The sequence below is a fragment of the Camellia sinensis genome, chromosome 14 (genome assembly GCF_055761805.1).
Source record: "Camellia sinensis isolate YWXY chromosome 14, ASM5576180v1, whole genome shotgun sequence".
Classification (NCBI taxonomy): Eukaryota; Viridiplantae; Streptophyta; class Magnoliopsida; order Ericales; family Theaceae; genus Camellia; species Camellia sinensis.
In genome coordinates, this window is record NC_138974.1 from 30436456 (window position 1) to 30508544 (window position 72089).

Here is a 72089-nt window from a genome sequence, read left to right on the forward strand (position 1 = left end):
GCCACCCATCCCCAACCCGCCCCTCGTCACTGCATGCAAAGAAAATTAATTTGCTACTCTTGAATCCTTTCATGTAGAATTTTTCTATGATACAAGAAAAAAATGCTGAGTAATTTTTTTTATTGGGCTTTGATTAGTAACGAGTAAACAAGATACAAAAACAATGTGATTTTCTCAACCAAAAAAATGGTTATTTTTGTGGTTTTCTTAATCATTGAAATTGAACCTACTTGCTATTAAATTTGACTCAACTTATCACAATGTAACACTTTCCAACGAAATTGATCATATTTACTAGTCTACATAACGGAAAATAAATTTGTTCATACACTTTAAGAGTACAATACACAAAATTTGATTGATTCAAAATAGTAAGTCTCTAATTTAAAAAATGTACTCACTTCACTTAAAATTATAGATTATATATATATTTTTTGAACCAATCAAAACTTGTATTTTATTTACACATTATACAAAATTGAACTCCCACTTGAATCACAATGACCACACTTACCAAAAAAAATTAACATGGTACCCCATAATGACCATACTAGTTTTGTACCATAATTGGACTTAGAGGGAAACAGTGAAGAACCTTGAACACAAATCAGAAACTTCAAAACAAAACCTTAATTCATTTCATGGGCTTGGATAAATTTAAATCCTCAATAATGTACAGAGACTGAATTGAAGATCTTAGGGTAACACACAGCCCACATGGACTCCCATGTACAATCTGGTAAGAGAGAAACACAACCACCCCCTTCTCTACAAACTACACAAAAATCACTAAAATTATATACAATTTTTTGTGATTATTAACTATACAACTCAGCAATCAACCATATGATCAAGCTTTTCTTTCTCTCAAGGGAGTAGTTATAAGAGAAGGATGGTTCTTGAAACAGTCCAGATTGAAAGGAACCATCTCAAAGCCTTTGAGACTAATATTACTGCTCTTCACAACATTTTCTTTAGCCCCGTGAGCTATAAAATTGCTCCTTCTAAAATAAAAGTCTTTGTCGATGACCTCGTTTTGGTGAAATGTAAAAGGAAAATGAAAACTCGGGTCAAGTCAAGCTTGAAATCATGGTATCTCTTTCTAAGCAATCTCATTGTTGGGCAACCACTTTTACCTTTTCACGAAACTCCTTCACATTAGTCTGTCGGTGACAATTAAAAGAAAAAAGAAAAAATACTCATCTTCCTAAGTTTTTGAATGAATTAGTGATTAATAATTTAACATAATATTAAAATAAATAATAAATTAAATATCAAATTACAGTAACTTAGGTAAGCCCAATATTATAAATAAATCTATAGTGATGAGCTTAATACATTAAAATGTTTTTTTTTTTTTAAATTTATACAGTTATATTTATATTTTGATTCAATTGTGACATTATAATAACAAAAAAAATTGTAGGGGTTATTAGCTAGTTCACTAAATTAACAAAGGTTTACAAATTAGATCCCATTTTATCCTATTTGTCCACAAAATTTAACATTGTTTTGGAAAGTGACTTATAAGCTAGTTTTTTGATTTATTACAAAAAAATATAAAAAGTAAAAAGTTGATGTAAATCAATAAGTTAGTTTATAAGCCACCCTCAAAAAGGCCCAAGACAACCAAAAAATGAATTGCACAAGTTGGAAAAAGAGTCAAAATCTTGAACAAAATCAGAAGCTTCAAAACAAAACCTTAATTCATTTTTCATGGGCTTGGATAAATTTGCATCCTCAATAATGTACACAAGACTGAAATGAAGATCTGAAGATCACACAAGTCCCCTTGGAATACTCAGATGTACAATCTGTTTGAGAGAGGAACACAAATCACTCTCTTTCTCTACCTCCCCGGCTATGCAAGACCACCCACACTATACCAACTACACAAAAATCCAAATTACTCAAATTTCTGTCTGGTTTGATTGCTAATGAGCTGAGAAGGGCAGAGAGGGGTTGGAAATATGGAGAAGAGAAAAATCCAAATACAAATGTAAAATTTTAAATTGTAAACCTTGCTTGGTCTTCTCATGGGTTAGGTGTAGCTGGTTGTAGCAGTACTTGGGGAGGTAGATAGAGACAATTGAAATAAAAGGCTAATAAATTGTGGATCATTTGTTCTTGTGAACTTTTTAATTGTACAATATTCTAAAAATAATTTTAAAATTTAGATTATAGTAGGATTGGTATTATTGAAGCCATGAAACTTATAAAAATCTACTTATTTTGTGAGACATTCTTAAGATTTTAAATTGTACAGGAATTTTGAAAATTTTAGCCATAATTGGTAAAACATGTATTTTTATATTTATAAAATTAAAAAATATATTTGTTTATATTTCCAAATTAATTAGAAAACCAATGATTTTCATTTTTTTTAACATTTTATAAATTCAAAATTTTGAAAACCTTCTACAGATATTTTGTGAACTTAAAAGACCTAACAATATTTTATAATATATATAATAGATTTTAAAGTCCATGGTTTTTTATGCTCCTATTGTATAATTTTTTTTATTAAAAAAAAAGTATTAAAAGAGAATTGTCTCTAAGCTGGTTCTCTATTTTTAAATTTCTCTAGTTGGTCCCAAATAAAAAATAAAAGAAATCTCTAATTGAATATGTCACGAGGAGGTTCTCATATTTTGAAAATTTTATATGATCATTATAGATGGTTCGAAATTAGAGAGATTTTGAAACAAAGACAATGATCTTTGGCCAATGTTAACTAACCAAATACATATTTTGTTTTTGGAAATAAAAACAACATCATTCATACATAAAGAAAATAACAGAGTTGAATTACATTCCTTGTTTGGCAAGTTGGATTTTACCTTTTGGACTAAATTTACAAAAAGACAAAATAAGACAAAATAAGTTAAAATAGTTAATAAGACAAAATGTCATATTAAATCCATAATCATTTCACTTTTTCTCTCACAAACATCACATCCAACTACAAAAAAACTAACTATCTTCTTAAACACAAAAATTTTAACCTACTAAAACAACTTACTAAGATAGCCAACTTCTCAAACAAGGCCTTAAAAGAAAGCAACCCATACCAACTTAGCAAAAGAGACCTAGATAGAGAGTTCCAACTTCCAAACAAACATGTTTCAAAGATAAAAATATGACCAAGGGGGTAGACTAATTAAAGAACAAACACAAACAAACCCCCTTGAGACTAAAAGCACAGCATATTCTAAAACTTCTAACTTTTGAAGCCACAGACACCACTTCTAACCTCCACATGCCTTGAAACTTCTCCTCAAGAGCAGCAAAATGAGCAAGCTTAAAAAGGCTTTTTTTTTTTGTAGATCTCTACGTTGCAAAAGACCGATCCTACAACAATGCAGACCTCGAGCATTATGACAAACATTGAAAAACCATGGAGAGCTATGACCACCTTCAAATCTTTGTGCCCGTGCTAGCTGCTGAAACAAATTTTTAGACTGTGTTTGGATCAATGAATTGTGAATGGAATGGAAAGAGAAAGAAAAAAAAGAAGAAGCTCTATTTCTTCATTTTCCCCTTTATTTTTCCTTTTCATTCATAAATTTCTTTTGAAATCTTTGATCCAAATGAACTCAAGGGGGGGAAAAATAGTATGAATCACAATATGTAGGAGAGAATGAGAGAGATCATCCTATTTACTCCATGAAGAACAGAGATAACAGAGGAGTTCGTAGCAGAGGAAAGACAAGATCTCACAAATCCAAATTGAGACAACAATAATATATCCAAACACTTGTTAAGATGATTTTTAATTGTAAAATAGCACATCATTCTAGTGGAATTTCTATATAACTTTTATATAAGATTAATTTTTTTATTTTTAAATTCATATATAAAAATTACATTCCAAATTATGTGATGATGGTATTATTAAAATTATGAGCCACCGGGTGGGATTTTATTTATTTTTTGGGTAAATTATACAAACATTTCCTTAGATTTGGAAAAAATATAACTAGCCTCATAGGTTTGTCAGAAGTACACTTGTCTCTCATTTGGTAAGACTAAAATAATCAAAACTAATACAAATATTATGAAGACACCAAGTTAAATAAAGAAAAATATATAATTCATTATAAAAGATACGACAATATCATTTTCCATCCACATGACTAAAAAATTATTGATGAAAATATGATTAAGTGTTATATGACATATAACTTTAAAGAACCCCAATGTTTTTTTGATCAGCAAAATGAAACTTTATTAATGAAGAAAGCAAAATATGCTAAAACTTACATCAATAAAGATGGAAAGTGCAAAAAGCATCAACGCTAACCTTAAAAATCCCAACTAGGTTGGCACCACTAAAGAAGCACAATCATATGTGAGCACTAACCCAATGATTGGTGAGGAACAAAAAATAACAGACAAAACAACAAAAACAGCCTACAGCAGTAGCATGCTGCTGCTATTCAGCATCATACACCATAATACAGCATACACCTACAGCAAAAACACCAGAAGCATACAGCAGCAGACTTTCAGCAGCATACAGCAGATCAGGTCTTAACCCCAGCATCAAACATTGCACCAGATCCTTGATTAGACGAGCCTCACAGCAGGAACAAGCTACCACATCTGCCACGACCACCCCCAGCAAACTCCTCCAGAACTTATAATCAATACACCAACATGTACTAAATAATTAACTCCCAAGAGAACCACAAACACAACAGATAAACTACCCTCTGCTTCCCAATACACTTTATCAGGAAGCTACACAGCAGCATACCCCCACCATACCCTCCCAGCCAATACACCAGCATCTGCCCAAATCTGAGTTTGTGCGTGAATTTGCTCAGCAACAGAGGTTCTGCTTGACTTTGCTCTGCCACAGATCAACATGCATTTGCTCTGAAACAAGTCCTTTGGGCCTCCTTGAAGAAGCAAAGTTTCTGCTTTGCAGCAGATCAGCAATTCAGCCTAATTTGCAAATCATTGAACCCCCATTTCTGATACAAACTTCACCAAGATTAACCCAAATTCTCATGCCAAAATTTGCAAAAAGCCCAGATACAGAGCAAGACCATAAACACCTGCTGCTGCACACCAGGAGACTTGTAAATTGCAACGAACCCTGCCACCTAGACAAGCTCTAACATGATTGAGATTGAAAATTAAGTCAGTCACAGAGTAATGGATGTCTTTTACTGAGGCCTTGAGCCATAGCGCAAGCCTAAGCTTTATAAGCTCACTCAACTCAATTGTGGAATATGTTGTATTTTCTCTAAATCTCAAGTGAGATAAGTGCAATCTACCCTTAGTTTTTGTTTGACTGAAAAGCTAAAATATATATGTATATATATAAAGAAAATTAATTATGAAGATTACATACAAAAATTATTTGCAAAAGAGTAATACTGTATACAATTCTATTTTTTATCTATTTTTCTCATTCTAAAAACACAAAATAATGAGGTTCACATTCATAAATGCATATGAAACCTATTTGCTTGTGCATTGGAGAATGAGAAAAAGAAGGAAGAAATATAATTATATGTAGCATTTTCTTTCGCAAAAAAAATACATTTTTCAAAAAAAAAAAAATCAAAAATGCGAAGACACTCCAAATTTTCTACTATGCATGTGTTTGGTAAAAAAATTTGTATCCATAACATTGCTCAAAAAAAAAAAAAAAAAAAAATTGAAAAATGATATATAGATTGAAGTTTTAGATACATCTCTAGACCTAATGATGTGTAAGTAAAATGATTGGTTCATAATTAGAGAAAATATGAAAAAGAATTGCCTAAGAGATTCTAATTATTTTCTTCTACATTAATAAGTTTGAAAATTAAATCTAATTTTTGGTCTGAAATAACATCGCCCATATATATATATATATATATACACTAGGTGCAAAAAAGTCTATGCATACCTCTTGCTTCCAATGCTTTAAGTTTTACCATTAATTTTGTTAAATCAACTTCAACTTCTTCTTCTGGTTGGATAATCAACTTCTTCCTCTTCTTCTTGAATGGCACTTGGGGAAGGTGATGGGATGTAGTCGGCCAATGCTTCATCATTTGTATCCACATTATTCTCATCAACCTCATAAATTAATTTAGCCGCACACTTTTTTATCTGTAACCGCCAATACTCTTTTACGCTGTATTTGGTTGGGAGATTTGAGGAGGGATTTGGAAAGGGAAAGGAAAAAGTAAGGTAAAATGTGAATAAAATATACTTACATTTCACATAATTTCACACACCTTTTCCCTTTCTCTTTCCAAATCCCTTCCCAAATCCCCCAACCAAACACAGCATTAGGAAGATCTCCACTTCATCACCGCCTTCTAAGTTACTCATAGATCAACATAAGGTCTTCACCGGTGCTCGGACATACACTCTGACGGCAAAATAATGAATTTGAAGTCCACTCTTTGTTAATATGGATTTCACCCTCGATTACACAACGCAAAAAACTAAGATTGGATCCATTGTAAACTACGGATATAACCAAGCCCAGTATTTTATGATTTATTAGAGGCGGCACCTTGAAAGATAAATATGACCCTTCACTTTGGTACTCGAACCATCTGGGAACCTCACCACATGGAAGATTGATCTCAAATTCATTTACAATAAGAAAATCCTGTTCCAATAGATGATGCATTAATCAAACTACATACTAATAAATCTCTTTTCCTTACTAAGATATGCAATGAAAAATAAAATCCCATTTGATATCAGAAAAAATAAATAGAAAGCCACAAGTGAAGGGGGAAAAAAAGAAAAAGCAATTTTCCCTTTTCTCTTTGTTTTCCCTCCACAAATTCAAGATCCAAACAAAGTCTTGGATGAATGAGACATTAGCAATTGTATTAATTCAGAATAAGCAGGGATTGACTATGATTCTTCAAGTATGAATTATTATACCAATGAGAGAGAGAGAGAGAGAGAGAGAGAGAGATACCTTAACCTGCTGGATGACTGCTGTTATGAAATTATTTCCAAAATTGTTCTTGACTAATTTATGGCAACCATTAAAGTTAAGGCACCTCCGAGAATAACCCCCAACCAGCGATTTTAACTCAATGTTCTCTAATGAAACACAATCCAATGCATGCACTTCACGTATGCTCTCAGGAAGCTCAGGAATTGACTGGAGCCTTGCACAACCATCCAAGAAGAGGTGTCTCAAGTTAGTAAGCTTACAGATGCCATTCGGTAAGGTACGGGTAAATTGTTTCTTCTAAGATACAAGACTTCTATTGAGTTCAACTTTCAAATTTCACTGGGCAAATGTGACAGATTGCAGTTATCCATATCTAGAACATCCAAGCGAGTAAGGTTACATAGGCTATCCGGTAATGTACACAAAAATTTGTTTCCGTCAAGTCCCAATTTTTTTAATGAGATCAAACTCCCAATTTCACTGGGCAAATGTGACAGATTGCAGTATCCCATATCTAGGCTCTCCAAGCGAGTAAGGTTACATATGCTATCCGGTAACGTACACAAAAATTTGTTTCTGTAAAGTTCCAAATCTGTTAATGAGATCAAACTCCCAATTTCGCTGGGCAAATGTGACAGATTGCATTCTTGCATATCTAGCTTCTCCAAGCGAGTAAGGTTACAGATGCTATCCGGTAACGTACACAAAAATTTGTTTCTGTAAAGATCCAAATCTGTTAATGAGATCAAACTCCCAATTTCACTGGGCAAATGTGACAGATTGCAGTATCCCATATATAGCCTCTCCAAGCGAGTAAGGTTACATATGCTATCTGGTAATGTACACAAAAATTTGTTTCTGTAAAGTTCCAAATCTGTTAATGAGATCAAACTTCCAATTTCACTAGGCAAATGTGACAGATTGCAGTCTTGTATATCTAGCCTCTCCAAGCGAGTAAGGTTACAGATGTTGTCCGGTAACGTACACAAAAATTTGTTTCTGTAAAGTGCCAAATCTGTTAATGAGATCAAACTCCCAATTTCATTGGGCAAATGTGACAGATTGCAGTCTTGCATATCTAGCCTCTCCAAGCGAGTAAGGTTACAGATGCTATCCGGTAACGTACACAAAAATTTGTTTCCATAAAGTTTCAAATCTGTTAATGAGATCAAACTGCCAATTTCACTGGGCAAATATGATACATTGCACTTGGCTATATTCAATGTCTTCAAACTTCTTAAACCATGTAGTGAAAAACCAATGGAATCCACATTCTTTCTTGGCAATGCCCACGATGAGAAAAATGTGTACAATGATTTTGATGGTGATCCTTTAAATCCAGCAAATTCTCTTAGCTTGGCGCAGCCAGAGAGATCAAGATGCTCAAGAGATTTCAACATCAAAATCCTTGAAGGCAACTGCTGAAGTTTTATACAATTTGCCATGTCTAGGACAATAAGTTTGCTGAGACATCCAATAGATTCATCAATCTTTACCAACCTGATGCAGTTATCAATAAACAGTTCCTCAAGATTGCCGAGTCCAGAGAAGTTTGGGGTTTTGGTTAGGTAATAACAATGGCTGAGATAAAGGAATTTCAGATTATTAAGATCCTGTCAAAAACACAAAGAGAAAAATTATTTTTCACATCAGTACAATATGATTGACATATGAAATGTAAAGAAGTAATGTTGTACCTTGGTTCCCTTCCAAACTTATCAATATATGAAACGTAAAGGAATAAAATTGTACCTTGGTTCCCTTCCAAACTTGTTTCAGTTTGCTATAACGCAAGTCAAGAGCAACCAGCTTCTCCATGTATAATTTCGATGGCAACCATAACAATGGACAACCCTTCCAGCTTAGCCATAATAGCCTCCTAAAATTATGTTCAAAACCTGAACTCAGGTGAACAAAATCAAGATGAAGCAGCCACAATTGGTTCATATTTTCAAAGGCCTTCGCATTCACTTGGACTTCTTTTGACTCAGGAAAGTTCAGGGAGAGGCCCTTAACTGCTTCAGTACCCTGATAAGAAAACCCATGGCACAAAAAAATTACATTGGTTGGAAGACAACACATAAGGCCAAGTACATTTGTATCACTTAATTGCCAGAATTATGAATGTGCATATGCATGTGAAATTATTGCAAGAATTAAACATCAAATATTAATTGGAAGTTCATGCTTATGGTTCTCACCGTGCCATATCTCAACACTTCAAGGCCATCCTCATGATGCCACAATCTACTACGCCTTCCAGGCTCATCATTAGATTCTTTCTTGACGATTTCTCTGCCCATGTCTTTAAGCATATCATGCATCACAAGCTTGTTCCTAGGCCCATATTTTATGAGACAACGATCGAATAGAATCCTCAACCCAATTTCAGGGAATAATTTACAGCCTTTTAATATTTTGATTATAAAATTTCGATCCATTCCAACAAAGAAACATGCTATATCCAAGAATAACGCCTTCACTTCGTCACTTAATGAATTGTAACTTATTTTAAGTTTTTCTTGAATACCATTATGAGGGATTTTTTTTAATTTTTCTATTGCACTTTCCCATTCCGGTATGCTTCTGATGTGAAAAAAAAACGAACCCAAACTTTCAAGAGCTAATGGAAGCCCTCTAGCATAGTCCACAACTTGTTTTGAAAGCTCCACATAGTTTTCTACGGGATGGTCTTCCTTAAAGGCATGCCAACTGAAGAGTTGAAGAGATTTGTCCTCATCCAACTCATTTGGTGTATATATCTCGTCCGGTTTAAAATTTAATGATGACAAATCTCTTGTTGTTATGATGATTCTACTTCCAGAACCAAAATAAGTTCGATCTACGGCTAATTCCTTTAATTGTTTGATATCATCCACGTCATCCAAAACAAGTAGAACCTTTCGATGCAATGCTCTCTGTATTATGACCTCTTTTCCTTGGTGAATATTTCTGATGTGATGAATTTCATTTTTGAATATATCGGAAAGAAGTTGTTCTTGTAATTTTAACAGACCATTTGGTTTCTTCCAAGTTTCTTTGACATCTGCAAGAAAGCTGCAACCATCAAATCTATGGTGGATGAGTTTATACAAATTTTTAGCTATTGTTGTCTTCCCTAGTCCACCAATCCCCCATACTACAACAATGCGAACATCATTATCATTTGACTCTATGCGCAACAACATTCTGAGTTTCTGCACACGATCCTCTAGTCCAACCGGGTGGTCTGCAACACTTAGATGTTCAAGATCTATTACATTCCCAACTTCCTCAATGATTTTAGCAATTAACTTCACTTCATCTCTGCCAATTTGAGCAAAATTAAAAAACAAGAATAAGTATTTAGCAAATTCATGCATCTGGTGCTATGACATTTCATATTTGATGGATAAACCAGTTTGATTTATTTTTATGAATAACATAAATGATTCTAAATATAATCTTATAACTACAATTAAGATTCTACTTATACATCCAAATGAAACTATTCCTAATTTGTGTTGTTTTAGGTTATTTTCAAGCAAACATTAAGAGGCTTGAGGAAAATACCCGTTGTACACGTTCTTCAAGTCCCAACCAGACAAATTAGCAGCCTCAGTAAGAGCTGCCCTCCATTTCTCCACCTTGCCATCTGAACTCTTTCCAAAATGGTCTTCATGCTTGGCAAATGCTTCTACAAGGCTCCCCTTTTGCGTCCGCACATCAGATGGATCAACATCATAAAAAATAGGCAGAACAATCTGATTAAATGTCTTCTTGCACTCCACGATCCACACCAGTTCATCCAGACACCACTTCGACATTGCATAATTTTTTGAGAACACGACAATCGAAATACTAGACTCCTCAATTGCTTTTAGAAGTTCAGAACCAATATCTTCTCCTCTGTTGAGCTTTGTGTCGTCTCTAAATGTGTAAAAACCATGTTGCTCTAAAGCAGCTAATAGATGACTGCTAAAGTTCATGCGGGTATCGATGCCACTGAAACTCAAACAAACATCATATTTGTGTAGTACAGTAGAGGAAAATGAAGAGGCGTCGTTTGCCCAAGACGCAGCCATGCGTGAAGCTCAAAGATGAATGGAAGTTTGTAGACTGGTGCTTTTGTTCGAGGAACAAGGGATAGCCTTGTATACATTCCTTGTTAGGTGGCTTGTATTATTGTATATAGGGATGGCAACGGGAGTTAAATGGGAGTCGAGATTAATTCTTCATTTTCATTCTTCTATAATTATTTTTTTTCATTTACTGCCCTCCGTATCTCCTAATCCTAATGGGTTTGAATTTTTTCCAAATTAACTTGACCTTTTTTTTTTTTTTTTTTTTTTTTTAAGGGTCACAGCTAAATTTTTTTTTTTTTTTAAGATTCACAACCAAAACTAAATATATATTCAATCTTATTTTATTTTATTTTATTTAACTCAACAACAAAATCAAATACACATTAATTAATATTGTCACGTTATTCTTGTCAAATTTTATGTATATTTAGATTTTTTAAATTTATTTAGAAAAAATTTATTCGTTACAAAAAATTTATCTTCTTTTTTAATTTTATATGTTCCTTTCTCCTCTCCATTAATTGATCTTCGATAATCTGAAGGTGAGTTGCTGCTCTCGTTTCCATCTTCTTCTTCTTCTTCTTTTTAATTTTTATTTGCATTTATAAAATGAATTTTCTTATTTCAATATCTCCTGCAATTGTTTTATTGGTTTTTCTCTGATTTGATGGTAACCTTAGATTGAATTTCTCAATTTTCATTTTAACTAGTGATCACCTTAATTGAAATTTTGTACATTTTTATCTTCAATTTCCATGTTTTGGTTATGATTAATCGCGCATTTTTAATCGATAGTCACAGTCTTGTCCTGCTAGATCGTCGCTATCGCAAATCGTCGTTGCTATAGTGAGAGGATGAGAGAGAGTGAGAATTAAAACTCTAATTGTAAACAGAGTAGTAAAAGCATATGGAGAAATTATTTTTCGATATACCTAAAAAAAATAAAAAAACATATGGGAAAATTAGTGGGTACCCATCTCCGGTGGAGATTTAAAAAACATCACTTACCTGACCCGACGGACAAGAAAAAAGGAAAAAAACTCATATATTTGGGTTGAGTCTCCATGGATGCTCACATGGTAGGTTATCCATTGCCATTCCTACTTGTATATATTTCAAAAGATTCTTACCTCTGGAATTAAACAAAAGGGTTAAAAGAAGTAAAATTATAACACTTTCTAAATGAAAATATTATGATTTTATTCCACAAATACATATTGTAATATTACTTTGGCAATGGTGGAAGCAAATGAGTGATCCATTATTGTTAAAGAATGAGAATATAATTGTCAAATCGGGATTTGTATCATGAATCGAAATGGTTTCGTACCGAATCGTCAATCGAATCGAATCGTAAATCATAAAGATTCGATCACTTTTTCTAAATTACTTAAAAAATATATGTCTGTACATTTAGATATTAAATATACCTTATGAATATGAAATATTTAGACTTAAATCAATGAAAACGTTATTTTGAATGATAATCACGTAGTTTAATAGATAGAAGTTAACAAAGGTTCTTATGTAAGATCACCATCTTACCTTTTTTTTCTTTTTTAGATATTTCTTATCAACCATTATTAGGCCTTGTTTGGCAATATTACTTTTTAACCTAAAAGCCAAAAAATCATTAAAAAAATCAAAAAAATAACAACTTATACCAAAAAGTCAAAGATTTCATTTTCTCTCTACTTTTTGCATATCTTTTCGCAAAAAACTAAAAAATCATCTCAAACATACTAGTTTTTTTATCTCATATTTTGGCCAAAAGTCAAAAAGTTATTAAAATAGTCTGTTCCCAAACGAGGCTTTAATAAAGATAATAACCAAAGAGACAAACTATCAATTTCCAAAGTAACAATAAGTAACAACGATTTTGATATTTAGACAATAAACATACATACACAACTACAAATATAGATAAAGATCACATTTTTTTTGTGTGATGTATGTTTTTTAATCACACCTTTTAAATTTTATTAAAGTGTGGTCTTTGGGAGTGTGATTAAAAGAGGTCATTTTTAATCACACTTTTTAAGTGTCATTAAAAAATGATTTCATCACATCTTTTAAGTGTGATTAATAATATTTAGATCACATCTTTAAAGTGTAATTAATAACATTTAAATCACATCTTTTGAGTGTGATTAATAACTAATAAAACCTGTGATAAAAAAAAAGAATTCGACATATTTGAAGAATAATCAATATTATTTTTGTACACGCATTTGAAGAATGTAATATACACTATATACTATATTTTAAATCACAACCATATATTGAATGGAATAACGTCATATATTTCATAAATAAAAGTTAAATGTTCAAAAGTATATGCAAAGGAATTAATAAAAAGTTTTTAACTGTGATTACATATATTAAAAAATGAAAAAAAAAAAAAAACTTGAAAAAATTAAATTCTTGAATTCTTTGACCATATTTTGCATCTTTCCAGGAAATTTTTGACTTGAAAAATAAAAGCACAAATTAATTCATAAACCGCTAGAAGCATATGAATAAACTTACTTTTTTTGTAGATGAATGTATATGGGTCGTTCTCATAAAAGAATAAATCGTGTGCAGGATCCACATAAAGTATGCAATTGACAACTTCTAACACACAAAAATAAATATATAGAAATAAAGCTAACAATTAATAAGTAAATGTAATAAGAAAGCAAACCACAGGAGTATGCATTATATACATCATATTTGTGGAGTTTTATCTTCCAATTTTAAAATTTTAAGTAGAAATATATAAATAATAAATCAGATTACATGATTTTCTTATACAATATGCATTAAGGATAGATAAATGTATTAATAGGTTGCGACGACATTTCCGTATAAGTTGTGTCGGTGTCCTCCATCCATGTCCATTATACATTGTAGGGCACCAAAACAAATTCACTGAACTAATATTATATGATGCAAAGACTAATGCAACTCAAATTTAGAAGCCATCTACATCATTTCCCACTAAGGTAACACCATGTTTGTGGTTCCCAGACAAAACAAAGTTTAAGCATTGGATTACCATGTCGAATTGCCCCTATATGGCCTTCTATAAATTCATGTATATGATCAACTACTTCTCATTAGAGTGCTTCGTATCAAATAAAACTTTTATTCAAATTTGTTTAAAATTTTGAGTGAGGACTAAACATAATATATTTTTTTAAGCAGCAATGAGCAAATAATAAGAAATAATTATTTAGAATATTTTATTTTAAAGCCTAAAACATTTGAAAATGTATAACTGACCTCACACATGTAATATTCAATTATATTCAATTTAATAAAATAACAATAGATAAGTCATAGTGTAACTTTAATCTTAAACATCTTTTAAAAATATTGTGTCAGCTTGATTGGTTAGGTTTTTCAAAAAATATTTTTCAAAAAATTCTACTTTCTTATTTTTCGTATTTTTTTGTTTTTACTGAATTTTTTTTAATATTTTAAGCAATTTTCTAAAGTTTGGATAATCTTTTCTAAAGTTTGGATAATCTCTCATGCTTTTCCAATGTAGAAAGCAAAATAATGTTTAAAGAGTATTGGAGGGCTAGAGGCTAACTAAAATGTCTAATTTGAGTGTTTTAAAGAATTTGTTCAATATGCTCTTACACTATGTTTAATAATTGTTATTTATTTAACTAAATTCATTAATATCATGGATGAACAGGATGAGTAATGTCATGAGACATACTATATTAATTAGAATAAAATATAACATGAAATAAAATGAGAGAATCATTTACCTATAAATAAGAATAGGCCTTTAATTCGGTGGTATAATTCAAGTGATTGAATAAACAATCACATGTTAATACCTATTGAAAATCAACTAAACCGTGTCGAAGCAAGTTCAAGGAGACATGTGGGTCCGGATGTCGCCTCTAATCTGGACAGAGGAGGGATAATTGTACGTCCAAGCTGACTTCATATGAGGCGTGAGGATTTGGGTCTGCTTGGAATTTAGATCCTCTCTTAGTTCAATGAAGGTCTCAACTTCAATATATAAGGTAATACGACATCAATAAAAAACCAAAATCATTAGTTTATAACCTTAGTGATGTAGGCTTCGGCCAAGTTTGGATATCCTAAATAAATACACACTTTTTATCTTTTTTTCATCACATCATCTCTCTATTTTTCTGCACATCTTTTCGTAAAAAGACAAAAAGTGCACTTATTTAGGTCATCCCAAACAACCCCTTCATACATTCTGACTACCTATAGGCAGCTCAACCATTTTGCTCGTCTTATATCTAGTCTCTCTCGCATCAAATGACCTGCAAAATAAAACATTGACAATGATGAGCATCATATAATTTGATTAAAAATTCAGTGTCCTGTTAGTTATCCTAAGTGATTCATCTTACCAAAATCCGCCAGGTCAGACAAGTTTTACAATTTGTTTTCTAGTAATCATTCTCATACGATTAATATTCCAAAAAACACACGTGTACAAAACAAATCATAAATACTATCCAAGGCAATCTGATTCCCCCAAACATTTCAACTTCACTGTCCTCTGTTTGCTAAGCTTGTCTAGAGGTCACCCAATAACACTGAAGATTGACATTACTATGAGAAGACAATCTTTCCAAGCTGCATATAGGTGAATTTCTGGAGAAACTTGAATCTGACCTTGTAAGCCTATAAGCTTCATTTTTCATTTTTATATCCCAAAAAGTCACTTCCTGTAGAGCATCAGTTCACCCTTTGTAAAGATTGTCAACTGACAATGGGTATGTTAGGATCTTGGATTTGTGGAGGTCAAATAAAAGGGGTAGAGGAAAGACAAGATCCCACAAATCCAGATTGAGACAGCAATAATATATCCAAACACTTATTAAGATGATTTTTAATTGTAAAATAGCACATCATTCTAGTGGAGTTTCTGTATAACTTTTATATAAGATTAATTTATTTAATTTTAATTTCTTATATAAAAATTACTCCAAATTATGTGATGATGGTATTATTAAAATTATGAGCTACTGAGGTGGGATTTTATTTTATTTTTTTTGGTAAATTACACTAACCTTCCGTTAGATTTAGAGAAAATACAACTAGCTTTATAATTTTGTCACAAATACACTTATTTCTCATTTAGTAAGACTAAAATGATCGAAACTAATACAAATATTGTGAAGACACCCAAGATAAATAAAGAAAAATATATAATGCAATGTAAAAGATATTGACAATATCATTTTCCATCCACATGACTATAAAATTATTGATAAAAATGGGGCTAAGTGTTATATGACATACAACTTTAAAGAAGCTCAATGTAATTATGCCAAAATTGTGGAATATGTTGTATTTTCTCTAAACCTCAGGGGAGGTCAGTGCAATTTACCCTTATTTTTTGTTTGACTGAAATGCTAAAAAAATATATATATAAAATAAAAAAAAAAGATAATTACTTATGAAGATTATATACAAAAATTATTTGCAAAAGAGTAATACTGTATATAATTATATTTATATATATATATTTCTCATTCTTAACCACAAAATAATGGGATTCATATTCATAAATGCATATGAAACATATTCGCTTATGTATTGGAGAATGAGAAAAATAAGTAAGAAATATAATTATATGTAGTATTTTTTGTCGCAAAAAAAAAAACATTTTTCAAAAAAAAAAAACATTTTTCAAAAAAAAAAGTATCAAAAATGCCAAGACACTCCAATTTTCTACCATGTAAGTGTTTGATATAAAATTTGGTAGAAAATTTTGTAACATTGCTCAAAAAAAAAATGAAATATGATATATAGGCTAACGTTTTAGATCCAATTCCTAGACTCAATAACGTGTAAGTGAAATGATTAGTTGATGATTAAAGAAAATATGAGAATGAATTGTGTAAGATATTCTAATTATTTACTACATCATTAAGTTTGAAAATTAGATCTAATTTTTAGTCTAAATAGCAATCCCTCTGGCCTTGGTTGGCAAAGGTTTTTTTTGCTTTTTGGGCTAATATCCATAAAAAGACAAAATAGACTAAAATAACCAATAAGACAAAATATCACACCAAATCAATAATCGTTTTATTTTTTTTCTTACAAATAACATATCTAATTGCAAAAAAAAATCAATCATCTTTCCAAACACAAATATTTTAACCAAAATAACCTATTAAAATAGTCAACTTTCCAAATGAGGCTTATGGATTTGATTACTCTTGCAAAAAAGTTTATACATACCTTTTGCTTCCAATGCTTTAAGTTTTATTATTGATTTGTTGAATCAACTTCTTCTTCTTTTTTTGGTTGGATAATCAACTTCTTCCTCTTCTTCTTGAATGGCACTTGGGGAAGGCGATGAGATGTAGTCAGCCAATGCTTCATCATTCGTATCTGCATTATTCTCATCAACCTCAAAAATTAATTTAGCCGCACACTTTTTTATCTGTGTCTGCTCACACTTTGTTATGAAAATCTCCACTTCATCACCGCCTTCTAATTTACTCATTGACGTAAATTCGAGGCACATCTGGTCTTCACTACATAAACCATCACCGGGATAACAAAATGAATTTGATCTCCGGACTTTGTTTATATGGTATTTGAAACAAATAAGAGAGTGTAAGAAATCTCTTGTATATATTGTATCTGACAATGTAAGAGGAGACTCCATTTATAGGAGCTATTGTTTACAACATCATTATGTTACATTACATAAAATATTAGAAAGTGGCCGAAAGCAGCCGAAAGCGAAGGCGTGCTCTGGCATCCTAGCATCCACTATATATATATATAATATATTAGTATAGCTATGTGTGTTAATATAATATATATACATATTAATATATGTTACATTATATTAATATATGTTAACAGCCCCCCTCAAACTCAAGGAGGACAAACATCAACCAACTGGAGTTTGGAGACAAGGTCAACGAAGCGGCTAGGAGAATGAGCTTTGGTGAAGATATCAGCAGGTTGATCAGCAGAGGAGATTGGATGGAGATGAACAGTACCACGAGTGACGTGTTGACGAATAAAATGACAGTCAATCTCAATGTGCTTGGTGCGATCATGAAAAACATCATTGTGAGCAATTTGAAGAGCACTGTGATTGTCACAAAAGAGGGCGGTAGCGCCAGAGGGGGAAACGCCCATGTCAGCAAGAAGCCAACGAAGCCAGAGAAGCTCCTGAGTAGTATCAGCAAGAGCACGATATTCGGCCTCAGTACTGGAGCGAGCAGTAAGAGATTGTTTCTTGCTGCGCCAAGAAATAAGAGAATCACCCAAGAAAAAACAGAACCCGGTAGTAGAGCGCCGGTCAGTAGGATCCCCAGCCCAATCAGCATCGGAAAAAGCACGAAGCTGGAGAGAGGAGCGGGCGGAATAATGAAGTCCATGAAACAAGGTACCTTTGAGATAACGAAGGATACGAACTAAGGCAGCATAATGAGGGGTACGAGGAGCTGACATAAACTGGCTGACAATATGAACGGCATAGGCAATATCAGGACGAGTAACAGTGAGATAGACAAGGCTGCCAACCAGCTGACGATAGAGGGTAGCATCAGAGAGAAGAGTGCCATCAAGAGGTGTAAGACGACTCTGAGGCTCCAGCGGAGTGGAGGCAGTCTTGCAATCCGTAAGCCCAGCACGGGTGAGAAGATCAGAGGTATACTTAGCCTGAGAGAGAAAAGACCCCGTGGAATCATGGAAGATTTCAAGACCCAAGAAATAGCTGAGAGGACCAAGGTCTTTCATCTCGAAATGTTGGCTAAGAAACTGTTTAAGGCATAGAATACCATCAAGATCGTCACCGGTGATAATCATGTCATCCACATAAAGAAGAAGCAAGGTGGTCCCTTGAGCAGTGGTCCGGATAAAAAGAGCAGTATCATAAGAACTGGAGGTGAAACCACAATCATGAATAGTAGAGCTGAACTTGGCAAACCAAGCGCGTGGAGCTTGTTTGAGACCATATAAAGCACGCTGAAGTTTGCAGACTTTATGAGGTGGATAAGTAGACCCAGGGGGAGGTTGCATGTAGACCTCCTCAAGAAGAACACCATTAAGGAAAGCATTTTTTACGTCCATTTGATAAAGATCCCAGTGTCGAGTGGTAGCAACCGCAATCAGGCTGCGAACAGAGGTGAGACGAGCAACAGGAGCAAAGGTCTCCTCATAGTCAATACCATATTCTTGGTTGAAGCCTTTGGCAACAAGGCGAGCTTTATAGCGCTCAATAGATCCATCAGAACAAGTTTTGATTTTGTAAACCCATTTGCAACCAATGGCAGTCTTGCTAGGAGGAAGATCAACAATGTCCCAAGTGTGAGTTTTGTCTAAAGCCTGCAATTCATCAGTCATAGCTTGCTGCCAAAGAGGATTAGAGCGAGCCTCACGATAGGAGGTTGGTTCATAAGTAGAAAAAGCAGTAGAACCAACAATAAAGTCACGAAGACGAGTAGAAGGTTGGGTTACCCGGTGTGGTCGAGTAGAGGCAAGAGGAGCCAAAAGGAGAGACGCATCAGGAGGGGAGGATCCCGAGGGAACAAGAGCAGGACCATCAGAGGTAGCAGGTGCATGGGACAGACCAGTAGGCAAGGCAGGCTCGAGAGAAGCTGGTGGGGGCGGTGGAGCAAGCTCATCAGAGAACTCGAGAGAGGCTGGCAAGGGCGTTGGAGTAAGCTCATCAGAGAACAGATCCGTGGAAGGGTCAGTAAAAATTAAAGTGGATGAGGGAACGGACAAACGGAAGAGAGAGAGAGAAGAAAACATTTTGTGTTCCCAAAAAACTACATGACGAGAGATACGGAGTCGCTGGGAGAGAGGATCCCAACAACGATACCCCTTGTGTTCAATACCATACCCTAAGAAGCAACAGAGGCGAGAGCGTGGTTCAAGTTTGGTACGTTCATGAGGTTGGAGAAGAACAAAACAGGCAGAGCCAAAGACCCTAAGGGTGGTGTAAGGGGGACGGGTGCCATGCAGACGCTCATAAGGAGTGTGATTATGAATGATAGGTGTAGGGATACAATTGATAGTGTAAGCAGCAGTGAGAGCTGCCTCTCCCCAAAAATGTTCCGGACAAGAGGAAGACAGAAGGAGGGCGCGAGTAGTGTCAAGGATATGTCGATGTTTCCATTCAGCACGTCTATTTTGTTGAGACGTGCCGGGACAGGAACGATGAGGTTGAGTACCATGACGCTGAAGAAAAGAAAGAAAGTCAAAATCTTTATATTCCATGGCATTATCGGAGCGAAAAAGCTTAATAGTTTTAGAAAATTGTGTTTTAACCATGGCAGCAAAATTGTAATAAAGTTGTTTGAGCTCAGAGCGATTTTTCATAAGAAACAACCATGTAAAACGGGAAAAATCATCTATAAAAACAACAAAATAGCGTGCACCCCCCATAGTAGGAGTAGGAGAGGGTCCCCAAATATCAGAGTGAATGAGATCAAATGGGGCAAGAGAAACAGAGTCACTTTTATTAAACGACAAGGCAGGTTGTTTGGCAAGTTGACAAGACACACAATCTAAAACATCAGAACTTACGTGACCTAAATGACCACTGGAAATTAAAGATTTTAAACGACCAACAGAAAGATGGCCCAAACGACAATGCCAAAGCTGAAAATGAGATAAAAGAGGAGCAGTGGTAGCAGTGGTAGGAGCTGGAGGAGCAGTGGTAGCAGTGGTAGGAGCTGTGATCTGAGAGGAATCTGGAACATGAAGATGGATGAGTTCGTAGAGACGTCCATGCTTACGGCCTGCACCAAACAACCAGAACGGGAAAAGGTAACAGTTAGACCATGCTCACATAATTGACTAATGGAGATAAGATTTAAAGTAAGAGCAGGCATAAGATAGACATGAGATAAAGATAAGTGAGAGGTTGAAACAGAACCAACATGACTTACAGACAGAAGAGACCCATCAGCAGTATGGATAGAAGGAACATGAGGAGTAGAAGAGAGAGGAGTAAAAATAGTAGGGTCAAAGGTCATGTGATTACAACAAGCGGAGTCAAAGTACCAAGAAGAGTTACCTGCGGTGGCAGAGAAAGCAGTAGATGGAGGAGTACCGGAATTCTGCCAAAAATGGTGAAACATGGCTTCGACATCGGATTGAGAGAAGACTGGAGTGGAAGGGTCTACAGGAACAGAGGAAGGTAAATCCTCGGAGGCAGCAGCAGCAGTGCGTTGAGCAGGCAGTGGTGTCGACGGGGTCCCAGAACGGTGAGAGTGGCGGCGAGAGAAATTCCCGGAGGAAGGACCAGGGCGAGAGGCACGGGCGGGATTGCGGAAGCAATCTTGTTGAAGATGACCAGGGCCAGTCTTGTTGCAAAACCGACAAAGACGAACTGGACAATTAACCAGAAGATGAGTGGACGGAAGATTGCGGTTGTGACAGTAATTGCAGGCATTGGACTTCTGTGGTGAAGGTGGGGAAGGAGAACTGCGAAGCTGGGGAGTGGCAAGAACAGAGTCCAGAGGGTGCGGATGGAGAGTACCAAATCTGGTTTCCTCTGACAGGAGTTCAGAAATTGCTTGCTCAAGAGTGGGTAAAGGAGTGCGATGAAGGAGAGATGCTCGTACTGGCTCAAATCGGGGAGTGAGAGCCATGAGAAACTGAACCAAGCGTTGTTGGTCACGATAAGTAGTAAATAAGGCAGCATCCTTAGTACAATCCCAAGGAGGTTCAGAAAGAGCGAGTTGATCCCAAACAGAATACATTTGGGAGAGGAAATCATTAATGTTCTGAGTTGTGTCTTGACGCATACGGTGAAGATGACTCAGAAGCTGATATTGGTGAGCAAGGCCAGTAGTTTGATAGCGTTCTTGTAAAAAATCCCAGATGGCTTTGGCAGGAGAGGAAGCAGAGTCAAGTTGGAACCGACCAAACTGAAGGTTGATAGAGGTAATAGAAGTATTGCGAAACCAAGTGATGATCTGATAGTTTTTACTATCCCAATCTTCCAGTCGGTCGACATATTTGGTAGTGGAGTCCGTGGCAGCAGAATCCGGGGTCCCTTGAATGGGTTTGCACACATCCCCAGTGATGATGCGCCAAAGTTTCTTTCCTTTGAGGAAGCCAGACATAGCTTGGGCCCATAGGACATAATTAGTCCCGTCAAGAATAACGGAAATAGGGTGGTTAGAGAAGTCCAAGCGATCCATGAGAGAAAAATAGCACAAGCAAGGGAGAATCTGAAAATTCCAAGGGCACCAGTGGGTGCAGAAGGGTCAAAATAGTCAGAAACCGGGCTGAACCGGTCAAAAAGGGCCAAAAATGGGGGTGAACCGGCTTGGGAAAGTGGCTGAACCGGTTAGAGCCGGACCGGCTGGAGCCGAGTGGGTGACCAGCAGGTGCAGTTGGTGCGAGCCGGCGCGAGGGACGTGTGAGCCGGCGCGAGGGACGCGGGTGGTATGGCTCACGCGGACGGCTGGCGTGGCTGGCGGACGCGAAGCGCGTGGGACGCGGAAAGAGGTGGCTTAGGCGACTGGGGACGCGTGGAGCGCGTGTGATGTTGAAGGCCGAAGCAGGCGACGCGCCGGCGACAAAACTAGCGCGTGACGGCGCGTGTGACGGCGAAAGAGGATGAATCCGGTGGCCGTGGATCCGTAGTGAAGAGATGAAGGCTTTGGTGGTGTCCAAACTGTAATTGAGAGAAGGACGAGAGGGGCAGCAATCTGCAGACTGCCAAGAGAGAGAAAGAAGGAAAGAAAAAGGATGCTAGGAAAGAGACTAGGCAGTATACCTGTGCTCTGATACCATGAAACAAATAAGAGAGTGTAAGAAATCTCTTGTATATATTGTATCTGACAGTGTAAGAGGAGACTCCATTTATAGGAGCTATTGTTTACAACATCATTATGTTACATTACATAAAATATTAGAAAGTGGCCGAAAGCAGCCGAAAGCGAAGGCGTGCTCTGGCATCCTAGCATCCACTATATATATATATATAATATATTAGTATAGCTATGTGTGTTAATATAATATATATACATATTAATATATGTTACATTATATTAATATATGTTAACAGTATTCAAGACAAAAAGAACCTGTTTGCTTGCATTTTTCATTGAAATTGGATCCAATGTAAATTATGCATACAGCCAAGCCCCGTATTTTATGATTTATAAGGGGCGGCACCTTGACAGACAAATATGATCCTTCACTTTGGTACTCGAACCGTCTGGGAACCTCACCCCATGTAAGATGGATTTCAGAATGACTTACAAAACCATGGATCGCAGGACTCTCAAGTGCATGAAAATCCTGTTCCAATAGATGATGCATTAGTCAAAGTACAGACTAAATCTCTTTTTCTTACTAAGATATGCAATGAAAAATAAAATCCAACTTGACATCAGGAAAAAGAAATAGAAAGCCAAAAGTGAAGGGGGAAAATAAAAGAAAAAACAATTTTCCCTTTTCTTTTATCTTTGTTTCCCCCTCCACAAATTCAAGATCCAAACAAAACCTTTGATGAATGAGACATTAGCAATTGTATTAATTCAGAATAAATAGGGATTGATTATGGTTGTTGAAACATGATATATTATACCAATGAGAGAGAGAGAGAGAGAGAGAAAGAGAAAGAGAGAGCGTATACCTTAACCTGTTGTATGGCTGCTTTCATGACATTATTTACAAAATTGCTCTCGGCTAATTTATGGCAACCTTTAAATCTCAGGATTGGCCCATAATGAACCCCAACCAGCCATTTTAACTCAATGTTCTCTAATGAAACACAATCAACTGCAGTCAATGCACGTATGCTCTTAGGAAGCTCAGGAATTGATTGGAGCCTTGCACAACTACTAAGGTAGAGGGTTCCCAAGTTAGTAAGCTTACAGATGTCATTTGGTATGGTACGTAAATTGTTTCTAATAAGTTTCCTAATGAGTTCAACTTCCAAATTGCACCAGGCAGATGTGACAAATTGCAGTTGTTCATACCTAGCTGAATCAAGCTAGTAAGGTTACTGATGCTATCCGGAAGCATACACAAATTATTTCCATCAAGGAACAAATCTGTTAATGAGATCAAACTCCCAATTTCACTGGATAAACATGATACATTGCAATTTGTCATCTCCAAATATTGCAAGCAAGTAAGGTTACCGATGCTATCCGGTAAGGTACACAAATTATTTCCTGTAAGATCCAAATGTCTTAATGAGATTAAACTCTCAAATTGACTGGGCAAATATGATACATTGCATTTTTCCATGTTCAATGATCGCAAGCGAGTAAGGTTGCCGATGCTATCCGGTAAGGTACACAAATCGTTTCCTTTAAGACCCAAATGTGTTAATGAGATCAAATTCCCAACTTCACTAGACAGATATGATACATTGCAATTTGCCATGTCCAATCTCTGCAAGCGAGTAAGATTATAGATGCTATCCGGTAACATACACAAAAACTTGTTTCCACTAAGATCCAAATGTGTTAATGAGACCAAACTCCCAATTTCACTGGGCAGATATGACATATTGAAATTGGCTATCTTCAACGTCTTCAAACTTCTTAAACCCTGTAATGAAAAACCAATGGAATCCACGTTCTTTCTTGGCAATGCCGAAGATGAGAAAAATGTGTACAATGATTTTGATAGTAATCCTTTAAATCCAGCAAATTCTCTTAGTTTGGAGCAGCCCGAGAGATCAAGATACTCGAGAGATTTTGACATCAAAATCCTTGAAGGAAACTGCTCAAGTTTTATACAATTTGCCATGTCTAGGACAATAAGTTTGTTGAAACATCCAATAGATTCATCAATCTCTACCAACCTTATGCAGTTATCAATCAATAGTTCCCCAAGATTGTTGAGTCCAGAGAAGTTTGGGGTTTTGGTTAGGTAATAACAATGACTGAGATAAAGAAATTTCAGATTATTAACATCCTGTCAAAAACACAAAGAGAAAAATTATTTTCCACATCAGTACAATATGATTGATGTATGAAATGTAAAGAAATAATATTATACCTTGGTTCCCTTCCAAACTGATTGATATATGAAATGTAAAGGATAATATTATACCTTGGTTCCCTTCCAAACTTGTTTCAGTTTGCTATAACGCAAGTCAAGAGCAACCAACTTCTCTATGTATAATTTCGATGGCAACCATACCAACAGACAACCATTCCAGCTTAGCCATAATAACCTTCTAAAATTATGTTCCATACCTGAACTTAGGTGAACATAATCGAGATGAAGAAGCCACAATTCGTTCATATTTTCAAAGGCCTTCGCATTCACTTGGACTTCTTTGGACTCGGGAAAGTTCAGGAAGAGGCCCTTAACTACTTTAGTACCCTGATAAGAAAACCCATGGCACAAAAAAATTACATTAGTTGGAAAACAAAACTTAAAGCCAAGTATGTTTGCATCAGTTAATTGCCAAAATTAAGAATGTGCATATGCATGTCAAATTATTGCAAGAATTAAACATCAAATATTAATTGGAAGTTCATGCTTATGGTTCTCACCGTGCCACATCTCAACACTTCAAGACCATCCATATGAAGCCACAATCTACTACGCCTTCCAGGCTCATCATTAGATTCTTTCTTGACGATTTCTCTGCCCATGTCTCTAAGCATATCATGCATCACAAGCTCGTTCCATGGCCCATATTTTATGAGACAACGATTGAAGAGAATCCTCAACCCAAATTCAGGGAATAAATCACAGCCTTTTAATATTTTGATTATAAAATTTCGATCCATTCCAACAAAGAAACATGCTATATCCAGGAATAACTCCTTCTCTTCTTTCCTCAATGAATTGTAACTTATTTCAAGTTTTTCTTGAATATCTTCATTGGGGATTTTTTTCAATTTTTCTATTGCACTTTCCCACTCCTGTATGCTTCTGTTGCATGACAAAAAGGAACCCAAAATTTCAAGAGCTAATGGAAGCCCTCTGGCATAGTCCACAACTTGTTTTGAAAGTTCCAAATAGTTTTCTATGGGATGGTCTTCCTTAAAGGCATGCCAACTGAAGAGTTGAAGAGATTTGTCCTCATCCAACTCCTTTGGTGTATATATCTCATTCTCGCCTGGTTTAAAATTTAACGAAGACAAATCTCTTGTTGTTATGATGATTCTACTTCCAAGACCAAAATAAGTTCGATCAATGGCTAATTCCTTCAATTGTTTGATATCATCCACATCATCCAAGACAATTAGAACCTTTCGACGCAATGCTCTCTGTATTATGACCTCTTTCCCTTGTTGACTATTTCTGATGTTATCAATTTTACTTTTGAATATATCAGAAAGAAGTTGTTCTTGTAATTTTAACAAACCATTTGATTTCTTCCAAGTTTCTCTGATATCTGCAAGAAAGCTGCTACCAGCAAATCTATGGTGGATGAGTTTATACAGACTTTTAGCTATTGTTGTCTTCCCTAGTCCACCAATCCCCCATACTACAACAATGCGAACATCATTATCATTTGGCTCCATGCGCAACAACATTCTGAGGTCCTGCACACGATCCTCTAGTCCAACTGGGTGGTCTGCAGGACTTAAATGTTCAAGATCTATTACATTTCCAACTTCCTCAATGATTTTAGCAATTAACTTCACTTCATCTCTGCCAAGCAAAATTAAAAAACGAAAGTAAGGATTTAGCAAATTCACACATCTGGTGCTATGGCATTGGAAATTTGATGGATAAACTGGTTTTGATTTATTTTTATGAATAATGTAAATGATTCTAAATATAATTTTGTAACTACAATTAAGATTCTACTTATACATCCAAATGAAATTGTTCCTAATTTGTGTTGTTTTGGATTATTTTCAAGCAAACATTAAGAGGCTTGAGGAAAATACCCGCCGTACTCGTTCTTCAAGTCCCAACCAGACTTATTAGCAGCCTCAGTAAGAGCTGCTCTCCACTTCTCCACCTTGCCATCTGAACTCTTTCCAAAATGTTCTTCATGCTTGGCAAATGCTTCTGCAAGGCTCCCCTTTTGTGCACGCACATCGGATGGATCAACGTCATAAAAAATAGGCAGAACAATCTGATTAAATGTCTTCTTGCACTTCATGATCCACACAAGTTCATCTAGACACCACTTCGACATTGCATAATTTTTTGAGAACACAATAATAGAAATACTAGACTCCTCAATTGCTTTTAGAAGTTCAGAACCAATATCTTCTCCTCTGTTGAGCTTTGTGTTGTCTCTAAATGTGTAAAAACCATGTCGCTCTAAAGCAGCTAACAGATGACTGGTAAATTTCAAGCGGGTATCAATGCCACTGAAACTCAGGAAGACATCATATTTGCGTTGTACAGTGGAGGAAGAGGAAGAGGCTTCGTTTGCCCAAGAAGCAGCCATGTGTGAAGCTCAAAGATGAATGAAAGTTTGTAGACTAGTGCTTTTGTTCAAGGAACAAGGGCTAGCCTTGTATACTTCTTCCTCCTTAGGTGGCTTGTATATATTTCAAAAGATTCTTACCTCCGGAAAAAAACAAAAGGGTTAAAAGAAGTAAAATTCTTACAAATAACACTTTCAAAAATATTATGATTTTATTCCACAAATACATATTGTAATATTACTTTGGCAGTGGTGGAAGCAAACGAGTGATCTGTTATCTTTAAAGAAGGAGATGACTAAATTTTTGTAGTCTGATTCCTAATGGTAAAAGAAAAGATTTTGGTATTTTCTTAAGAGAGGGCTTAAAATCATGGCTTTTTGGAACTTGAAAGTACTGTTGAAGACAGAAAATTGAAACTAAACCATTGTCACAAGATCACAACATGAGCGAAGCAATTGAAAACAATTAAACCAAGATCAGTACTTCACTTCAATATTAAGAGCATAACCTATGTCTGATTCATGAACAAACACATGCTTTTCCCTCAAGGTCAATGAAGAAAAAACTTCATAAATTAGAAATTTCATCAACAACAACAAGAAATACAGTCATACATACATACATACATACATACATATTTTTAAAAATCATCTAAACTAAGCTCCCAAAACGCTTATCTTCAACCAGAGACAACACAGACCAGATCTCACAGAAATGCTGTGGTAGAATGAAGAAAAATGTTTTTCTTTTGCTCGGTACAAAATATTTTATTAATGGCAATAAAATAAGAGAACACTGCTGCGGATTCTTTTGATTTATATCCTCTACCTTACATGACATGGTAATAATGGAGATCATAAATCCAAAGATTGATAATTGTTATGTTAATTGTTTCTGATTTTAAAATTAAAATATATTTATTGACTCTTTAACGATCATTAATCTAAGCAAATAAACAATTATCATAAAGAAAAGCCGGATCCAAAGTTTTTTAAGGATACTCATTTTTTTTTCATATGTACGTACCTTTGTATGAAATGGAAATCTAAGTGTGTGCAGATGCTTCATTTGCCATGATCATCATCTGCAAAGGAAAATTTGAGTTCAAGAGTGAAAAAAAAGAAGGTGAGATGGAGGGAGAGCTTGAGCATGCAGTAATGGATAGGTTTGTGAATTGCTTGGTATCCCTCACAGGTGATGGGAAAGGAAATGTAGCTGGTGGTAGTGGCAGTAGTAAGGGAGGTGGGTACTGGGCAGAGAGAATTGATTTTATATAATAAGAGCCAAATGCATAGTGAGGGATGTGGGTACTGGGCAGAGAGGATTGGTTGTATATATAATAAGAGGGCGTCGTCATTATGCAGAGGAGGACATTGACATTTTGGTTCTATGAAGTTTCTGCTTTTGTGTCTATGTCATTGACAATGAGGAGGAAGGGGAGAAGGAGGAGTGTTCAAATCCTCTAGAGTACTCCCTCCCAGGAGTATTCCTGCAGTATTGTTTTGCACTAAACCATGTCATTTTACTTAAGCCCAAGAAAAAAAAAAAAAAAAAAAAAAAAAAAAAAACTAGACTGTCTCTCTTCCTCCTCCCTCCCCACCCTCATACCGGTAGCCACCCATCCCCTACCCACCCCTCGTCACTGCATGCAAAGAAAATTAATTTGCTACTCTTGAATCCTTTCATATAGAATTTTTCTATGATAAAAAATAAAAAATAAAAAATAAAAAAATGATGAGTAATTTTTTTTATCGGGCATTGATTAGTAACGAGTAAACAAGATACAAAAACAATGTGATTTTCTCAACCAAAAAACTGGTGATTTTTGTGATTTTCTTTATCATTGAAATTGACCCTATTGATTAGTAACGAGCAAACAAGATACAAAAACAACATAATTTTCTCAACCAAAAAAATGGTGATTTTTGTTGATCATATTTACTTATCTACATAACGGAAAATAAATTTGTTCACACACTTTAAGAGTACAATACACCAAATTTGATTGATTCAAAATAGTAAGTCTCTCATTTAAAAAATGTACTGACTTCACTTAAAATTATAGATTATATATTTTTGAACCAATCAAAACTTGTATTTTATTCACACATTATACAAAATTGAACTCCCACTTGAATCACAATGACCACACTAATCAAAAATTTTAATATGGTACCTAGTAATGACCATACTAGTTTTGTGCCATAATGGGACTTCGAGGAAAACCGTGAAGAACCTTGAACACAAATCAGAAACTTCAAAACAAAACCTTAATTCATTTCATGGGCTTGGATAAATTTAAATCCTCAATAATGTACAGAGACTGAATTGAAGATCTTAGGGTAACACACAGCTCACATGGACTCCCATGTACAATCTGGAAAGAGGGAAGCACAACCACCCCCTTCTCTACAAACTACACAAAAATCACTAAAATTATATACAAATTTATGTGATTATTAACTATACAACTCAACTATCAAGCATATGTTCGAGCTTTTCTTTCTCTCAAGGGAGTAGTTATAAGAGAAGGATGGTTCTTGAAACAGTTCAGATTGAAAGGAACCATCTCAAAGCCTTTGAGACTAATATTACTGCTCTTCACAACATTTTCTTTGACCCCATGAACTATAAAATTGCTCCTTCTAAAATAAAAGTCTTTGTCGATGACCTCGTCTTGGTGAAATGTAAAAGGAAAATGAAAACTCGGGTCAAGTCAAGCTTAGGCTTTGAAACCATGGTATCTCTTTCTAAGCAATCTCATTGTTGGGCAACCACTTTTACCTTTTCAAGAAACTCCTTCACATTAGTCTGTCGATAACAATTAAAAGAAAAAAGAAAAAATAGTCATCTTCCTAGGTTTTTGAATGAATTAGTGATTAATAATTTAACATAATATTAAAATAAATAATAAATTAAATATCAAATTACAGTAAATTAGGTAAACCCAATATTATAAATAAATCCATAGTGACGAGCTTAATACATTAAAGTTTTTTTTTTTTTAATTTATACAGTTATATTTATATTTTGATTCAATTATAATAACAAAAAAAAATTGCACCAGTTATTAGCTAGATCACTAAATTAACAAAGATTTACAAATTAGACCCCATTTTATCCTATTTGTCCACAAAATTTAACGTTGTTTTGGAAAGTGACTTATAAGCTAGTTTTTTGACTTATCAAAAAATATATATAAAAAGTAAAGAGGTTATGTGACCAAAATAAATCAATTAGTTAGTTTATAAGCCACCCCCAAAAGAGGCCCAGGACAACCAAAAAAGGAATTGCACAAGTTGGAAAAAGAGTAAAAATCTTGAACAAAATCAGAAGCTTCAAAACAAAACCTTGATTCATTTTTCGTGGGCTTGGATAAATTTACATCCTCAATAATGTACACAAGACTGAAATGAAGATCTGAAGATCACACAAGTCTCCTTGGAATACTCAGATGTACAATCTGTTTGAGAGAGGAACACAAACCACTCTCTTTCTCTACCTCCCCAGCTATGCAAGACCACCCACACTATACCAACTACACAAAATTCACCAAAATTATATACAATTTTTTGCTATTAATTCATACAATCAAGCTCTTTCTTTCTCTCAACATAGGGGAGTAGTTACAAGAGAAGGATGGTTCTTGAAACAATCCAAATTAAAAGGAACCATCTCAAAGCCTTTGAGACTACCATTACTCTTCACAACATTTGCTTTAGCACCATGAGCCATCAGATATATTGCAACCTGCATATGCCCTCCCTCCACCGCACGACGAAGCGGTGTGTATCCACCATCATCAAGAAGATCAATCTGAGCTCCATTACTAACCAAGGTCTTAACACTCTCAATTCTGCCTTTAAATGCAGCTCTATGTAAAGCAGTCCAACCATTCTGATCCTTCCCGTTCACATTCACTCCTTCCGCAATGCAACTCTTCATCGCATGAACATCATCAATCCTCGCAGCTCTCTGCAATGCATCGCCCAAATGCAACATATCGTACAAATGCGAGTAACCCTTTTCGACTGCCAAAGCAAACGCGGTCTTTCCATCTTCATTCACAGCATATTTGACAAACATCGAACAATTCAGCAAAAACTCAACCGCCTCATGGTGCCCTTCGGAGGCAGCACAATGAAGCAGAGTCCAACGATTATAGTCCACAGCATCAGGATTACCCCCCATGGAAACAAGAAATCGAAGAACCTCAACATGCCCATGAATTGCCGCAACGTGAAGAGCAGTTCGCCCCTGCGAATCAATTGAATTCACATCGATATCTCCAAAACCCAGAGACAATAACTTCATTAAGTCTGCTCGATTGATCGCTGCAGCATCGTGTAAAAACCGATCAATCGAATGGTCAATTACAAACCCAGATTCAATCAGAACCTGAACCGAATCAATATTCCCTGATTGAACAGCCAGTGACACCACAGACTGCCCGTTCGAATCCCTATGATTAATATCAGCTCCAGCATCGATCAAAGCCGATACAAAGTAAGAATTTCCAAACCCAGTAGCAGATCTGAGCAAATTCATAATCTCAGACTCATCACACCCAGAAATCGCTTTAGACAAGAGAAAAGAAACTTCAAGAGACTTGTTATAAGGAGGAGAGAAAAGAGATTCAATGACATGAGGGCCTACGAGAGAGATTGGGATTGTGGCATCCTTAAAGATGTGTGCACCGGGCTTGGAAAACAGACGGCGGAGATCGTCCTGATGGGCTTTGCCGGTGGGGAGCATGGATGATCGGACAAGGATGGTGTCAGGAGGAGAAGAGAGAGGTGGGTGATCAGAAGAGAGGTGGAGAGTGAAGGAGGAGGTAGACAGAGGTGGGAGGATAGAGAAAGGGTTGGGGAAGGAGAGAGAAGATGGGTTTGTGGTGGAGAGTGAAACAGCTACAGACATGGTGTGCATGAGGTTGGTTAGCCTGAAAGTGGCAGTGGACTTTTGGCCTCTGGTGAAGGTGAGGTTTACTTCTTTTACATCTGCTTTAACTAGTCTGTCCATGGAGTTTTTGCTTTGGAAGGAGAGTAGAGAAGAAGCTGAATTTGGGTATGGTTGATGAAGATGAAGATGGAGATGAGGATATGCTGAATTGAGAGGATGGCGATCGGGTGTTTTGTTATACTATTGTTGCTTTTGTTTTTTTATTGAAATTGTTTATGTTATTTGGACATAATATTGTATGTGTATTTTATAAGCATTTTGCTGTGGGTTTAGGTTGATGGTGGAGGGGCAAAGATGGTGACTTTGAATGTGAGAGGAAAGGAGGGAGAGGAGAGTCATTGGTTTGGCGCGTTTCAAAATAAAGAAAATTAATAATAATATAAATTTGGAAAAATATCAAAAAAACACTTTAAAATATATATTTATGGAGAGGGTTGCTATTAGTATCTACCTAATTTCTTTAGACTCTTCATTTCTTTGAACCCCTATCCTAAACTCTAAATTTTAATAAGATTTCTTTAAACACTCCACTTAATACTGATTTTATCCATATTCATAATATCATTATCCCCAAGTGCATACCCACCTAATTTTGCACACTCTCTCTTCTTCTTCTCTCAGTAAACGATGAATGATTGAGAGACAATTAAGAACAACAAACAATTGAGAGACGAATCGACTATCCCTCTCTTCTCCTTCTCTCATAAATGATGGTCTCTTTCTCCTTATTACCGTGAACGACAGTATCTCAGTCGGAAATGTCATCAGGAATCTCTTCGATGGTCTTTTCTTCTTCTCTCAGGTAATCTCCAACTTCCCATCACATTTTTTTTTCTTCAGGAATTTCGGGATAAAACCCTCGATATAGGGGGGTTTAGAGGGAAAAACCCATCAGTAAAAATAGAATAGGAGAAAAATCCTACAAAATGAAAGCGTTCGGCATTCTGGTGCCGAACAAAATGTTTATGTTTAGCACTATATTATTAAACTAAATGTTTCTGTTCAGCACTGTATTACTGAACAAAACCTTAACAGTCAGCAAACCAGTGCCTAACAGCAAACGATCTAGAATCGTAAATGTAAGATAGATAAACTTACCAATGCAACGCCAACCTCATCAGAGTTGTTGTCATCGTCCTCTATTACTCTATAAGTATCAACAAATAGTGAAAACGATTTAATAAGATTATTTGCAACATTAACTGATTTGGAATGCCAAACACATTTGAAATTGCTAAACAAAATGTTAATAGATTAGGTGGTTTCAAATTTTTCATTGAAGATGAATACGTGAGTTTAGGATAGTGATGAAGAAGAATAAGATTAGGGTTTAGGTTGGTAAATAATACATATAGATGGGGATGTACGTGGATGTATAATATTATAGAGTGTCATTCTAATTATTTTCATTTGGTGGGTGGGTATTCCATTAATAGTTATCCTTTAATGTAATTTTACTTTAAGGTATAATTGTAATAAATAAAAAAGGTAAAAATTGAGAGTTTAAATAAATTAGATAGATGCTAATAACAGCACTCTTTATGGATCACGACATTCACATCACATCAATTTTCAATTAATATCATATAATTTATTTTAAAATAAATTTCATGACATCTTTTTATTTCTGTCAAAATAAAACAAAATTTGTAGGTGTTTGAGATTTGCTTATTTGATGCTCTCTTTTTTTGTTTATTTTTATTTTTCATGAATTTTTTTTTTTTTTTTTGAAAAAATAAAAAGCTTTACGCTTCTAGAATCAATTCGACGAGAGTAACTAAAAATTTTAATTTTTTAAAAAACATTCCAAAAAAAGGTTCAAAAAAGACACCCAAAAATAAATAAATAAAAACTTTGGCACAATTTTTTTTAAAAAAAAAAGTCACTAAAGCTAAAAAAAATCAAAAAAAAAAAAAGAAAAAAAGAAAAAAAAGAGATGACTTTAGCCAATAAGCTAACATGCCAAACACCAAGCAATTTCCAGCATTAGACTGTGAGGTACAAATTTTGGAAATTTGATTGATGAAAGATGAACAAACTTCCAACTTGTTGACCTGACCAAATGGTCATCCTTTCTTGATTGATGGCTTTTGTTGTTGTTGTGGATGGTTGATTGGGGACCATTTTGAACGGCATCTAAAAAGCATGGTGTGGAATCAGGGTCATGGTTTTGAATATAAAAAAAAGTCATTTATATACCCACCCACCCCTATTATTTTAAATATATACTTCCTAGAGCAACTCTCCAACCCCTATTCTTTTCAACCTTATTCTTTATTTTAATTTTTTTAAAGTTTCTTCGAAAGTTAATTAAAAAGTTAACTTATTAATTAAAAATGAACCTAAAAAAAATAATGTTAAAAATACTAACTTGCATAATACATTCCTACTTTTTTTAAAAAAATTTTTTTACCTTTTCATGACTTTTGAAAATTGAAAGTCATTTGAAAGGGTTTTTTTTACAAGTAATTGGGTCTTAAATAACTAATTTCTAAACAAATTAACAATTGACATGTAACCGTTCATATTATCGAGAGTCAATTTAGAAGTGATGTCTTATAAGTTTTAAGCATTTTTCTTTTGACAAAATAATTTTTTACCTTACCACTTTAGCAAGCACGTACTCCAATAATTTTTTGTAAAGTTTGGATAATCTTTTATGTTTTTCCAATGTAGAAAGCAAAATAATGTTTAAAGAGCCTATTGGAGGGCTACAACTAAGTCGAGGCTAACTAAAATGTCTAATTTGGTGTCTTAAAGAATCTGTTCAAAATGTTCTTACACTATGTTTAATAATTGTTATAAATTTAACTAAATTCATAATATCATAGATGAACAGGATTAGTAATATCGTAAGACATACTATGTTAATTAGAATAAAATATAACATGAGATAAAATGAGAGAATCATTTACCTATAAATATTAATAGGCCTTCAATTCAATGGTATAATTCAAGTGGTCGGATAAACAATCCCATGTTAATACCTCTCGAAAATCAATTAAACCATGTCGAAACAACTTCAAGAAGACGTGGGTCTGGATGTCGCCTCTAATCTGGACAGAGGAGGGATAATTGTACATCCAAGCTGACTTCATATGAGGCATGAGGATTTGGATCTGCTTGGAATTTAGATCCTCTCCTAGTTCAATGAAGGTCTCAATTTCAATATATAAGGTAATACGACTTCAATAAAAAATCAAAATCAATAGTTTATAACCTTAGTGATGTAGACTTCATACATTCTAGCTACCTATAGGCAGCTCAACCATTTCTCTCCTATGTTTTGCTCGTCTTATATCTAGTCTTTCTCGCATCAAATGACCTGCAAAATAAAACATTGACAATGATAAGCATCATATAATTTGATTAAAAATTCAGTGCCCTGTTAGTTTCCTAAGCGATTCATCTTACCAAAATCCACCAGGTCAGACAAGTTTTACGATTTGTTTTCTAGTAATTCATTCGCTGACGATTAATTTTCCAAAAAAAACAAGTGCACAAAACAAATCATAAATACTATCCAAAGCAATCTGATTTCCCCAAACATTTCAACTTCACTGTCCTCTGATTGCTAAGCTTGTCTAGAGGTCACCCAATAACACTGAAGATTGACATTACCATGATCTTTCCAAGCTGCATGTAGGTGAATTTCTAGAGAAACTTGAATCTGACCTTGTTTGGCAAAAGCCTTTAAGCTTCATTTTTCACTTTTATATCCCAAAAAATCACTTCCTGTAGAGCATCAGTTCTCCCTTTGTAAGGATTGTCAATTGACTATGGGTATGTTAGGATCTTGGATTTGTGGAGGTCAAATAAACGGGGAAGAGATTTATATTTAAAAAAATTAGTACCTATTTCATTCATTTTTGCCTCCCTTTTTCTATTCCCTCCACAAATCTCTCACTAAATCCAAGATCCAAACACAACATAAAAAATTCTCTTGAAATTTCTTTTGAACTTTCTTCAATAGGTTCTCTTCAATTTTAGTCTACAAAGAACTGTAACTGTAACATTTAACCCATAGGCAGCAGTTTCATTTGTTCTCAAACAAATACCTGTGGCTGAATCTGCTTTCAAACTTAACACACACACAAAAAAAAACTTAAAACTATATTTTACATGGTCAAACACGAAACTTCCTTCTCAGTCCAGGCAACCCAAACACCACCTAAACAATGCTAAAAATTCCTCAAATAATGCTGTCAGCACTCCCTATCAACTATCAAGGCAAAAAGTTATGATGTCATCATAATGTCATCTCAGCTATTTTTTATAGGCAAATTTAATAATCTCATCAACTATCAAGGCTAAAAGTTATGATGTCATCATAATGTCATCTCAGCTATTTTTTATAGGTAAATTCAATAATCTCATCCCATAAAATTAGAGCCATACATTGCACTGATTAAAATATGGCACACACATTAATTCAAGAAGGCCAGGAGGAGGTATGGATGGGGAAGAAAGGCACACAGTTAATAACAGCAAAAAAATATAAAATAGCAAAGGATAAAGAACAAAAATGGATGGGAACATTGTTTAGAAAGGTGGTGCCACAACTAAATATTTGGAGCATTGTCTACATAAAATGAGAATAAATAAGAATATGACAATCTGATGCGCATTGCAACATACACTATATTCTAAAAGAAAAGGTAGCATTAAATTTAATGCTACCTAGGCGAAGAATATAATAGCATGCCTATTGTAACATGCTGTCAAAACAAACTCTAATTAATATAACAAGAAAGCTAACCATGCAATAGGCAAAATAGCTACTCTGTTATTGTGAAGAAAACAACCATTCTTCAATCAAATTTCACAATCTTCCACAAGTGACATCAAACCATGTAAAAATCATTTTTACTTGTGCTCTGCCTCTGATTGCTTTGAGCATAAAGTGAGAAGTTGAATTGATCCCAGCAACAGCTTTGAAGTATAGTATGATTGCATAAGCGCACCTATGTAAAGATCTAGAACAATCAAATGCTTAACAAAGATATGCAAAAAATTCAAAAGATTGAAAAGATTTGTACAGCATGCCACTCAAAATGATATAAGTTGTAGAGACTCAATTTTGCTAGTTTTCCAAACACCATCCTTGATTGTTGCATCATCAAGACTCCTAATGTACATAGTTTGAAATAAACTGACATAAGCATGACAACAGACAGCACTGTAGATTGCGTAGATATAGCCAATGATCAACAGATTAAGAAATCCCAAGGTCCGTCTTAATTTGGTTGAGGGACTTCGATGATAAAAATAATGCATGTAGGCTTAACCCCTAATGCTTGATTAATGCTAAACCCTTATTCTCTATATATTGATTATCTCATGTTGGGTCCACCAACATGTATAATAATCACAGCCATTTGACTTCATGAACTTTTTGTCTGTTGTTTTGGCTTCAATTGCTCATTTTCAAACTTGGTGGGTTTGAATAGTGACTTACCCTGGATCACTTCAAACGTTTTGTAGCCATAATGGACATCTTTTGTTGTTTGATTAAAGTAACCATGTCTTTAGTTTTGGACTTTCTTTTTAGTGTTGTCATATTTGTGTGTGATTACTTGAGGCTATGAGTTTCTTACTTGTTTGTGTAATCATTTAATATAATACTAATTTGCTGACGACAATGCATTGAATCATTTTCATATGAATAAATTGACAATTGCCTCAAATTTTATTGGAAAGTAAGTCGACACCGATGAATGAAAAACAAATTGATGTTTGTATTCTTCTTACTATACCACATAATTTTGCAACCACAAGCGAGGGAAAGAAGTTAGCTGTTGGAAAGGTCTGCAAAGCTTATCAGATACAGATCTTGTGTTGTGTAGTCAAGCTAATACACTCCAGAGGATAGTGTCATCAATTCTTTCGCACCGTCCCTTTCTGCAATTAATTCATAATACCATTTAGTTGTAGAGTTTTCTTTTTCTTCATATTTTCCACTGTAACCAAAACAAGGAAAGTTAATTTCCTTTGCCTTCTCTTTTCCTGTCCTTCATGAAATCTGGAACCAAACTTAGCATCAAAATCATTAATTAGTGAGCAGCAAAAAGTACATTTATTCATGAAAACCAGTTATATTATATTTTTGGGCAGCATCTCGGTCCATGGCAACAAAACGCACATATATTTACCAACACGAATCATAAAAAGTTTGCATTAATAATGATAATAAAGGAAAGCATTGACTTGGTCCATACCTGATTTTTTGATTCGCAGTTTATGATCCATTTCACATTATCTGCTTTCACATCATGGTTTAACTAAAAGTACAAAACTTGAGGCAACACAATGCTTAGCTAGGGTGGCCGAACGTAACAGTGTGCACTCTGTCCTTTTGGTTGGCACTTTCAGGTTGGGCTAAAATTGTACAGATAAATAGCAGAATATAGATGTATTTATCAGATGATAGCAGTAACAAAGGTCAAATGCTAAGCTTCTTTTATTGTCGTGGCCAAAGAATGACTCCAAAACAGTAGATAATATGACTCAAAAAACAGATGGTGGCCTAAAAACTAACTAGATAAAAACAGTAAGACAGATGAGGGTTAGGTGAAACCATCCAACAAGCCGCATTTAACTTAAATAACTTCAAAAAGAAACATTTTCCAAGGTGTGACAAGAAATTAGATAGTGATGTTTTCAGAGGTACATATTTTTAATGCAAGAGTCTAATGAATACTTTAATGCTGTGTTTGGTTTGGGGATTTGAGGAGGGATTTGAAAAGGGAAAGGGAAAAGATGTGTGAAACTAGGTGAAATATAGACATGTTTTATTCACATTTCACCTACCTTTTCCATTTCTCTTTCCCAATCCCTCTCCAAATCCCCCAACCAAACACAACATAAAAATAAAACGAAACTATTGACAATTACTTTAATGAGAAAGATGCTTTAAGATCACATGGAAAGAAATCTTACCATTCCATTTCAAACAGCATTTGAAAGCATCATATACCCAAAAACATTGATGATCACAGTACCCCCACGAATGATTAAAAATTTGTCAAAAACATTTAATTTTACAATGAAGTTACCATAATATATAAATGAAGTCTTGCCATAACTGTGGTGATGCTGGGGAGTGGGTTTCATCTTCGGCACTTTATTGGTGTCTTATACTTTCTTTTTTTTCCTTTTTTTCCTTTCTCAACCACAGCTCCTTAGCCAAAAAGCAAATAGAAACTATTATAGTGACACACCATAATGCTTAAGAACTGGCTCAGATACATTGTTCTTTAAGAATTCTGTGTTGAAAATAAAGAAAGAAAGGCATTCCATCCCAGACCATTTACGTTGTGTTTGATTGGGGGATTTGGGAAGCGATTTGGAAAGGGAAATGGAAAAAGTAAGTGAAATGTGAATAAAATAAACTTACATTTCACCAAATTTCATATATCTTTTCCCTTTATCTTTTCAAATCTCTTCTCAAATCCCTCAACCAAACACAGATTAGGAGGAGACACAACTTTTGCTTCTGAAAAGGAAATTAGAGCTCAACAAAATAAACAGGTATACATTCAAGCTGATGAGGAAGGATCCTTTAGAGTTTTTTTTTCCTAAAGTTTCCTAGAATGGTGCATTGTGTGGTTGAGATTTACTGATAAGTCACATCAATTTTTCAGCATTAAATCTCAACCACACAATACACCACATTAGGAAACTTTGGGAAAAAACACTAGAGGATCCTTGGTGCAAGCTGATACCCTATTGCATAATCAGCCCCTGAAGCACGTTTGACAAAGCAAATTATATCATGGGTATCAGTTAAAACATGCAGCCTAATGTCAAACCATAAGGAAGAAATAGATGCCTTCTAAAGTTTAACGCTGTCTTGGTTGGAGGATTTGGAAAGAGATTTGGAAAAAGAAAGATAAAAGATATGTGAAACTAAGTGAAATATATGTATATTTTATTCACGTTTCAACTAATTTTTTCCTTTCCTTTTTCAAATCCCCAATCGTAAAGGATTTTTTACAAAATCGGCTTCTTTAAAAATAATTGTTTACTTCATCAAATATTATAAATTGGTGTATAAAATAGAATTATCTTATCATATAGTTTTCAGATATTATAAGAATTTCATTATTCTTATAGTAATGTATTTATTCTTCATACAAACTTATAAATAAGAAGCTAATTTAAAACTCAACAGTTGAATAATTTACACACAAAAAAAAAATGCAATTGACATCAAATCAAAAGGTTTATAAAGCCAAAAAAATATAAAAATAAAATCAGACTATTAGGGATAGCGGAACTGAAACCAAACTCAAATCATCATATGGAGAGAGAGATTAAAAATGTATTAGCCACGAAACCTAGTTGAAGGTGAAAATAAGAATTGAATTTGCAGAAACTAGGGTTTAGGCAAGAGACCGAACCGTTGGAAGAGAAGACGATTGAATTGAGATTCGAGAATGCTTGATCTTCGATGGCGGGAAAATTAGAAGAGAGAGGGAGATTGAAGAGTAACCGACAAGGAATAGCGCTAACCAAATGGATTGGACCTCTCATGGGCTTTTATAGGAGTTGTTATTGGTAATGGCCCTAAAGAATAAGGTCCAATATGAATCTGGTTTGAATTTGGGCTTAGCCTTATGGGCCTTTTTTCAGCGTCGACATATAGCCCACGCACAGCTCTTTAACCCAAAGCTTGTAACCAGTCGGTCTGGACAAAAATAGTCCAACCCTAACTTTCAAGAAATATTTAAATAATTTTTTTTTGTGTGGTAAAACAAAAAAAAGAAAAACAAAATTATTTTATATGCTAATTAAATGTCTTATTTAAATTCATCAAATAATATAATTATATTATATAAGATTTCACAATAAAAAAAAAAACACTTTTACCAAATATTGGCACCTACTATAGTCTATTTCATATGACAGTCACATTCATAAAATAAAATTTCCAATAGTTCCCAATAAGCCGTTTATTTTGTAAGGTGTGCTAATTAAATTATTTATAAAAAAAAAATCAAATTAATTAGATATTGATAAGTAAATGATCGGATCATATTTATTTATTTATTTATTAAAATGAATAATTTGGTCTCAAAATCATACTTAGTGCCGTTTTTGCAAGTGAACAAAAAGCCAGCGTTTTTCAGCACCATCCCAAAACGCCAACCTTTTCAAAACGTTGATATTCCCATTTGGGAAGAGAAAAAAAAGCCACTTAAAAATTTACCAAATTACCCTTTGGGACATTATAATTAATTAATTTAAAAAAGTGTTTTTAATTAAAAAGTAAGGATATTTTGGTCATTTTAGACTGATGTGACACTTTTAAAAAACATTAAATCAAAAATCAAAAAAGTCAGTTTTTTACTAACTTCCCAAATCACTTCCAAAAAAGCCAAAAAGCTAGGTAAAAAGCCAAAAGCCAGCTTTTTACCAACTTCTCAAAACACCCCTTAGTAGTATTTACAAAAAGGTCACTAAAAAGCCGGCTTTTTTGCTTTTTTGCAACTTTTTGGCTTTTTGTGTTAAAAAGCTGACTTTTTGTGACTTTTTTGTGTAAAAAAGTTAAAAATCCAAAAATATGATTTTTTGCTGCTTTTCCAAAGGAAAATGTTTGGGGGCCACAATTTTTGTGGCTCAAATGGCTCAAAATTGCCAAAACGACGTCGTTTTGACAATTTTGAAGTTGTTTTGTACTCATAACGACGTCGTTTTAGCAATTTTGAGCCATTTGAGCCACAAAAATTGTGACCCTTAATCATTGCTGTTTTCCAAAACACCCCTTAGTGTCTACATGTATATTGTTTTAAAATATATGAGAAGCAAAGAAATAGATTCGTCAATTCATTTCACTTGATTCAAGAATAAGGGAAAGAACTAATACTCTCCTTTAAATACAATCATGTAACTATTGATATCTAATTAACTTTATTTTTTATATAAATAATTTACTCGATAAACTCTACAAAAAGAATGACTTAGAATATCATGATACAATTGGGATCAGGGATGGATCTAGGATTGAGATTTTGGGAGGGCTACTCTATAGTTTGAAAAATTAGGAGGGACTACTCTATATAATTTTGAAATTATCTAAGAAAAATTTGGAGGTGCAAACTCCTATAATTTTAAATTATTTTAAAATTTTTAATATAATATATAAAATTTTTCAAATTTTTTGGGGTGCGGCCGCCCCCTCTAGCCCCGTAGATTCATCATTGATTGGGATAAGCCTCGCAAAGAGGGTAGCACCACCTTTTTTGGCCCAAAATACCTGGTAATATTCATCATATTATTTTACATTTATGTACTTTTAGTAATTTTTAAAAGTGTTTTTGTTTTTGGTTCATTCATCAATCTCCATCAAAGCCTATACAATACAATTTTTGCAGCACTAACAATAATTATGGGTTAAGGAAACAAAGCAAGCTTGCTTCCCATAGTGAGAGCTAAGAAGAGTTAAATTCAAACCCTTAATGCTATCCTACGAGGGCCCTCCTGGGGTCCTTTCTCTATTTTCTAGTCATGATCCTCGTCATTGACTTCATTTTCATCACCTCCACTCCATCATAGTTATTATATTTGAAATAATACCATTTTGTTTTCTAAAATAATTTTGAAGTTGTATCATATGTCATCTGAATCAATTCATTAGCATTTTACTATATAATTAAACAAAATTCTATGAAAAACTATCAAAGTTGTAAGACATGTTTATATAACAATTGTATGATGATGTGAAAAATGTGTGAATTCCAAGAAGTATGTCAAAAAAACAATTAAATATAATGTTTGTAGTAATATCACAAAAATTAGTTTGTTCTCCCAACATATTGGTGAACATTACATTTCTTTTTTATTGGTCTTTTTAATTGAATTTATGGCTTTAAGTAAATCTAAAAAAATTATGTTACGCATTATCAAAATACTTAAATCAACAATATGAGTGAGGGGGAATTTGGTTGGAGTGTTTGATCTCATGAGTGTGTTTTATGTGTCATAAATTTTAGTTTTATTTTTATGGGTCTTATCAATGACAACTGTAAAGGCGGTCAATAAGTATTATAAAATATTAATAATTTTAATATATTTTTTAGATATTTCAAAACACTTTTACATATATTCTTTTTTTTAACACATTTTTCTAACACTAACGACCGTTATAAGTTTTTTTTTTTTTTTTAAACATTTAACTTTTTTTAGTAGTAGTTAAATTGTAGGACTGCGATGTGGATGGGCCGAACTCTATATAGCCATAGATGGGCTTATTTGCTTGACCGACGATATAAATAAGAGAAGTTTTGGTCAATACAACACTTGATGTGCCAATGGCTAAGACAAAACACAAGGCCACTTTAGACATGATAGTTAATAATCGAAATTATAACTTAAAAATATTTATTCCTTAATTTCTTAATAACCAAATTTTTTCAATTGATTTAGGTTATTTTTAACAAGTTATAAATGAAATTACACCAAACACTACTCTCAAAATAAATGTAAGGGAAAAAAAATTTAAAAGCAATCTATAAATAACCAAACTAAGGAGACTTGCGACAGTGATTTACAATGGACGGTGATGAGAGCATTAATGAGGGTAGATTGTCACCACGTATCCAATTCTAAGCCACCACTCACTCTCTCTCTCTCTCTCTTCAATGTATGTCCTATGAATCGCAAATATATCGTCTCAGATTTAATTAAAATATAAATTATTTTTTGTAATTCTAAAAATTACATTTTATTCTTAAAATTTTTAATTTCATAACAAATCGTGATTTTTATTAATAAATCATGAAATTAATTAATAGTTTTTAATGATGTTTGAAATATGTTTCAATTAATAATTTAGGTAATTTTATTATGGGTAAATTACAAAAACACCCCTTGAGGTTTGATTAAAATACGAATCACTCCTAATAGTTTTGAAAATTACATTCCACTCCTTGGGATTTTTAATTTCATAACAAATCGTCCCTTTTATTAATAAATCATCAAGTCAATTAACTATTTTTAATGATATTAAAAATATATTTCAATTAATAATTTAGGTAATTTTATTATTGTATAGGAGAGTAATTATGAATTTCATTTTTTTAGTTAATTTTATTAAATATTTAAAAAAAATTAATAAGGGAGTATTTGTAATTTTTCAAACCACAAGGGAACAATCTGTATTTTAAGCAAATTTTAGAGGGTGTATTTGTAATTTACCCTTTTATTATTGTATAGGAGAGCAATTATGAATTTTATTTTTTTTAGTTAACTATGTTAAATAAATTTTTTTAACAAGGGAGTATTTGTAATTTTTTAAACCATAAGATGCAATCTGTACTTTAAGCAAACCTCAAGAGGTGTATTTGTAATTTACCCATGTCTTACAAATTATGATCTTATCCATACATATTATAAATAAATATAATTGAATCTTGTTAACTAATGTTATAAAATTTTAAAATAATTATACATGCCTTTTTACAAAATATTTTTAGAGTACTTGTTTATAAAATTCAACATAATTTGCTTAAAAACACATTTTTTTTATTTATATATTTTATATATAACACATATACAGTGGAGCTTGAATAACACACATATATAGTGTGATTCATAAAAAAAAAAAATAAAAATAAAAATAAAAAAAAAATAAAAATAAAAATGTGATCCATATATAAGCACATTAGTTTATCCGCCCATTTCATTAAAACCATCAAATATATATATATATATATATATATATATTACAAGTATCACATTTTTATATTATTTTATTAGATAAATTAAACTTTATCATTTTTATATTTAGTTACTTTCTCAATTTAGTTTTTAAAGTTAATTTTTCCTCAATGTAGCCCTTTCGTATTTCAAATTTTTCCTAATTTATTCTGAAGGTAAATTTTTATTATAAATTAAACAAAAAATGATACATAAACAGTCACGTGGTATTAAAATTATTTAATGTATATAACCTACACTTGTAATATAAACTCAAACTCTAATATAATAATATTTTTTTATATTATGTGTCCTTTATTGTGACATTTTTTTGTTTAAATTTCAACAAAAATTAATTTTAGGAAGAAATTGAGAAAAATTTGAAACATAAAGAACTAAAGTGGCAAAAAATAAATTTTACAAATTAAAATGAAAAAGTGACCAAACTTAAAAAGGGCAAAATATAATTTATTCTATTTTATTTCTCAATACTATATTAAATGATATATTAATATTACTCTGACACATAAAATGATATATTAAGCCTCCGTTTGGGAAGTGGGTTGGCTTTTTAGCTTTTTTAGCTATTTGAGCATGGGCTTAAAAGCTTGGTTTGGAAATGACTTTTTGACTTTTTTTGTGAGAGAAGAGTGTAATGATTATGGGTTGGATGTGATGTTTTGTCTGTTGTAGCTCAAATAGCCTATTATGTCTTTTGTGACTCAAAAAGTCAAAAAAGTCCAAATAAACTCTTCCCAAACAACGCCTAAATATGATTGATAACAATAATATCATTGAAAGTGATCTTCACCCACATAATAGCATGAAGGGTTACATTCTGTACAGAGTTTTTTTTTGTCTCCACACACACCAAATTACTAGACAATTTTAAAGTTTAACTTTAGTGGAGGTGTATAATGTGCCGTTTGGGAACCAAAATAAAAAGTCATGTTTTTATCAAAATGTCTAAAAATATAAGTGGCAAAAATGTAACAAAATTAGTTTGGAAAGTGTTAAAAATGCAAGTGTGAAATTATAAATTGGGGTTTATGACAAAAAAATAAAAAAATAAATTTCTTATGTTGGGTAAGGGTATTTTGGTCATTTTAATTTGATTTGATACCATAAATAAATATTAAACTAAAAAGTCAAAAGTTAATTTTTTATCAACTTTTCAAATCACTTTTTAAAAAACTAAAAAACTTAGTAAAAAATTAAAAGTTAATTTTTTACCAACTTCTCAAAACACCCCGTAATGCAGAAACACCAAGTGCCGACCTATTAAACTAAGGGACAATCACCGTACTTTCAAAAAAAAAAAAATTATAAATTTATGATTTTAATTATTAATGTCGTTAAAATTTATCTTTTATTTATAATTATTTTTCCAAAATACATTGTCGTGTCATTTCTGACATGTCATTTCTGATTAAATTAACTTCACTGATACAGGGAGAACAACCACTATTACGTTTTTTTTCCCTAATGGTGACCACGCAATAGCTACCATGTGCACTAAATTGATATTAATTATATTTTTTAAAAAATAATCAGCCTCCTAATTATTCCAAACGTCAACATTAAAAAATATTGGAGTCTTCTTGGTTTTCATAAAAAATAAAAATAAAAAGAAAAAGATTAGAAACAAAAATTAAATGATATGTAGATGTATATATATATATATAATACTTACCATCATTATCGGGACGAAAATTAATTTCTTAATCAGCTGCTGTCGGGCAATTATACTTTATTAAGGGTGGTTTAAGCCTTTAGTTGTCACTAAGGCAAATTGCTTTGCCTATCTCTCTCTCCGGGTCGGGTTTTGTTTCAGTGGTGGATCCATATAAAACTAACATCAATCCATTTTGTTGCATCACAACAGCATCACAACAAAAGCAATGTATTGTCCTGAGAATCCAATATTTAAAAACAAAGAAAATAAAATATTATGTTATATATCAAAAGAAAAAAATTAATATAATAATTTTAATTAGATTTAGAGGAGCCCAATCTATTCCAACTTCTCCCTCACTTTTCATTGTGCAAAGCATTGTAATCTTCTCACTTTACATCCTCCTGGCTTTAAGTTGTTCTCATCCTCTTCTTCTTCTTTTTTTTTTTTTTATTACTTCTAACTTTTTTTATTTTTACTTAAGTTTTTAAACTGTTGAGTTATTTTTTTTTAGTTTTTAGGGCTGTCATAGAAAATTCTAATAAAAAAAAAAGGAAAAAAGAAAAGGCCATCAACAAAATAAACAAACAAACACAACAATTTCAAATACCTTTATTTGACCCCCCAAAAAAAATGGCTTTTAAAAATTTCTAGTAAACTTTTCAGATTTTTTATTCTAAATTTTTCAAGCTGTCTAGTCTAAATGGATATAATATATATTGACACAAATTTTAAAAATTTTACTAAAAAAAAATCAAAAATAAACAAACAAGCAAAGTGATATATATTTTTTATTTTCTGTTTTTAAAACTATGCCAAATGCTAACCCATTACGGTATACTAAAAAAGAAAGCATAAATCAAAGCAAAAAGTAGAGAAAAGGACAAAATGAGAAGCAGTGGAAAGGGAGAGAAGGGTGTAGAATTTTGGTCTAAAAATGAAAAAAGTTTAATTTATTTTGTATGTTTTTGGACTTTTGGTGGGGGGTTGTATTGACCCAATCAGCACCACTAGATGCCAAACGCTATTCCTATTCCCATTCCTATTCCTAGTTGTTGACCTAGCCCAGAAGCAGCCGAACTCGATGTGGGCCACTCCCTCCTTTTTTATTATTAATTATTATTTTTTGGGGGGGGTTAAATTATTAAATAATAATTGGGAGCTAAGTAATTATTTTTTAGCAGTTATTTTTTTAAAATTAACTTTTAGTGATTTTTTTTTTTAAAAAATTACTTTTAAGTTTTAGTAAACTAGATTCAAGTAATAAAATAAAATAATTTTAAAAAAGTCTACTAAAGATTAAAAAAAAAACTTAAAAAGTCATATATTTTTTTTTATCTTCAATAATTTATTTTTTATTTTTTTGAATTTGTCTAAACTAGATAAATCTAAGAAGTTTTTAAAAAAAAAAAAAAAACTATAACAAAATTCCACTAAAGGCAAAATTTTAAAAAATATGTAAACTTAGCCTCCGTTTGGGAAGTAGGTTGGCTTTTTGGCTTTTTTGACTATATGAGCCTGGGCTCAAAAGCTTAGTTTGGGAAGGGTTTTTGGCTTTTTGACTTTTTTGATTTTTTTTATGAGAGAAGAGTGTAATGATTATGGGGTTGGATGAGATGTTTTGTCTGTTATGACTCATGAGCCTATTCTGTCTTTTATGGCTCATTGAGCCAAAAAAACCCAATGAGCCCTTGCCAAACCAACCCATAATGGTTATCAAACATAATTTAAGCCTCCGTTTGGGAAGTGGGTTGGCTTTTTAGTTTTTTGACTATTTTAGCCTGATTTGGGAAGAACTTTTTGACTTTTTGACTTTTTTGACTTTTTTTGTGAGAGATGATTGTATGATTATGGGTTGGATTTGATGTTTTGTTTTTTATGACTATTTTAATCAAAAAAAAACCCGACTTTTATGTTCTATTATATAAAGCATACGCGATACTTTATCACAAATTTTTTATTCTCAAGTTATCCTTTACCTCCTACCTTTTCATTTTTAATTTCGAATTTTTATACCATCTTCATTTTTTTTTCTCTTTACCTAATTTATTTTTATATCAATTAGTAAAATATCATTTAATTAATTTTATTTTATAATATATACAATCACAAGATATAGAAACAGAGGAGAGAGAGGGAGCAAGAATGAAACGTGGGAAAGCGAAGAAGGTGGAAGTATCACGGCAATATGTTTGGCATGCTGTGTGTGTGTGTGGCACATGCTTAGCCACCTCCGTATACGACAACTAATACGCTTCCAAACAAAACACTACCCACTAGGCGTGCCATTATTTCTCTCTAATTATCCCTCCTAACGTGCCAAACAATATATCACATTTTTTAAAAAATTTGTTTTCTCTTCTTGTAATTAAAGACTGTAAAGGGCATGACTGGATAGATAGATTTTGAAAATGATTTTATTTTATTTTTACCTCCATCATTTTCCATGTTCATATATACATATTGGGGCTGGTTGGTGTAAACTTATTTTATTTTGTAAACTTGTGCCAAATGTTTGGTATAATTTATATTTGTAACTTGTGAGACATAAATAATTTAAATAATTTAAAATAAGTTGATTATTAATAAATAATTAGAAAGATATTTTGAACTTTTATTTTTAATTATCAACTTTAAACTTATAAAAAGTTATATCAAATAATTCATTATTCAACAAAAAGATGTGCAATAAAGAGAGTGATATGATAATTTATAATGATTTTTTTGATTAAAATGTTTAGACCTAAGCCATTTTTATCAATGTGTAATGTAAATTATATATGCAATTCTCTTGTGTATCAAGAAATGCACATGGTTGCTTTATTAAGGCTTCAACTGTAATTTTTACTAGTTTTAAAGTACAATTTTAGTAGAACTGAAGACCCCACTATGGGAGATGAATTCGATTTTTCCATCTAATATATCAAAGAAAAAAAATCAATATTATAAATGTCTTGTATACTTTAAGAGCTCTGCTGAGGACCCAGCACCCCACCTCTACGTGGGGGCTGTGAGAGCAAGCTTTTAAGAAAAAAAAAAAAAATTTCGCCAATCAAAAAACAGTGAAAGTAGTGGGGTTACTCCTCCTGGGAGTCTAAGGGCTTGTTTGGTTTGATTTTGGGAGATGAGTTTGGGAGATAAAAAGTACGAAAAGTTGTTTGGTTTGGTTTTTTTGGAAAGATGTTTTGGAAAATTATTTTGAGAGAGAGTTTTGGAAAAAGTGATTGATTTGATGTGTATGAGAGAGAGATTTGTTTGGAAAACTTGTTTGGTTTACAAGTTTTAGAAAAAAAATTTGGGAAAATTTGTTTGGTTTTAGTTTTTCTGAAAACTCATTTGTAGAGAAATTTTCCCAAAAAGTTTTGGGAAATTCAAACCAAACGAACCCTAAATCTTTTCTGATACTGTAATTGCAACACTATCTTTTCAATAAAAATAATGGTAGAGATCATGAAAAATATATCATAAAAATGATTATAAAAGATTCTCCATCTTTAAATTACGCATATAATAAAATATCATACTCTAATCGAATAATGAGAAATTTTTATGATGCATTTCATAATATTTTTTTTAGGGTTAATTACACTAATAGTCCCTATAGGTTGGGACTTGTGTCACTTTGGTCCCTGACTTTTCAATTGTGACACATTTGATCATGAATTTTGAATTTTGTTCCAAATAAGGACAATTGAAAATATCATTAGATTTTTCAAGGGTAAAATTGTCAATTTAATAAAATATAAACTAATTTGATAAAAATAAATATCAAAAAAATATTTTTAATTTTTTAAAAATTATTTTTATCCACCAATGATAAAATTATGTAAAATTAATAAAAATTACATGATTAATTTTTTAAAATTAATTTTACATGATTATCATCCAAACACATAATAAAAATTAATTTGGTAAAAAAAATAAATAAATGTCTAAAAGATTTATCAATTTTACATAATTTTATTTTTAGTATGTAGAAATAATTTTTAAAAATTCAAAAATATTTGTTTGACATTTATTTTTGTCAAATTAGTTTATATTTTATCAAATTGATAATTTTACCCTTAAAAAATCTAATTATATATTCAATTATCCTTATTTGGAACAATATTCAAAATTCATGGTCAAATGTGTCACAATTAAAAAGTCAAAAATCAAAGTGACGCAAACCCCAAATTATAGGGACTATTTGTGTAATTTGTCTTTTTTTTTTTTTTTATAATTCTTAATATTATTCTTTCGTAGAAGCATGTGTCAATTTTCCAAGTTTGGTACGGCATTCTTGTTATTTCACGTCTAGTTGTAATATTGGAAATTGTGGGTAATGCTTGAAATATTCATTATTGTAATTTCACCGAAAAATGTTTGGTAATGATGATTAGGGTCTCATTAGCCTCTATAAATAAGTATAAATTATATAAAAATGTGCAATGTACATATAGACAATTTTTAAGTGTGTAAGTGCATATCATAAATATTTACATAAGTTCTTATAAATATACATAAATTACCTCACAAAATCGCATAAATTTTTACAAACATACGTAAGTTAACTTTTAAAAATTTTAAAAATCACAACTTGTATATATTTGTGAGAGTGTAATACTAAGAATCTCAAATAAATTATCAAATATTTTATACAATACTTACATAATTTGGGGTATAATTTTTTAAAGTGCAACTCTCTTCGCATGTTATTGTGAATTTGCGAGACATATCATTATATAGCACCATTAAATATAATCATTTAAATTAAGAATTATGTTATTAATAGTCTAGTAAATTGTCATTAAAATAGAGATAATACAAGGAGTTTTAAAATATTTTAATTTTATTAATTATTTCTTAAGCAGTCATTAACATTTATCATACACAAAAATCCTACTTGCACCAACCCACAAAACCGTGAAAAATAGTTAAAAATTTAATATGTGATCAATATTTATTTTTATTTGCAATAATAACAAATTAGTGATATTTTTAAAAAATAATTATAGATTAATGATACATTTTAGAAATTTTCATGATTAAAGTAATATTTTTTTTATGAATATATAATTATTTTGAGAAATGACCAATAAAATGCACTTTTCCCTTTTTATTTCATGTAATTTTTATTATTTACTGTGCAACTTTTATAATAATGGCCTTGTTTTATGCTATTTGATTTTTTTGTTATTTTATTTCGGTTAAAAAAGTTGTATTGTATTTTATCCATCCAAAAAAAAATATTATATTTTGGATGATAGTTTTTTTTTTAAAAGTTAATTTGATGGTTATGAGAGAAAAAATAAAATAATTATAAATTAGATGTGACATTTATCTTATTAGTTATTTCAAATTATTAGTCTTTTTTTAAAAATTTAACTTTTTTAGCAATATAATTATTACACTTAAAATATTAATATTAATATTAATGAATTCAAAAGAATGACAAAAATATAAAATTTATGTTATTTTAGTTCTTAATATTGAAAAATTAAATAATATTGAAAAATACAAAAAGTAATATTTTAGTTCATTATTTCACTTTTTATTATCTTAAAATATTGGTCTATTTTCAAAAATTAAGAAATAAAATAATATGAATTTACTATTTTGTCACTTTTTGAAATTCATTAATAATATAAAAAATATCATTATGATAATTAATATTTTAAAAAAATACTATGAAAAGGTAATTTTAAAAAATTAATATTTTTTAAAATATAATAATTATAATATTAAAAAAGTTAAAAATTTCAAAAAAAAATATTATTTTATAATAAAAAATTAATATTTGAGACGGAATGAGAGGGCGAATAATAACCAAGCAGGCAAGGGGGAAGGAAGGCATTTGCACAGCGGGTCCCACGTGATATGTCCCGAGAAAAATCTAATCAATCAAGCGGGGGAGATTCTAGTTAGATGGAATACGTGTCAAACGCCTAGCTCATTATGCCTATTGAAGATTTCAAAAAGGTCCCACCACCACCACCACCACCAAAAAAACGACCATCGTCTCAACTCAGATTGAAGAACAAGACGTTCGATGGGTTATTAAATTAGGTTAAGGCTAAGTTTGGTATAACTTAAATAATACAAAAAATTAAAAAGTCACTATCCTATTTAACTCATATCATCTTATTTAAATCATATCACCTCTCTAACGCATCACATCAAACTCAACACAAACCCAACTCATATAAGTCAATAAGTCAAAAAGTACACTTTTTTAGAACATTCCAAACCAACCCTAAGTTTGGAAAGTTAGAAATAATTTATCTTCTTATTTTTTTTATTTTTTTAATATTTTTTTATAAAAAGATAAAAAATGTATTTATTTAAGTTATTTCAAATAATTTCTTATATGTTAAGACAAATTATATATACTCCTTGAAATTTAGTAAAATTATAGATATGTATTGAGATTTGAGAAATTATAAATATTTTTTAAAAGTATTATTTACCTAACAAATTAAGAGATAAATTATTATAAAAATATAAATTTCAAGAAATAATTTGTTATAAAAATATAAATTTTAGAAGAATATTTATAATTTCTAAAACTTCAAAAATATTTATAATTTAACTGAATCTTCAGAGAGGTGCATGTGATTTGCCCTATATGTTACTATGTTAGCCTTTTCAACTGGGTCCCACATTTCAAAAAGTCTCTATACGATGATCGACACGTATTCGTATTCCATCAATAAATACGAGATACGACAAAATCCAAAGCGAGAGAGAAAAGAGATGAGATAATGAGAAACCTTAGGCTTAGGGTTCTGACAAAAAACATGCCGTCACGCGCTTCTCGCTAAAAGACAAAACACGTGTCGTCTGTCCTCCGTGGCAGAGTTTTTGGGGGTGGGGGAGGGATAGTTTGGTAAATTCGGTTGACGAAAAAAGAGTCCGATAGAGAGAGGGGAAACCTTTTTGTCGCCACGTGCCTTGGCGTTGGCCGCACGCAGGTAAACTTTAATTGTCTTTTGTCCTCTTTCTTTCTTTGGTTTCTCATTTGTGATATCTAAATGGGTTTTGCTATTGACAGATCATCTTTTGCTGTTTCCAGATACCTTTGCCTAAGCTAAAAATTAAAAATTAGGCCAAGTTTGGCCATATCAAAATAATCTATTTTTTTATCTTTTTATTTTTTTTATTATATTATCTCTCTATTTTTTTACACATTTTTTCGTAAAAATATAAAAAATACACTTATTTAGGTTATTTCAAACAACCCCTTAGTTTCGGATTGTTTGAAATGATGTAAATAAGTGCACTTTTTAAATTTTTATGAAATATGAGTTGGGTATGAGTTGAATTTGAAGTAATGTGATAGAGAGGTAATATAATTTAAATAAAATAATATAACTTAAATAAGATAATGACTTTTTAACTTTTTAATTTTTTAATTTTTTTAAATGATGACAAATAAAGAATCTTGTCCAAGCTAAAAGTTAATTGTGAATTGAATTTTTAGCTTTTTAATTTTTTTGATTATTTTAGTTTTGAATTAAAATGTTTTATTTAAAATTTATTAATTTTTATAAGAAAAAATAAAATAATTATGAATTAAATATAATATTTAATTTTATTTTATTAAAATAATTTATTTTGTTTTATATGACTATTTTTGTCCCGATAAGACATCCCAAAAGAGCACTAAATTTTTAATAAAGTGAATATTTTAACTTTTAATTCATATCGTATCTCCTGTGTGATCATGCATTATTGTTTTAATCGATCACATGTCTACTTTGTTGATTTAATTCGATGATTTTTATGTCCAATGTATATAAATCATGTTAAATAAAATTTTATTTGATTCGATAATTATATTTATCTTAAAAAATAAATTATTTATTTTTAAAAATAAGTGGTTATAATTATTGGAGCAAATTTTAGTATTTTTATGGGATTTTTATTGATAAGTCCAATTTAGAAGTGTTTTAACTCAAGAAGTCCATGAATGAATTTTTTAATCCATTTAGTCTCATGTATGTATAGTTTTATTCCATAAAGTCCATTTTCTTGATTTACACTATTTTCTTGGACACTTATGCCCTTACATTCAATTTTGATACCTTTATAAATATTTTTTGAACGATTAGCAACTAAATGATGTGAACATTCATATTTTAAAATTCACATTGGTAGGAATGTAAAATTGGCTCGTGGGTGGCCCGAAACCCGACTACGAGCCGGGGCGGGCCCGGCCCGTTGAGAATGTAAATATTCACATTGACATATTAACGTTCACATTAATAGAAGTGTAAAATTGGTCAGCGTCACGTGGCGGCGCGAAACTCGCTCGCGGCCCATGGGCGAGTCGGGGTGGGCCCGGTCCGGCCCAATGACAATGTGAATATTCACATTAACATGTTAACATTCACATTGATAAGAGTATAAAATTGGTCCGCGGCCCATGGGCGGCCAAAAGCCCGCCCGCGACCCGGGAGGGCCCAGCCCGGCCCGGCCCGTTGACAATGTGAATATTCACATTGACATGTTAACATTTACATTGATAGGAGTGTAAAATTAGCCCGCGCCTCGTGGCTACCCGAAACCTGCCCACGGCCCGTGGGCGGCCCAACCCGGTCTGTTGACAATGTGAATATTCACATTAACATGTTAATATTCACATTGATAAGAGTATAAAATTGGCCAGCAGCCCAGGGCGGGCCCGACCCGGCCCGGCCCATTGACAATGTGAATATTCACATTGACATGTTAACATTCACATTAATAAGAGTGTAAAATTGACCCCAGTCCCGTAGCGGAGCGAAACCCGTCCACGGCCCATGGGCAGCCCGGGGCGGGCCGTGTCTGGCCCGTTGACAATGTGAATATTCACATTGACATGTTAACATTCACATTGATAAGAGTGTAAATTTGGCCCGCAGCTCGTGGGCGGCCCGAAGCCCGACCGAAGCCTGAGGCGGTTTTGGCCCGATCCGTGACAATGTGAATATTCACATTGACATGTTAACATTCATATTGATAGGAGTGTAAAATTAGCCCGCGTCCCATAGTTGTTCGAAACCCGTCCACGGCCCGTGGGTAGCCGGGGACGGGCTCGGCCTGTTGACAATGTAAATATTCACATTGACATGTTAATATTCACATTGATAAGAGTGTAAAATTGGCCCGTGACCCGTGGGCAGCCCGAAGCCCGACCTCGAGCCACTTGGGGTAAGCCCATCGTCTCAGCATTGAGCCCCATTTCTGACCCATCCGCCAGACACAGCGCATCTTTCATCCGGAGCGCAATAACCTTATTGTTTCTGAAGTAGATAAGCTCCTTGAGGCACAATTTATCACAAATGTGGACTACCCCAAGTGGCTGTCGAATGTGATTCTGGTTCGTAAAAACAATGGTAAATGGCGACTCTGGGTCCACTACTCTGACCTCAATCGAACTTGCCCCAAAGACAATTACCCTCTTCCTCGCATAGATCTGCTGGTTGACGCCACGATCAGCCATCAAATGCTCAGTTTCATGGATGCCTCCTCTGGGTACAACCAAATTCTGATGCACCCGTCCGACCAAGAACACACCTCTTTCATCACCTACCGGGCACCTACCGTTACCGTGTGATGCCGTTTGGGTTGAAAAATACCGGAGCCACTTACCAACGGTTGGTCAATGCTGTCTTCCATCATCAGATAGGTCGGAACATGGAGGTATATGTTGATGACATGCTAGTCAAGAGCAAGCTCTCCACTGATCATTTGGCCAACCTGCGAGAGACCTTCGGCACCCTACGAAAGTACCAAATGAAACTCAATCCAGAGAAATGCGCCGTCGGCGTAGGATCTGGGAAGTTCTTGGGTTTCATGGTCAGTCAGCGGGGCATCGAAGCTAACCCCGAAAAGATCAAGGCCATAATTAAAATACGGTCACCCAGAACAGTTAAAGAGGCTCAGCAGCTTACTGGCTGAGTTGCCGCCCTCAACTGCTTCATTTCCTGCGCAACGGACAAGTGCCTCACCTTCTTCAAAGTTCGTCGGCAAACTTTTGAGTGGATGGCAAAATCCGAAGAGGCCTTTCAGCAGTTGAAACAGTGCATGGCCAACCCCCCCTTACTTTCTCAGGCAATCACGGGCGAACCCCTCTTTCTCTATTTGGCTGTGTCAAACACCGCAGTTAGTGCATCACTCATCAGGGAAGACAGCTCTATCTAACGACCGGTCTACTACATCAGTCGGGCTCTTAGGGGAGCAGAACAGAACTATCCATTGCTTGAAAAATGGCCTTAGCCTTGGTCATAGCCTCAAGACGACTTCGGCCTTACTTCCAGGCCCACTCCATTATCGTCCTCACCGACCAACCGTTGAAGAAAATTCATGCAACAACCAGAACTGTCCGGCCGACTTATGCAATGGTCAGTCGAGCTCAGCCAGTTTGATATCTCCTACAGACCTCGAACGGCAATCAAAGGGCAGGCTATCGTCAATTTTATCCTAGAATTCACTAATCTCATTCCGACCACGGCCTCACCACCTCCTCAACCCCAGACTGAGGCATAAGACCCCCATTCTTGGACCCTCAACGTCGACGGATCATCCCACAAAGAAGGCAATGGGGCTGGTCTCTTCCTCACCACCCCCGAGGGAGGTTATTTCAAGTGTACTCTTCGGTTCTTATTCGATGCAAGCAATAATGAGGCCGAATATGAGGCATTGATAGCAGGTCTTCGCCTAGCCAGAGACATTAGTGTCAGCCATATCTGGGTGTTCAGCGATTCCCAGCTTATTATCAGACAAATTACGGGGGAATTCGATGCCAAAGAGGACACAATGCGGGCTTACAGTAATATTGTACTCCTCCTTGCTCGCCTCTTCAATACTTTCCATATCAAGCACATCCCCCGGGCGAAAAACTCCAAAGCAGATGAGATGGTTCAAATAGCTTCTGCAGACCAGTCAAACCTCAGCCACGGTGTCCGCCTCGAGCACCTGACCCACCCTGCCATTTCCCCCAACCAACAAGAAGTCCACTTCCTCCAAAATGAACCTATCCCATGGGCGTCCGATATCTTTCTATTTTTGACAACGGGGGAACTACTATATGACAAACAGCAGGGCGCCAAAGTCAGGATCCGGTCGTCCAATTACATTCTTGTTAGTGGTCTCTTGTACAAACGTGGCTTTCACGCCCATACCTGAGATGCCTCAACCCTGCTCAAGCGACCTACGTAATGAGAGAAGTCTACGAGGGTGTATGTGGCAATCATTTGGGTGGCAGGTCCCTAGCCCACAAAATACTTCGCACTGGTTATTTCTGGCCTACTCTCAATCAAGATGCGTCGTGCTTAAATGTGATAAGTGCCAGCGTTTTGCCAACATTCCCCATGCTCCACCTACAGAATTGATCACATTTTGCAGTCCCTACCCATTCGCCAAATGGGGGATCGATCTAGTTGGCCCATTGCCCATTGGTCGAGGCCAAACCAAATTCACTATTGTCGTCATTGATTACTTCACTAAAGGGATGGAAACAGAGCCCCTTGCCCCAATTACCGAGCGGAACACAACCAGATTCATCTGGCAGTCGATCGTATGCAGATTTGGTATCCCTCAAGCCATCATCTCCGACAACGGCAAAACAATTCGACAATGCCAAGTTCAGGAAATTCTGTGCCGAACTTCAAATCCAGCCATGTTTCTCTTTCCCAGGTCATCCCCAAGCCAATGGCCAAGTTGAGGTCACCAACCATTCTCTTCTGAAGATCATCAAAACGAAGTTGGAAGCTGCTAAGGGACTCTGGGCTGAGGAATTACCAAATGTACTCTGGGCCTACCGCACTACCGCTAGAACTCCCACTGGGAGGACCCCCTTTCGCTTAACATACGGTGCTGAGGTGGTCATCCCAGTGGAAATCCGTCTTCTTACCCCAAGGGTTCTACATCCGAATCCAGAACTAACTGAAGAACTACGTCGGGCAAACCTAGAGATAATTGAAGAGCTCCGAGAAACCACTGCAGTCAGACGGACCTCATACCAACAGAAAATGAGAACACACTACAACCGCAAAGTCCGACCGAGGGAATTTACAGTGGGGGACCTTGTTTTGCGAGAAGCAACTCTTGCCACCAAAAATCCGACTGAGGGTAAACTGGCAGCCAAGTGAGAATGACCTTACGTTGTGAAAGCCATATCTCGTCCGGGTACTTACCGACTTCAGAATATGCAAGGTCGAGACCTCCCCCATCCGTGGAATGCCGAACACTTGAAGCGTTATTTTCAATAAATTCCTATGTCTGTTATTGATCAGTTCTTGTATTTTCTTTTTGGTAATCTACACACTTGAATGTTTTTCTTCTTCTCTCACATGATGTAAATTTCCGATCCAATGGGTTACACTTTACATGAAAACAATCTTATATCTCAATTATCTATGTGATACCTCAATAACGTCTTGATTGCAGCACTCAGCTACAAGCCTCAGCCAAACTGAGAATGAACAGCCTCAGCCAGACTGAGCATGACAAGCCTCAGCCAGACTAAGCATGAAAAGCCTCAGCCAGACTGAGCCTGACAAGCCTCAGCCAGATTGAGTTACTTGAAGAGGCTGCCCGACCAATTTCATTATGGCTCAACCCGAACTGAGCACGAATGAAGAGATTGGCCAAGGCCACTATTGCAACTTTATAATCGTGGCATAGTTGTCATACTTAGTCAAATTCTGGTCCAACGTTTTCCAAGTTAGACTGGCTCCTTACTGGGTCATGATTCACAACTTCACTCTGCATTAAGATTTTCTTACATTTTAAACTTCACTCTGCATTGAGGTTTTCTTACATTTTAAACTTCACTCTACATTGAGGTTTTCTTATATTCTAAACTTCACTCCACATTGAGGTTTTCTTACATTTTAAACTTCGCAGTGACTTATACACAAGCCCTATGTAGACCACCACTTTCATTCTTTACAGACCCTCAAATAATAAAGACAATAGCAACAAAACACAAACACAGCTCATAATTTTATTCATTCACAACTTATACATGAGTTTATTAAAGCAACTCCAAAAAAAAAAAAAAAAAAAAAACACAAAAAAAAAAAACAAACAAACAACCAAAACTCTAAGTACAAATTTTGTTCACACCAACTATTCCTCTTCACTTGAGGCAAGGTCTTCTTCTTCAACACCCTCGTCTAAGGGGGTCTGGGCCACGTCGTCTTCATCAATCTTCACACTGCTAAAGTCCAAGTCTGGGAACAACTCTTCTTCTTTACGCTTAAACATCTTCCAGCCGCTGTCCCAGAACTCAGCCATCTCGTGTTTGTAGAAGTCCGACCGCTGGCAGCTCTAGATTACTTCTTCTTCGCTCCTGCTCCCAACAGTCGCTCCCGACGGGCCAGCCCCTCCAGACGCCTCTCTTGCCAAGTTACTGGCAATCGCAGCATCGATCGCCATCTGAAAGTCAGCAGACCCCTTGAACTGCTCTACTGCTGCGACGTACAAGTCGGGGTACGCTGCCCTCTCAGAAGCTGACGTGGTCTTCTCATCCTCCAACTCCCTCTCCAACCCTGCCTTCTCCTCCATCGACTTGGCCCGCTCATCCGCCAGCGTCCTCTCCAGCCCAACAATCTTCAAATCCAATTCTTCTTTCTCTTTGATTGACTGAGTGCGAAGATCTTCGTTGCTGGACATGGCCTCCTCCCACCGTTCATTGGCGACGGTGCAGGCTGCCTGGGCCTCTTCTAGCTTCTTCTGCCCGTTCCTCAATTGGAACTCGAGCGACACCACCTTGCGTCATTCCACCTCCAGCTCCACCTTAGTCGCGAGTTGTTCAGCATTAGCTCGATCGGCTGAGTACCCCTGCACCATCACCAACACTTACATCTTCTTGGCCTTCTGGGCCTCTGCCAACTCCCTAGCTCACACACTTCGCGCGGTCTTCCTCCATCCAGCAGTTTCTCTCCTCAAACTTTTAAGTTGGGCCTTCGCCTCCTCTAACTTTACCTTCAGTGGCCCCACTTCGCCTTTGGCAACCGCCGCTATTTTCAATAGGGCTCCTGCTAAGGCAATGGCCTCCATTTGAACAGAACACAGACCCCTTAGCAGCTCAACCTCAGTAAAACAGGCCATCGAGCTTATGGTCACTTCTTCCACTACCCTCAAAAGGCAATCTGCATTTGTCCTGGCTAGGCCTCCTTCTCCCTCCAGTCGCCCAGAGGCTACTGGCGCATGGTAGATGGCAGTCTTCAGTCTGACCCCCTCTCCTTGGGGCGCAGGAACTCCCTTGGGCTGCTGCTCCACCCCCTCTTCAGGGCCAACTGACCCACTCTCTACTTGCATCTTGGGGTCCATGGCACTCATGGGCTTTTCTCCTCCTTGGCCTCCTTGACCAGTCGCCCCACTCTCCATCCCCCTTGCTTTCCCCAACCCCACTTCTAGGGTCTTCTCTGCTGTCACCTCCTGCCTCCTTTTCACGACGGGCTCCCTCGTGCTCTCCCTCACCCTCTTTTTCTTCTTCAAAGTCTCCATCTCCTTTTTGTTCCTCTCCTTTAGAGGATCCACTGGGGGCGGTCGTGGCTCAAAACTCCCCAGATCTTTCTCTCCCAGTGGCTTCGGGCGCAGTCGGATTCGCTCATTGGCGATAGGTTTCGGAGCAGGCCCAAGTTGTGCCTCCTTATACTTGTCCGCCTAGTCGAACAATCTCCTCTCCTCCTCTTCCTCTGCTTTTGTAACAACCCTCATACTGTTTACTGATTTATGACTGACCGATTACTGTTAAACGAAACTGATAATGACTGATAACTGACTGATAATCGAACTGAATGAAATACTGAACTGACTGACTGAAATTGAAACTGAATTGACTGAGTATATGTTAGTTAATTGCATTCTATCTGTTTGATTGTCTGATTATCTGTTCATGTTTATATGTTTAAACTGCTAATTGAAGGCCTTATCGGCGGCCGAACTAGAAACCGATTGATGTTCCGTGACCCTCATATTTAATGTGATTTTATGGTATAATTATCTGAAAATTGATTAGGTATGATTAAATTAGATTAAATAAGCTAATTGAAGAGTTGGACTTAATTACCGTTACGCCACTTAGTGGCCACCACATCACACCTCTTGAGCCTTTTACACTCCACGTATGTGATCAAACCAAACATTTCTTCTCCTCTTCTTGCCTCAACCGACCTTAGAGAGAGAGAGACTTGAGGAGTTGGTTTTCATCTTGAATTGCTTGGAATTGTTTGAGAATTGAAGTGTGATTGCTACTTTGAGCTCCTAGACCTTGAATACAAGACTAAGGTAGGACATTCATCTTATTGTTGTTGTTCTTGAGTTCATTCTTGCACAATTCATGCTTTAATTGTAGAGTTAAGCCATGTTTTGGTGCATACATGTTGGATTGAAGCTCATCTCTTGCATGCATGTTAGTATTGTTGCATTTTGAGGTTGATTACATGGACATTAGTACATGCATGCTCATATTGTTGTTATAGACCATGTTTTCATCTGGTTTTGGAAAGAAATGAGCTCATTTGAGCAAGCTTTAGAGCTTCAATTTGGTTTAAAACTCATTCATGCATGTTTGAATGTTGTTCTTGAAAATGGGTTTGAATATGGTTTTAATTGACTCACCTTTGGGGCTTGAATTCATAAATTGAGCTTTGAAACTTGTTATACATTGAATTTAGTTATGTTTTCCAGAATTTGGGCCCAAGAGGTCGAGTTTGGAGTGGTAGAATGCTTGGTTTGAGCTTGGGAGGCAGATCTGGAAATTCCAGATTTGGCTTCCTCGCTCGAGCGAAGGGTTCCCCGCTCGAGCGAGCACCTTTGTCCAGGGCTCCGCTCGAGCGACCATCGAGCGACCATCGCGCGTAAAATCTCAGCATCCAGTATTTTTACTGTTTTGTAGACCGCTCGAGCGAAGGATTCCTCGCTCGAGCGAAGCCTTTGATTTTGGACTTACGCTCGAGCGGAGAAAGTCTCGCTCGAGCGAGGCTCCTATTTTCAGCAAAGTTTGCAAAATGTTTTCTAAGTGTATTTTTGCATCCTCATCCCATCCTAGGCATTCTTAGGCCTAGTTTAAGACATTTAGATGAGGATATCGTTGTAGAACACACCAAGGCAAATTAGGGATTAAGTTATGATATTTTCCAACTGTGTAGCTTAGTGTGTGTTCAACCTGTGAACTGTGTAGGGTTGGCGACTGGGGAGACACGCTCTAGCATACTGTAGCCCAGAACTCTGTGAGTAACGATTGTGTAAAGATATGTTCATAAATGAATATCTTCTGAACAAATGAACTGTACTGTTTTCTGAACTGATTACTGTTAACTGAATGAATGTATGTCCTATATTCTGAACTGTATTGTGGCATCCTTAGCACCTACTGTTTACTGTTACTGTTACTGTTACAGAGATCTCTGTCGGTTCCCTCGTGGAACCACTACTGTTTACTGACTGATGGCCATCATTACTGTTCGGTCTTTTAAGACCTACTGTTACTGTTATGCTAATGGATGTACCACATATGACTGTTTACTGTACTGAACAACTGAAATACTGATTGAATTGAACTGTTTTCATTACTGTAAGGGCATTCATTCTAAACCCCTTTACGCTTTATGTTATTCACTGGGCTTTAGCTCACTGTTTATATATATATGTAGGTGCTCAGCCACCAGATCGGAGCTAGGAGCGTGGGTTAGACTCCAGTTTTGTCAAGCCAGCCTATGTGCCTCACTGCGAGGTTCCGAGCCTACCTGTTAAGGCTTAGGGGTCTTTTACAATTCCCCCTTCTGTACTGTTTTACTGTTCTGTATAGACCGAGTGTTACTGTACTGTTATCAAGGGATTAGGTCCCTGTACCGTGTGACTGTAAATTTTGTATAGACTGTACTGTTTGTATATGTATGAATGCATGAAAAATCTTTTTGGCATACAGACTGTCACAGCTCAATGGACACTATTTATTTACTGTATTGGCTTCCGCCAGGCCCGGTACTCTGTTTTACTGTATTACTGTTCTGCAGGCCTTCGGTAATCTCGGATTACTGGCCGGTTACGGTGCTAAACCCATAGGGCCGGGTTTGGGTCGTGACAGAGTGGTATCAGAGCGATACTTACCACGAGTTATACCGCACACACGTGTCCAAATGAGCTATAGAGTGTCCTAGAAAAGTGATTAGGGCATCTCATGAGCATGATAAGTGTGTGGTTATGTTATGACTGAATATCTGTTAATGTGTTAAACTGGTAAACAAATGACTGCTTATGTTTAAAACTGTTATAACTGCTTATAGTGAAATGGACAATGCAAATGAACCTGAGTCCTCATCTACTGAGGCAAGAATGGAAAGAATGGAAAGAATGATAGAACTGATAACTGTTAGACTGGAACAACAACAGAACCAACAGCCTCCACCTCCTCCTCCTCCGGTACAGCCGGAACCTAATGCGAATGTGGATGATGGGGATATTATTGCTCTCACCCATAAATTCAGCAAGATGAAACCGCCATCCTTTCAGGGAGGCCTTGAACCGCTAAAAGCTGAAGCTTGGGTTCTGGAAACAGAGAAATTATTTGAAGTGTTTCCGTGTTCGGAAGCGAACAAGGTACTGTTAGCTACCTTCACCTTACAAGAAGAAGCTAGAAGGTGATGGATGTTGATCCGTGATACAAATACTGTTATGACTTGGGCTCAGTTCAAGGAGTCCTTCTTTGAAAAGTATTTCCCTCAGTGTGTCAGGGATAGGAAAGTGACTGAATTTGAACAGCTGAAGCAGGGCACAATGTCCGTTGCGGAATATGAAACAAAATTTACTGAACTTGCCCGTTATGCACCGCATATGGTGGATACTGAGTATAAGAAGGCCAGGAAATTTGAAGGCGGCCTTAATGTGGCAATACTTGACCGGATAAATGTTTTGAAATTATCGACTTTTGTGGGTGTTCTCGACCGGGCATTGATGGCCGAGTCGAACATTGCAGCGGTGAAGCAATCTGAAACACCAACAGCTGAATGGCATGGTAAAAGGCAGGGTTTCAAATTCAAGAAAGGCAAGCATAACCCGGCCAACAAGAAACAGAATACGGGGTCGACAACTAGCCCCAGCCAAGGGAGTGGGTTCATACCACCCTGTCCTGAGTGTGGCAAGAAGCACAAGGGGGTCTGCTACAGAGTATCTGGAGCTTGTTACAGGTGTGGCAAGGTGGGCCACATGGTTAAAGACTGCCCCTCTGCTCCACAAGCCAGTAGTAAAGCTGCACCAAGCGCAGCAGCATCAACTGTAGCACCAAAGCCTAACCCCAGAGCTACCGGGAAAGAGCCTGTGAGGCAAGGCCGAGTGTTCGCACTAGTACCGGGAGACGTGCAAAACACTGAGACCGTTGTGTCAGGTATCCTCTCTATCTGTATGCAAAATGCATATGTATTGATTGATTCGGGGTCTACGCATTCTTATGTATCGCATGCTTTTTCGCGGAAATTGAATAGACCCTTAGAACCTATGAACTATCTGCTAGCCGTATCATCACCCGTAGGGGGATCCATGACATGTGCTTATATGTACCCCGCATGTGAAATTATTGTTGAGGATATGCATCTGTTTATTGATTTACTGTCATTGAACATTGATCATTTTGACGTAATATTGGGGATGGATTGGTTACAAAAATATCATGCCACTATTGACTGTGTGACCAAGCAAGTTGTTTTCCATCCACCTGGTTTGCCTGTATTTGTGTTTAATGGGAGTGGAGTAGTACCTCCTCCGTATTTGATTTCATCAGTGAAAGCTGTTAAATTAATTAGAAAGGGGTGTAAAGGATATCTGTGTTCTGTACTGACTGTGTCTACTGATGATAGTGTTAAAACTGATGTGAATTGCATTCCTATAGTCAGAGAATTTCCAGACGTTTTTCCAGATAATCGTCCAGGAGATTTGACTGACAGAGAGATTGAATTTACCGTGGATGTGATTCCCGGAACACAACCAGTTTCTAAAGCTCCATACCGAATGGCTCCAACTGAATTGAAAGAACTGAAAGTGCAATTGCAAGAACTGTTAGACAAAAAGTTCATCAGACCTAGCACTTCGCCATGGGGTGCTCCTGTTTTGTTTGTCAAGAAGAAAGATGGCTCACTGAGACTGTGCATTGACTACCGTGAACTGAATAAGGTAACTGTAAAGAACAAATACCCATTGCCGCGCATTGATGATTTATTTGATCAGTTACAGGGTGCACAAGTGTTTTCTAAGATTGATCTCAGATCGGGGTATCATCAACTGAAGGTTAAACCGGAAGACATTGATAAAACTGCTTTCAGAACGAGGTATGGCCATTATGAATTTTTAGTTATGCCATTCGGCGTCACGAATGCCCCTGCTGCATTTATGGACCTTATGAACCGAATTTTTAAACCATACCTTGATGACTTTATTGTTGTATTTATCGATGACATATTGATTTACTCCAAAAGTGTAGAACAACATGAACATCATCTGAGACTTGCCCTGCAAACCTTAAGAGAACAGAAACTGTATGCTAAACTGTCTAAATGTGAATTTTGGCTTGACCATGTTATGTTTTTGGGGCATGTTGTTAGCAAAAATGGAATTTCTGTTGATCCGCAGAAAATTGAAGCTGTAGTGAACTGGCCTAGACCGACAAATGTGACTGAAGTCCGAAGCTTTTTGGGACTGGCTGGATATTACAGAAGATTTGTCAAAGATTTCTCCAAAATTGCCCTACCATTGACTCAGTTAACTCAAAAGGGGACATCATTTGACTGGACTGACCAAAGAGAATCTGCTTTCTAGGAGCTGAAAACTCGACTTGTGACTGCACCAGTTTTGACTTTACCTTCAGGTACGGATGGTTATACTGTATTTAGTGATGCTTCTCATAAGGGTCTGAGGTGTGTTTTAATGCAGAATGGGAGAGTTATTGCTTATGCTTCCCGACAGTTGAGACCACATGAAAAGAACTACCCGACCCATGATTTGGAACTTGCTGCAGTAGTATTTGCACTGAAAATCTGGCGTCACTACCTGTATGGGGTAACATGTGAAGTATATACCGACCACAAGAGTTTGAAATATTTCTTCACACAGAAAGAACTGAACATGAGACAGCGGAGATGGCTAGAACTGATTAAAGACTATGACCTACAGATATTGTACCATCCGGGAAAAGCCAATACCGTTGCCGATGCATTGAGCCGGAAATCGATTGGAAACTTAGCCTGTTTGCTTACAGGACAGAAAGAGTTGCTTTGTGACCTTGAAAAATCTGAAATTGAAATTGTTTTACGGGAACAAGGTGGAACCTTAGCTGCTATTTCTGCTCAACCGGCAATGATTGAAGAAATTAAAGAGAAACAGCAACTGGATGACTTCTTGAAGAAGATCATCGAAGAAAGAGAATCTAAACCGAGACCGGGATTCAAATTTGAGAATAATGTACTGAAATTTCAAGAAAGACTGTGTGTACCGAATGACACTGAACTGAAAAGAAGAGTTCTGCAAGAAGGCCACAATTCGAAACTGTCTATCCATCCAGGGAACACGAAAATGTACCAAGATCTGAAACAGAATTTCTGGTGGCCGGGAATGAAGAAAGAAATTGCCGACTTTGTGTCCAAATGTCTTCATTGCCAACAGGTCAAAGCTGAACATCAACGACCTGCCGGACTATTATAACCCTTACCCATACCAGAGTGGAAATGGGAGCATATCACCATGGATTTTATCGTTGGGTTACCTCGCTCCAGAAAAGGTATGGATTCAATTTGGGTTATTGTTGATAGACTGACTAAATCTGCTCACTTCTTACCTGTCAAGACAATCTATAATGCGGACAAATTGGCCGTTATCTATATTGATGAGATTGTAAGACTGCATGGAGTGCCTGTGTCTATTGTTTCTGACAGGGATTCGAAGTTTACATCGAGGTTTTGGCAAAGCCTACAAACTGCACTGGGTACTGAACTGAGACTGAGTAATGCCTATCATCCTCAGACAGATGGCCAATCAGAAAGGACCATCCAAGCTCTTGAGGATTTACTGAGAATGTGTGTCCTTGATTTTCAGGGAGACTGGGAAAGTCATCTGCCATTAGCTGAATTCGCCTACAACAACAGCTACCATTCGAGTATTGGTTTGGCGCCTTTCGAGGCATTGTATGGCAGAAAATGCAGATCTCCGATTTGTTGGGCAGAAATTGGAGATGGGCCTTTGCTTGGGCCCGAGATCGTGTATGAAACAACTGAAAAAGTGAAACTGATACAGCAAAGACTGAAAACTGCACAGAGTAGACAGAAGAGTTATGCAGATGTCAGAAGACGGGACAGAGAGTATGAAGTGGGTGATCACGTTTTTGTGAAAGTGACACCAATGAAAGGCCAGACTCGTTTTGGAGTCAAGGGCAAGTTAGCACCGAGATACGTCGGACCTTATGAGATTATTGAGAAAATTAATCCGGTGGCGTATCAAGTTGCGCTCCCTCCTGAAATGGAACACATGCATAATGTTTTCCACATTTCTATGTTAAGAGACTATCTCCGGGATCCCTTCCATGTAATAGAGCCTACCCACGTAGTGTTGAGTGATGACTACACTTACGAAGAACGGCCTATACAGATTGTAAACAGACGAATCAAGAAACTGAGGAACAAAGAGATTCCGTTAGTGAAAGTTGACTGGCAAAACCACGGTGGCGTGTATGCCACGTGGGAAAGGGAAGATGACATGGCCAAACGATATCCTGAACTGTTTCCACTGAATCCTGTTTTCTTCCAGAATGAAGGTAACTCGAGTTTAGAGGACTAAACTCTTTATAAGGAGGGGAGACTGTAACCCTCATACTGTTTACTGATTTATGACTGACCGATTACTGTTAAACGAAACTGATAATGACTGATAACTGACTGATAATCGAACTGAATGAAATACTGAACTGACTGACTGAAATTGAAACTGAATTGACTGAGTATATGTTAGTTAATTGCATTCTATCTGTTTGATTGTCTGATTATCTGTTCATGTTTATATGTTTAAACTGCTAATTGAAGGCCTTATCGGCGGCCGAACTAGAAACCGATTGATGTTCCGTGACCCTCATATTTAATGTGATTTTATGGTATAATTATCTGAAAATTGATTAGGTATGATTAAATTAGATTAAATAAGCTAATTGAAGAGTTGGACTTAATTACCGTTCCGCCACTTAGTGGCCACCACATCACACCTCTTGAGCCTTTTACACTCCACGTATGTGATCAAACCAAACATTTCTTCTCCTTTTCTTGCCTCAACCGACCTTAGAGAGAGAGAGACTTGAGGAGTTGGTTTTCATCTTGAATTGCTTGGAATTGTTTGAGAATTGAAGTGTGATTGCTACTTTGAGCTCCTAGACCTTGAATACAAGACTAAGGTAGGACATTCATCTTCTTGTTGTTGTTCTTGAGTTCATTCTTGCACAATTCATGCTTTAATTGTAGAGTTAAGCCATGTTTTGGTGCATACATGTTGGATTGAAGCTCATCTCTTGCATGCATGTTAGTATTGTTGCATTTTGAGGTTGATTACATGGACATTAGTACATGCATGCTCATATTGTTGTTATAGACCATGTTTTCATCTGGTTTTGGAAAGAAATGAGCTCATTTGAGCAAGCTTTGGAGCTTCAATTTGGTTTAAAACTCATTCATGCATGTTTGAATGTTGTTCTTGAAAATGGGTTTGAATATGGTTTTAATTGACTCACCTTTGGGGCTTGAATTCATAAATTGAGCTTTGAAACTTGTTATACATTGAATTTAGTTATGTTTTCCAGAATTTGGGCCCAAGAGGTCGAGTTTGGAGTGGTAGAATGCTTGGTTTGAGCTTGGGAGGCAGATCTGGAAATTCCAGATTTGGCTTCCTCGCTCGAGCGAAGGGTTCCCCGCTCGAGCGAGCACCTTTGTCCAGGGCTCCGCTCGAGCGACCATCGAGCGACCATCGCGCGTAAAATCTCAGCATCCAGTATTTTTACTGTTTTGCAGACCGCTCGAGCGAAGGATTCCTCGCTCGAGCGAAGCCTTTGATTTTGGACTTACGCTCGAGCGGAGAAAGTCTCGCTCGAGCGAGGCTCCTATTTTCAGCAAAGTTTGCAAAATGTTTTCTAAGTGTATTTTTGCATCCTCATCCCATCCTAGGCATTCTTAGGCCTAGTTTAAGACATTTAGATGAGGATATCGTTGTAGAACACACCAAGGCAAATTAGGGATTAAGTTATGATATTTTCCAACTGTGTAGCTTAGTGTGTGTTCAACCTGTGAACTGTGTAGGGTTGGCGACTGGGGAGACACGCTCTAGCATACTGTAGCCCAGAACTCTGTGAGTAACGATTGTGTAAAGATATGTTCATAAATGAATATCTTCTGAACAAATGAACTGTACTGTTTTCTGAACTGATTACTGTTAACTGAATGAATGTATGTCCTATATTCTGAAATGTATTGTGGCATCCTTAGCACCTACTGTTTACTGTTACTGTTACTGTTACAGAGATCTCTGTCGGTTCCCTCGTGGAACCACTACTGTTTACTGACTGATGGCCATCATTACTGTTCGGTCTTTTAAGACCTACTGTTACTGTTATGCTAATGGATGTACCACATATGACTGTTTACTGTACTGAACAACTGAAATATTGATTGAATTGAACTGTTTTCATTACTGTAAGGGCATTCATTCTAAACCCCTTTACGCTTTATGTTATTCCCTGGGCTTTAGCTCACTGTTTATATATATATGTAGGTGCTCAGCCACCAGATCGGAGCTAGGAGCGTGGGTTAGACTCCAGTTTTGTCAAGCCAGCCTATGTGCCTCACTGCGAGGTTCCGAGCCTACCTGTTAAGGCTTAGGGGTCTTTTACAATTCCCCCTTCTGTACTGTTTTACTGTTCTATATAGACCGAGTGTTACTGTACTGTTATCAAGGGATTAGGTCCCTGTACCGTGTGACTGTAAATTTTGTATAGACTGTACTGTTTGTATATGTATGAATGCATGAAAAATCTTTTTGGCATACAGACTGTCACAGCTCAATGGACACTATTTATTTACTGTATTGGCTTCCGCCAGGCCCGGTACTCTGTTTTACTGTATTACTGTTCTGCAGGCCTTCGGTAATCTCGGATTACTGGCCGGTTACGGTGCTAAACCCATAGGGCCGGGTTTGGGTCGTGACAGAGTGGTATCAGAGCGATACTTACCACGAGTTATACCGCACACACGTGTCCAAATGAGCTATAGAGTGTCCTAGAAAAGTGATTAGGGCATCTCATGAGCATGATAAGTGTGTGGTTATGTTATGACTGAATATCTGTTAATGTGTTAAACTGGTAAACAAATGACTGCTTATGTTTAAAACTGTTATAACTGCTTATAGTGAAATGGACAATGCAAATGAACCTGAGTCCTCATCTACTGAGGCAAGAATGGAAAGAATGGAAAGAATGATAGAACTGATAACTGTTAGACTGGAACAACAACAGAACCAACAGCCTCCACCTCCTCCTCCTCCGGTACAGCCGGAACCTAATGCGAATGTGGATGATGGGGATATTATTGCTCTCACCCATAAATTCAGCAAGATGAAACCGCCATCCTTTCAGGGAGGCCTTGAACCGCTAAAAGCTGAAGCTTGGGTTCTGGAAACAGAGAAATTATTTGAAGTGTTTCCGTGCTCGGAAGCGAACAAGGTACTGTTAGCTACCTTCACCTTACAAGAAGAAGCTAGAAGGTGATGGATGTTGATCCGTGATACAAATACTGTTATGACTTGGGCTCAGTTCAAGGAGTCCTTCTTTGAAAAGTATTTCCCTCAGTGTGTCAGGGATAGGAAAGTGACTGAATTTGAACAGCTGAAGCAGGGCACAATGTCCGTTGCGGAATATGAAACAAAATTTACTGAACTTGCCCGTTATGCACCGCATATGGTGGATACTGAGTATAAGAAGGCCAGGAAATTTGAAGGCGGCCTTAATGTGGCAATACTTGACCGGATAAATGTTTTGAAATTATCGACTTTTGTGGGTGTTCTCGACCGGGCATTGATGGCCGAGTCGAACATTGCAGCGGTGAAGCAATCTGAAACACCAACAGCTGAATGGCATGGTAAAAGGCAGGGTTTCAAATTCAAGAAAGGCAAGCATAACCCGGCCAACAAGAAACAGAATACGGGGTCGACAACTAGCCCCAGCCAAGGGAGTGGGTTCATACCACCCTGTCCTGAGTGTGGCAAGAAGCACAAGGGGGTCTGCTACAGAGTATCTGGAGCTTGTTACAGGTGTGGCAAGGTGGGCCACATGGTTAAAGACTGCCCCTCTGCTCCACAAGCCAGTAGTAAAGCTGCACCAAGCGCAGCAGCATCAACTGTAGCACCAAAGCCTAACCCCAGAGCTACCGGGA

At 35.4% G+C, this 72089-nt stretch overlaps 2 protein-coding genes and 1 long non-coding RNA gene across 3 annotated transcripts; all 3 read right to left on the minus strand.

Moving 5' to 3' along the window:
• Positions 1–14679: 14679 nt before the first annotated feature.
• LOC114289412 (uncharacterized) lies at positions 14680–40786 on the minus strand. The gene is made up of 2 exons (XR_014351382.1): positions 35515–40786; positions 14680–14959 (listed from the first exon to the last, which is right to left on the minus strand). It is a non-coding gene; the product is annotated as an uncharacterized LOC114289412 (long non-coding RNA).
• On the minus strand, positions 15229–27955 carry LOC114269504 (toll/interleukin-1 receptor-like protein). Its single transcript, XM_082906825.1, has 3 exons — positions 26841–27955; positions 26309–26598; positions 15229–15287 (listed from the first exon to the last, which is right to left on the minus strand). Exons 1-3 carry the CDS (start codon positions 27350–27352, stop codon positions 15229–15231), a joined length of 861 nt encoding a protein of 286 aa, XP_082762951.1. The 5' UTR covers positions 27353–27955.
• On the minus strand, positions 30665–32637 carry LOC114269485 (protein VAPYRIN-LIKE). Its single transcript, XM_028210816.2, has one exon. It carries the CDS (start codon positions 32352–32354, stop codon positions 30942–30944), a length of 1413 nt encoding a protein of 470 aa, XP_028066617.2. The 5' UTR covers positions 32355–32637; the 3' UTR covers positions 30665–30941.
• Positions 40787–72089: the final 31303 nt, after the last annotated feature.

Excerpts from the sequence above, each read along its gene's own strand:
- LOC114269504 (XM_082906825.1), bottom strand. The coding sequence starts at position 27,352 with ATGGCTGCTTCTTGGGCAAACGAAGCCTCTTCCTCTTCCTCCACTGTA. Across the intron at positions 26,599-26,840 it reads TTGAAGAACGAGTACGGCGG|AGATGAAGTGAAGTTAATTG; the intron begins GTATTTTCCTCA and ends TTTGCTTGGCAG. Across the intron at positions 15,288-26,308 it reads AACTTGGAAGAAATCAAATG|GTCATTTGATGCGAGAGAGA; the intron begins GTTTGTTAAAAT and ends TTTATTTTGCAG.
- LOC114269485 (XM_028210816.2), bottom strand. The coding sequence starts at position 32,354 with ATGGACAGACTAGTTAAAGCAGATGTAAAAGAAGTAAACCTCACCTTC.